Source organism: Molossus molossus, unplaced genomic scaffold (assembly GCF_014108415.1).
Source record: "Molossus molossus isolate mMolMol1 unplaced genomic scaffold, mMolMol1.p scaffold_m16_p_6, whole genome shotgun sequence".
Classification (NCBI taxonomy): Eukaryota; Metazoa; Chordata; class Mammalia; order Chiroptera; family Molossidae; genus Molossus; species Molossus molossus.
In genome coordinates this window covers 58,164,827-58,236,915 of record NW_023425399.1, presented here as the reverse complement: position 1 = coordinate 58,236,915, position 72,089 = coordinate 58,164,827, and positions in this window count along the sequence as shown.

Sequence of the window (72,089 nt, the reverse complement as noted above, 5' to 3'; positions counted from 1 at the left end):
ATAATTTCTCTCTCTGGCTATTTTTAAGTTGTTTATTTATGATATTCTATTCTACCTATAGTATGTCTAAACATGGATTTCCTTTCCTCTTTTTCTTTTTGTCTTTCTGTACCTCTTCTCCTTTTCTCTCTCCCCTTTCCTTTCTCCATCCCTTCTGAATTTCGTGAGATCCCCAAATCTGTGGATTCGTGCCTTTCTGTAGTTCTGGAAAATTCTCAGCCATCCTCTCTTCAAATATTGTACCTGCCTTACTCTCTTTCTCCTTTCCTTATGGTTAGTTGTATGTTATTCCTTCTGACTCTATCTTTCATATCTCTTATCTATCTTTTGTATTTTCCACCTTTCTGTTTTTCTGTGCTACATTCTGGATAATTTTTTCCAATCATTAATTTACTCCTCATCTGAGTCAACCTCATCTGTGTCTAATATATTATTAAACCCATCTAAAAACTTTGTGTTAGGCTTTTATATTTTTCATATTAGAAGTTTTATTGGTTCTTTTTCAGATTAGATTAGTCATTACTAAAAATTGTGTTGCTCCTTATACAGGGTTTCTAATCCCTTCTTTTTTTAAACATATTAAACATATTTAATTTTATCTTCTGTATCTGATCTTTTCTATTTCTGAAGTTTTTGTACGTCTTCTCAATGTCGTATGCTTCTACTGGCTCTCTCTCTCATGGTGCTTTTCTTCTTTGTTTTTTAATGTGAGTTTAGAATTATATCTATGAAGTTTTCTTAGAACTATATCTATGGGTATTTCAGAAGCCTAGGTTGAAGATTTATTTCTCCAGGAACTACTTGCATTTATACCCACCACCCTCAGCTTTACCAGTTTGAGTGTTTTTGACTCATCCAAAGAGTACGATTTCAGGTTATAAAACTGCCTAAGGGCAAACTTACAATTATAAATTCTCATGGGCGATTACTTTTCCATCTACTCAAGACTAGTAATTTTTCTTGCAGGCCACTGGGTTAGGATGGGCATAGGGGATGGGTTTATTTCTAGTTCACCCTTATACTGAGGTTGTAATTCTCCAGAGACCCAGCTTTTTCCAGCAGCAATGTTCATTATTAGACCACACTGTGGAAATGTACAGGGTTTTGTCTCCTGCCTACTGTGCTGCAAGAGACATTACAATGGAAGCTTACATTTATCACCTTGGTAAATACTCTATTCTAACGATTGTTTATTTAATTTTATCCAGCACTTTAGTTGTTTCCAGCGAAAGGTGAGTCTGAGGATCTCATTCACTGTACTGCCAGAAATGGAACTCCTCCTCATTTTTCTAGTTCCAGAAACAGTTGGAGTCAACGTGCTATATTCTCCTTGGTATAACAGAGGGAGTCCTGGTCAGTTCTTCCCTTGTCAGCCTTAGGTTTAACTTCTTTAAAAAAAAAAAAAAAAAAATATATATATATATATATATATATATATATATATATATATATGTTTTATTGATTTTTTTTAGAGAGATAGGAAGGAAGAGAGAAACATCGACTGGCCACCTCCTACACTCCCCAAACCAGGATCGGGCCACAACCTAGGCATGTACCCTGATGGGGAATCCAGCCGGGACCTCTCAGTCCATGAGATGACACTCAGTCCACTGAGCCACACTGCCAGGCATGAATTTTCCTTCTTTTGATGAACTTCCTCAAGGGAGACTTGGCCTCTTCTAAAAAAAGATTTAACACCTTCCAAAAGTTAGCAAACATGAAAATATCTACCTTATTTCATATTATCTCTGGTAAATGCTCTAAAAATACTGTGGTTTTATCAATTCATATTGATTTTTTTCATTTTCACGATCTCCAGGTAGTTCTAAGAATATTTTATAACTGAGTACTCTGTACATAATAGATACTGTTACCTATAAAAACTTGAAGCTTAAAATATACCTAGAATTTACTAGGTAAAATGGAATGTGTACCTAACTACAGGTGCACTTAAGTAATGAATACACATGAAAAAGATTGTAGAAAGTATGTGTGCATTTGAAAACAAAGAATAGTTCTTAACCATAAGGGTACTCTAAAGGCTCTATAATTTACCAGTTCTCTTTGAAAATATACTTATTAGGAGCTTGAGCAATGAAGTAAGTTACTAGTAATTCCTTAGAGGAATTCATGAGGGTGTGTCTAATTTTCTTAACTCTGTAGTTGGAAGCAGATTACTAATCTGCTAAACACTATCTTCCAGTATCACCAGAAAGTGGCCCAGTGGCATTGGCGTTTTCTTTCTTTCTTTTTTTTATTCTCACCTGATGATATGTTTATTGATTTGAGAGGAGGGGGACAGGGGAAAGAAAGAGAAACATCGATGTGAGAAAGAAGCATCAATCCTTTACCTCCCGCCTGTGCCCCGGCTGGGGATCAACCTACAACCTTTCTTGTGTATAGGATGATGCTCCAACCATCTGAGCCACCCAGCCAGGGCCCAGGGGCATTTTCTGATGAAGATAAATGTGAACCCAGAATAATAGTGGGGCATAACCATCACTTTAGTAACTCAGGTCTGAGTTTTCCTAAACTGCATTTCACATATCTTTAGTATTTTGTTTACTGACATATTAATAAGTGTCTCTTGACAAAGGAAACAACATATTCAAACGGTGTGGGGGAGGGACTTTGTGTACACTCAACTGCTCAAGAATGTCACACAGGAAGTGCTTAGGCACAGCTATTCTTTAGGACAGGAGACTCAGAGGAGGCAACTCAAAAATGAATTCACATAGAACTTTACATGAGAGTAAGAAGACAGGAATTTGTCAAAAAACAGAGGGGTTGTTGCTTGTGGAGAATGTGCATCTACCCTTGGCTGTCGCCTAGCCCTGCTACTGGTACTCCAGTGCTAGAAGACTTGTTCTTCACAGTAGCCTATTGAATGTCCTGAGAAGGCAGAAAGTCTATTCAACTTCGTTTAATACGGCAGTCTCCGTACCTGCTAACAATGAAATCCATTTTGTTTTTAGAAAAAGACTCATTAGCAACTTGTAGAACACGCGTGTTCCATGCAGTTGTTTGGGAGGAGAAACTGTTTTAATCTATGTTCTCATTTTCAATTTCTCATGCTGCCGGTCATTACAAATTATGAAGACATTCAAATATTGAGTTTTCTGGGACATGAATATTATAGAGTTCCAGTGTAAGAAGAAAACAGTGTCCACGATGTGCCCTGTCCTGCTCTGATCTGCCTAAGCGTTTTCGCAGGTACTCTCACTTAAGCAAAACTTGGAATAACTTCTGTGTTCTCCTCTGTCCTCTTCTCCAAATATCTTTTTCTTACCCCATTTCATCTGCCTTGAATGTATTGGTGCTTTCCATTAAAGGAACCCAGACCCTTTTCTTCCCGCTCTGCCCTTTTAGATTCCACTGTGTCTCTGCTGTAATTAAATAGCAAGTGTGTGTGTTCCCTGAACTTCCTAATTGGAATTGTTCTGCCTTAACTATGAACGTTTGTTTGGAAAATTTGGTTGAGAAGATTAATTATCTTCTTGTTAAGCATATTTACATGATTAGACTATTTTATAATTCACTACAGGTGTAAAATTGGCCTGCTGTGGAAGATACTCTAGTCATTAAGAGCTTTTATCTCTTGCTCCCATTAGATATGAGACACAGTAAACAAACCAGGATATTTCTTTTTTCCCCCCAGCAAACATAAAAGTTTTTTATTTATGCAAATGAAACCAAATTTTTATGCAATAATATTTACTTATTTTATGTGCTGCACTCTGGTATCTTATATTCTATTAACAATTTTTTAAATAGTGATGGATATGACTTAGTTCTTACCCACTAATGAGTTGCGATTCACAGCTCAAAATCCACCCATTGAGACAATAATGGTTTGAACAACCATGCCGACTATTCTGAGCAACTCAACTATTTTGAGCAGTCAAAAACCTGATAAAGACTTCCTTGTAGCTCCTAAGTATAATTGGTTTTACCAATTATTATTTTTTATTAATTTATTTTTGTTATAGATGTTTCCCCTTTTCTTGCCATTGACAATCTCCTCCCAATCCGAACCCCCCAGCACTGTTGTCTGTGTCCATTGGTTACACATACATGTATCTTCCCTCCTCCCCATATCACTCTTCTGAAGTTTCTCAATCTATGTCTCTTGGTCTGTTGTGTTCATTATTCCATAAATGAGATCATCTGATTTTTGTCTTTCTCTGACTGGCTTTTTTCACTTAGCATACTACTTTCCAGGTCTCTCCATGTCATCTCAAAGGATAAGAGCTCTTTCTTATAGCTGCATAGTACTCCATTGTGTATATGTACCACTGCTTTTTTATCCACTCATCTATTTTGATGGACACTTGGACTGTTTCCAGATCTTAGCAAATGTAAATAGTACTGCTATGAACATAGAGGTACATATATTCTTTCTGATTGGTGTTTTAGGCTTCTTGGTAAATATTCCTAGAAGTGGAGTCACTGGGTCAAATGGCAGATCAATTTTTAATTTTTTGAGGAAACACCATATTGTTTTCCACAGTGGCTGCGCCAGTCTACATTCCCACCAGCAGTGGACTAGAGTCCCCTTTCCTTCACACCCTCACCAGCACTTGTTGTATAATGATTTGTTTATGGCGGCCATCCTGACAGGAGCGAGGTGATACCTCATTGTTGTTTTAATTTGCATCTATCTGATGGTTAGTGACACTGAGCATTTTTTCATATGTCTCTTGGCCATTTGTATGTCCTGTTTAGATAGGTGTCTATTTAGATCTCTGCCCATTTTAATTGGATTATTTGTCTTCCTTTTGTTGAGTTGTGTGAGTACTCTATATATTTTGGAGATTAACCCCTTATCTGATGTATCGTTGGCAATTAATGCTATCCCATATGGTGGGTTCCTTTCCATTTTGATGCTTGTTTCTTTTGCTCTACAGAAGCTTTTTAGTTTGATGTAGTCCCATTTATTAATTTTTCCCTCTGTTTCTCTTGCTTTAGAAATTGTATCAGTGAAAATTCTAATGTGTGTGATGTCTGAAATTTTGTTGCCTACATTTTCTCCTAGGATTTTTATGGATTCACAAGTCACATTTAAGTCTTTCATCCATTTTGAGTTTATTTTTGTATATGGTGTAAGTCGGTGGTCTAGCTTCATTTTTTTGCATGTAGCTGTCCAGTTTTCCCAACACCATTTATTAAAGAGGCTGTCTTTACTCCACTGTATGCTCTTGCCACCTTTGTCAACTATTAATTGAGCATAATGTCTTGCATCAATTTCTGTGTTCTCTGTTCTGTACAATTGCTCTTTATGACTATTCTTGTGCCAGTACCAGGCTGTTTTGATTACAGTGGGTTTGTAGTATAATTTGATACCTGGTATTGTGATCCTTTCTACTTTGTTCTTCTTTTTCAAAATTGCTGTGGCTATTCAGGGTTTTTTGGTTACATATAGACTTTTGAAGTATTTGTTCTAGTTCCACAAAAAATGTCATTGCTATTTTCATGGGGATTGCATTGAATCTATAGATTGCTTTGGGTACTATGGATATTTTAATGATGTCAATTCTTCCAATCCATGAACAAGGTATATGCTTCCACTTTTTTATATCTTTCTCTATTTTTTTTTTTTTTTCAATGCCCTGGATTGTCTGAGAACAGGTTTTTTACTTCTTTGGTTAAGTTTATTTCTAGGTATCTTTGTTTTTTTGCTGCAATGGTAAATGGAATTGTTTTGTTTGTTTGTTTCTCTTTCTGTAAGTTCATTATTGGTATATAAGAATGCTGTTGATTTCTTGATGTTAATTTTGTATCCTGCTACGTTGCCCAATTCTGCTCTAGTAGATTTTTGATGGAGTCGTTAGGGTTATCTATGTATAATATCATGCCATCTGCAGATAATGACAGTTTTACTTCCTCTTTTCCAGTTTGGATCCCTTTTATTCCCAGCAACATAGTAAACTTCTGTTTGCTGATACACCGGGCCTTTCATTAACCTTTTCACACGTGCCGTAGGATCCATTTTCTGTTCATCAAAGCTTTATATTCAAATCCCTCATAAATGCTATAAAAGTAGAAATGGACTTGGAGAGTTTATTTTCAGCACATGAGAGAAGAGGGTAGTAGGTTTTACCTTGCTGTTCTATAAGCACCAAAGATACTAAAAGCAAGATTGGTGAATGGAGCAAATTGAAATCTTGAATCACAGTTGTCATGGGAAGGTTAAAATCCCTGTAAAATTCTCTTGTGAAATTCTAGATCTAACTAGCTCAGATTTAGCCTTGATGTTTTATATTATTTCCTATTGGCTGGCTTTGAGAATAAAATTGATAAAGATGTAGAAAAGAGGTAAGACAATTTGCAAAAAAGTTATATAGGTTAAGAAAAGTTCTTGAGGCTGATCTATTAGGTTCTTAAGACTCTTATTCTTTTTTTTTTTCAATAGCACTCTTAATATTTTATTTATAGATATTCACTTCCCCTTCTTTTTTTGTCTTTTTTTTTATTAATTAATTTTTGTTACAGATGTTTCTCCTTTTTCCCCCATTGATTCCCCCCATCCCCCTCCCTCCCTGCCCTGTCCCCAGCTCCAGAACTATTTTAAATAAGAGTAGTGAAAGTGGGCATCCTTGTCTTGTTCCTGTTCTTAAGGGAAATGCTTGTTGTTTTTGCCCATTGAGTATGATGTAGGTTTTTCATATATGTCCTTTATTATATCAGGATATGGTCCCTCCACTCCTACATTGCTGAGCATTTTAATCAGAAATGGGTGCTGGATTTTGTCAAATGCTATTTCAGCATCTATTGATATAATTATATAATTTTTATCTTTCATTTTGTTTATATGGTGTATCACATTTATTGATTTGCGAATATTGTACCTGCCTTGCATCCCTGGGATGAATCCCACTTGGTCATAGTGAATAATTTATTACTGTATTGCTGGATCCCATTTGCTAATATTTTGTTAAGGATTTTGGCATCTATGTTCATCAGTGATATTGGCCTGTAGTTTTCTTTCTTTGTAGTATTTTTATCCCATTTTGGAATTAGAATTATGCTGGCCTCATAAAATGAGTTTGGAAGTCTTCTGTCTTCTTGGATATTTTGGAATAGTTTGAGGAGAACGGGTGTTAGATCTTTTTTGAATGTTCAATAAACCTCCCCTGTGAAGCTGTCTGGGCCTGGGCTTTTGTTTACTGGGAGTTTCTTAATTACATCTTCAATTTCTGTAGTGGTTATTGGTCTGTTCAACTTTTTTTTATCTCTTCCCAGTTCAGTTTTAGAAGACTGTGTTTCTAGAAATTTGTCTATTTCACCTAGATTGTCCAATTTGCTGGCATATAATTGTTCATAGTATTTTTTAATGATCCTTTCTATTTCTGTGGTATCAGTTGTTACTTCTCTTTTATTTCTGATTTTGTTTATTTGCATCCTCTCTTTTTGCTTCTTGGTGAGTCAGGCTAAGAGACTATCGATCTTTTTTATTTTTTCAAAGAACGAGTTCTTTGTTTTATTGATCTTTTGAATTGTTTTATTAGAAATTTTTCTTATTTCTTGAGGTACGCCTGTAATGCTATGAACTTCCCTCTCAGGACTGCTTTTGCTATGTCCGATAGATTTTGTGTGCTTGTGTGTTCATTTTTATTGGTTTTCAGGAAGTTTTTAATTTCTTCCTTGATCTCCTTGGTAACACATTTGTTGTTTAATAGCATGCTATTTAGCCTCCATGTGTTTAAATGTCTTTACTTGTTGTTGTAATTTGTTTCTAGTTTCATGTCATTGTGATCTGAGAAGATACTTGACGTGATTTCAATTGTTGATCTTGTAGAGACTTAGTTTGTGTCCTAATATGAAGTCTATCTTTGAGAATGTCCCACATGCACTTGAGAAGAATATGAATTCTGCAGTGTTGGGGTATAATTTTCTATAGATATCTCTTAAATCCATTTGATGTAGTCCATCATTTAAAGTGTCTGTTTCCTTGTTAATTTTTCTAGAGGATCTATCCAGTGATATCAGCAGAGTGTTGAAGTCCCCTGCTATGATTGTATTGCTGTTGATTTCTTCTTTGAAGTCCTCCAGAAGTGTTTTAATGTATTTTAGTGCTCCTATGTTGGGTACACATATGTTTACCAAGGTTATATCCTCCTGTTCCATAGATCCTTTCAGTATTACATAGTAGCCTTCTTTGTCTCTAGTTATGGACTTCATTTTGAAGTCTATTCGATTGGATATGAGTATTGCCACTCCAGCTTTTTTTTCTTTCCAATTGCTTGGAAATATTTTTCCATCCCTTCACTTTCAACCTTTATGAGTCTTTTGTTGTGAGATGGGTCTCTTGTAAACAACATATATATGAGTTATGCTTTCTTATCCATTCAGCTACTCCGTGTCATTTGATCAGATCATTTAATACATTTACATTTCAGGTTATTATTGATGTGTACTTTTTATTGCCATTTTTGTATATTATGGCTATGGTTTTTTTTCCTGTTTTTTTTCTGCTTATTACAGCAGTCCTTTTAACATTTTTTGCAGTGCTGGTTTGGTGCTACTATATTCCCTTAGCCTTTTTTGCTTGGGAAGCTCTTTATTTCACCTTCTATTTTGAAAGACAGCTTTGCTGGATAGAGAAGCCTTGGATTAAGATCCTTGTTTTTTATTACCTTGATTACTTCATGCCATTCCCTTCTGGCATGTAGTGTTTCTATTGAGAAATCAGATGATAGCTTTATGGGTGTTCCTTTGTGGGATACCTTTTAATTATTTCTTACTGCCTTTAGTATTCTCTCTTTGTCTTTAATTTAATTATTATGTGTTATGGTGTGGGCTTCTTTGGGTTCTTACTTGGGGTTCTCTGTGCTTCTTGAACTTGTATGCCTTTTTCCTTCACCAAGTTAGGGAAGTTTCTGTCACTCCTTCTTCAAATATATTCTCTAACCCTTGCTCATTTTCTTCTGGAAATCCTATGATGCGAATGTTGTTATGTTTGCAGTTGTCCCACAGTTTTCTTAAGCTATCTTCCTGTCTTTTATTTGTTTTTTCTTTTTGGTTTTCTGATTGGGTGATTTTTTTATACCTTGTCTTCTAATTCACTGACCTGGTTGTTGACTTCCTCTACTCTGCTGGTTATTTATTTTAATGCATTCTTTATTTCTGCTGTGTCATTCTTCATTTCCAATTAGTTGGTTTTCAATGTTTCTATGTCTTTACTTGTGTTGTTGAGCTCTTTACTCATGCTGTGAGCTTCTTTGTGATTATTACTCTGAACTCTACCTGTAATATTTTGCTTAATTCCATTGCATTTATTTATTATACTTTAAAATTATCTTGTTCTCTCATTTGGGATTTGTTTCTTTGTTTCACTATTTTGGCTGTCTCAATGGGTTTTGGACCCTGTCAACTTTTCCCTGTGGGTGTTGATGTTCTGCTGGTTGTGGCTCCCTCCACTGGGTTTGGATGAGTGTGGGAGGACCGGTGTTAAATACCACTGTCAAGTCTTACTTTCCTGGGTAGATTTGAAATCCCAGGAAAGGTTCAGTTATCATCTAGCTTTTTGCCTGGAGGCTATTAGTCTCAGTTACATCATGAGCCTCAATTTGTAGCCCTAAGCTGAATGAAAAATCCCTCAGGTATAAGAGGTTTTCCAGCAGGTGGGGCACTTTATTGCTATCAGACTCTAGATGTTAATCAGCCTCAATTTGCATTTCTCTGGCCTGGCCTGGTAGTGTTGAATTCCTGAGGGAGAGGGCATTGCTTCTCCCTTGGTCTCTGGGAAGAGGATCAAGAGTGAGATGGCTACTGTCCTGTGAGGGTATGATTCAGCACAAAAGTCCCAGTGTCCTCCCCTCCAGCTGTCTCTCAAGCCAGGAGCACCGGACTCTCTCCACACAGTTCCATTCCAGAATGTCCTCCATCTGCCATAGCCCAAGTTGAATGGCTGTAGTTGATTTGGTTCTTTTTAGAAACCCCCACTTTCTCAGTGGGAAGTGTTCACAGCTCATACAGCCCTCTGCTGCTGTCTGTGAGCTCCCAGCACACCCTCAAGCACTTCCGCAGTTCCTACCAGGCTCTATTTGGCATCCTCTTTCTGTCCCAGTTTATACAGGTTCTTTCTAGATGCTTTTCATTTGGTTTTTCCTGATGATTTGTCCTTTATTTAGTTATAATTCCAGTTTGGTCCTGGGACACAGTCTGTGTAGCTTTCATTCACTCCACCGCCATTTTTCCTCCTCCTTTTGCCAATTATTAAGTTCAACAATGCTTATGAATCCTTCTTCTTATCTTCTGTGAGCTCCTTCTGTTTTCATAAGCGGTAATTCGATAGCCTTACTACTCTTCCCAAGTGAAGTGGAACAGTTTCATCTTCTAATAGTATTGAAACCAAGTGTCAGTGTTCAGGTTCGTTGTTTTGCAAAATTGAAGAATGAGTTAACGGACCAAGGATAAGCGAAAGGGAAGTTTATTTAAAAGATAGACAGCCTCCCCCACAGTGGGGAGGGGACCCAAGTGGATTGCCTCAAACCAGAAGATTTCAAATCATGGCAGAATGCCTTTATTAATATCCTCTGTGAATACCTGTGCTGGATTTACTGCCTGTGGTGTGAATTGAGAGGTAGTACCAAAGTCACAAGATTATAACCATTCATTATCACTGCTCTGTTTTATAATGAGTAGTGTGAGGAGCTTCGATTTGGAATCTATCCTTGTCCCAAGGTCCATTGCAATGAATATACCATTAAGAGTTCAACTCAGCCCTGGCCAGTTTGGCTCAGCAGTTAGAGCATCGGCCCATGACCGAAAAGTCCTGGGTTCGGTTCCTGCTAAAAGCGTGTACCTTGGTTGCAGTTTGTCCCTGGCCCTGTTTGGGGTTGTGTGGGTGGCAACCAGCCACTGTGTCTCTCTCACATTGATGTTTCTGTCTCTCTCTCCCTCCCACTCTATCTGAAGATAAATGCAAAAAATGTCCTCAGGTGAGGATTAAAAAAAAAAAAAAAGAGTTCAACTCAGTCCTGTTGCTTACTTGCTTTGTGTTTTGGAACTTAAATATGGGAGATACATTAGGATAAGAATGAGAAATATGAAATAAATTATAAAATAGCCTGGCTGATGTGGCTTAGTGGTTGAGCATGGTCCCATGCACCAAGAGTTGCTGGTTCGATTCTTAGGGCACATGCCCAAGTTATGGGCCAAATCCCCAGTGGGGGGGGGGGGGTCATTCGATGTTCTCTGTCATCAATGTTTCTCTCTCTCTCTCCCTCTCCCTTCCTCTCTCTAACATCAAGAAGTAACAAACAAACAAAAAAACCCAGTAGTAGTCATTACTGGAAATATAATTAGAAATTTAGTAGCCATACATGTTTTCTCTAAGGCTGGTGAGTATTCAGCTCTGATGCTTGGTGTTCTTCATGTGAGTAAGTTATTGAACTTGCAGTGCCCAGGTCTCCTGAATGGCAGGCCAGATAGCAATATTAATCCTTACTTTGCAGAGTTATGGTGAAATTACTTACCTGAAGCTCTTAGTTCATTCCTGGTCTTTGAATTTACTTAATAAATGTTACCTGTTGATTATGTTTGTTTATATCATTTTTTCCCAAAAGCAGTATATTGAAACAGAAAAATATTTCTGATCTGATTCTTTTGTTTGAAGAAATGCTTTAGTGTTCCTGTCTGATCTTTTTAGCATTCACTGTATCAGCTGAGTTCTTGTTCTATGGATAAGCTGCATACTTCTCTGACCAACTTGTTTGGTAGCCTTACTGTTATGTAGAATAAAAGTGTCTCTGATCCCACTGCCCAGCTAGTCCCTTTACATGGAACATTATCCATAAATGAGTCTAGAGAATCTTCTACAACAGACAAATCTTTTACATTTGTGTAGAATTATATTGTGTCCTGATGATGTAAATATGCTTAATTTAACATCATGCCTCTTACACATCTTATTTTCCCAGATACTTGGAGAGAGAGGCCAGTCTTCATGTACTGAGGGCTTAATTTCATTTTAAAAATTACTGTGCAAATGAGATGTGTTTTCTGAGATGTGACTGAACTAAGCTTTATGTAGTGGAATTTGGCATTTACCTGAAATACTCACCAGTCCTTGTCTATGTAATTCAAGTAGAAGATAGCACACTACAGAGTGATGTGACATCAGCCACAAAACCCATATCCTGAAAGTTTATATTTGTCTTTTTTTTCATCTGGGCCAAAGGTAATTTATTCTTTTAAATGAACCCAAGCTCTTAAAAATCTTGTGGTAAATCCAAGAGTGATTTTGTTTGTTTTGGGAATTTTAGTATGAAACTCATGATATTACCAACCATTTTGTAAATAATATTTTATAGTGCTCTCTTAAATATATAAAGCATATCAATATGTATTTAATACATTTATTAGGTGTTTAAAGTTCAGAAAGCATAAAAGAGAAAGCCAAATGGCTTCTAAACCCACTGCTCAGGTAAAGTCCTTATAATTGACTGAGCAGGACTCAAGATTTAATTAGAAAATGTTTTCATTTGTTTGTCGCCCGTGGAGATTTTTCACCCTTCCTGGCTAAATTTAAGCATTCCCCTGACTCTTCATATTTAGGCAATAAAACGTACCTTGGCCATAGTCACAGCTGAGTAGTTCAAATTTATAACCCTCCCCCAATCCCTCCTCTGTACTCACACTCAGCCAGCATCTGTGGGTGGGAGTTCAGGGAGCAGGGTCAGCATCTATCTTTCCCACTTATGCTTTCACCCTCCTCCACCAGCATGATAATCAAGATCAAATCAAACAAGGAGCAGAGTAGGGAAGTAGGGAATGTGGTGACTGCCTGGCAAAACCATAGAAAGATTTGTGCTCTTTGGGTCATCAGATATTTATGAAGGACTCTATTCGGTGCTTTCATGGCATGTGAGGCAGAATTCTGAGATTGTCTTCAACTTTCTTACCCCCTGATTTACACACTGTCCTCTGAGTTACTCCTGTGATTGGGTTATGTTTTATGGCAAAGTGAAGGGATTTGGCAGATGTAATTAAGATTCCCCAATCAGTTCATCAAAAAGGAGATTATCCTGGATATGCCACGTCTAATGAGGTGAGTCCATAAAAGAGGTAAGAAGCAGCCACAGATGCCCTTCTGCTGGCCTTGTAGAACTGAGTCGCCATGTTGTGAGAAGAGTGGGCCACATCCTTGGTTTTGGCACACTCTAGGAAACCCCTTAATCCCTATTCCATGCGATAGGAATAATTACTTTCTTTCATTGCTTCCAAAGCAGCTAGTCAACCTCTGTCTTTGGTCTCTAGATTTCTCAGGTGGGATTCAGGCAGCAGTAATGAGCCTCCCTGACTTGTTTGAAACTTTTTGGATGGTTCTGTGAACCTCTTTCTGCCTTGGCCTGAGACAAAGGGGGAAGCAAAATTTGCCCTATCCCCAGGCCAGGGTTCCTAGTGAGAAGCACAGCAGAGACTCCAGGTTTCTCTTCTCAGTTCTTTCAACTTCAGGGCCCCAAGATCAGTCTAGATCAGGCATTCACTCCTCTTCCCTTGGGGCTGGGAGTGATACTCAAAGCACCAGGAAAAGTGCCTTCTCAGTGGTTTCCATGGCCCTTCTGTACTTCCGTTCGGGTAAGCATTGAAGGATCTTGTAACTATCTGGTGCTGATTTTTTATTTTATGTTTTCCTTTGAAAATATACATTTAATCTGTACCCTTGCTTCTGACATATTTATTGCATCTTGATGCTTCATTTGAAACTTCCAATTTCACATTGTCATACCTGTTTAATTTTTTTCTAAAGAAAACTAATATATAGTTTCTTTTTGTTTAAAATGAAGTTAGTTGAAAAAAAGATGGTAGTGGGCAGGACCACAGGGAGGGTGAGTGTGTGAGAGAGTAAGCAAGTGTGTGAGAGAGTGAGTGGACGGTGGACAACCAAGCCCGAGCAGTGCAGAGCCACGGAGCAGAAAGTTCCGGTGCTGTGGACGGGAGCAGCCAGCTACTGCAGTAAGCGGCCCTTCAGGGGGCTTCTCCCTGCGCCGAGGGGAGGTCCCACCATTTTGGAAGCTCCAGGGTCTTCCCTGGGAGGAGGCAGTGGGTGCATCTATGGCCCAGGAACCTGAGCCCAACAGTGTACCTGGCACCATCGGACCAGTGGACACTCTGTGTCAACACAGACCAGTGCACAGTAGTGGAGCTCCCAAGGTGCTGGTCGTGGAAGCTGCAGACAGCCAGGATCCCAACACAGTAATAGCCCAATCAGAGTCGAGATATACCCCCAGCAATAGAGGCTGGGGAGCAGACATCCATCCCCAGACAACAAAAGCACAGACCAGCAGCTGAGACTCTGTGGGAAAACCTGGGATTTGGAAGGCACTCAGAGTTTTTGCTGAGTTATGGCAACAAGGGATGGTGGCCAGTGTGCTCCTTCCTTGAGCTGTGAGGAAAAGCAGCAGCACCTCCACCTCGGAGATTCAGCCTTTCCCGGGTGAGTCAAAGAAATGAAAATTGAGGCTCATTAACAACCAGCATCTATCCCACCCTCTGGAAATCCTCTTATGCAGAACACCAGGGCTACATTTCAAGACACTGACTAACTGAGACAACTAGTCACCAGGAAAAAACTAGAGGATAACTGAACATTTTCTGGGCTTGCAAATCTACCCAGAAAAGTAAGACTTGACAGTGGTGTTTAACGTGGGCCCACCCAGGCCCATCCAAACCCAGTAGAGAGAGCCACAAACAGCAGAACACGAACACCCACAGGGAAAATTTGGCAGGCTCCAAAACCCACTGATGTAGCCAAAATGGTGAAACAAAGAAACAAGTTCCCAAATAAAAGAACAAGAGAACACTATCAAAGATGAGATAAATGAAATGCAGTTAAGAAAATTATCAGCAGTAGAGTTCAGAGCCGTGATCTTGAGGAAGCTCAACAGCATGAAAAAGGACATCAGCACCATGAGTAAAGATGTAGAAACATTGAAAACCAACCAAGTGGAAATGAAGAATGACATAGCAGAAATAAAGAACACATTGGAAGAACCAGCTAGCAGAGTACAGGAAGCTGAGGACTGGATCAGTGAATTAGAAGACAGGGCAGAATATATCAACCAATCAGAAAACCAAAAGAAAGAAAAAACAAAAAACAGAAAGACAGCTTAATAGAACTGTGGGAAACTGGAAACGTAATAACATTTGCATCATAGGAGACCCTGAAGAGGAAGAAAATGGGTAAGGGTTAGAGAATATATTTGAAGAAATAGTGACAGAAAGGGTTTCCAACTTGATGAAGGAAGAAGGCATTTGAGTTCAAGAAGGACAGAGAGCCCCAAATAAGAAGAACCTAAACAGGCCCACACCAAGATACATAGTAATTAAAATGCCAAAAATTAAAGACAAAGAGAGAATCCTAAAAGCAGCAAGAGATAAGCAACAGGTTACCTACAAAGGAATCCCTATAAGGCTCTCAGGTGACTTCTCAACAGAAACACTACAGGCCAGAATGGAATGGCATGAAGTAATCACAGTTATGAAAAACAAGGATCTGAATCCAAGACTACTCTATCCAGCAAGGCTATCATTCAAAATAGAAGGTCAAATAAAGAGCTTCCCAGACAAAAAAGGCTAAGGGAATATATTAACACCAAACCAGCACTGCAAGATATGCTAAAAGGACTTCTGTAATTAGTAGAAAAAATAGGAAGAAAAATAGAACCACACTAAACAAAAAGGACAATAGATGAGTACATATCAATTATCACATTAAATGTGAATGGTTTGAGTGCTCTGATAAAAAAACACAGAGTAGCTGACTAGATAAGAAAGCATGACTCACACATATGTTGTTTACAAGAGACCCACCTCACAACAAAAGACTCACATAGGTTGAAAGTGAAGGAATGGAAAAAAAAATCTTTCAAGCAAACGGAAAGGAAAAAAAGCTGGGGTATCAATACTCATATTTGATAAAGTAGATTTCACAATTAAGATCATAACTAGACACAAAGCAGGCCATTATATAATATTGAAAGGATCTATCTAACAGGAAGATATAACCTTGGTAAACATATATGCACCCAATATAGGAGCACCAACATATATTAAAATCTTCTGGAGGACTTCAAATGAGAAATGAACAGCAATACAATCATAGCAGGGGACTTCAATATCCCACTGACATCACTCGATACATCATCTAGACAAAAAATTAACAAGGAAACACAGACTCTAAATGAAGCACTAGATCAAATGGATTTATAGATATCTACAGAGAATTACACCACAAACCCGCAGAATTCACGTTGTTTTCAAGTGCACATGGGACATTCTCAAAAATAGACCACGTGTTAGGGCACAAAGCAAGTTTCTACAAGTTCAAGAAGATTGAAATCATATCAAGCATCTTCTCAGATCACAATGGCATGAAACTAGAAATCAATTGCAACAAGAACATGCAAAGACATTTCAAAACATGGAGGCTAAATAGCATGTTATTGAACAATGAATGGGTTACCACGGACATCAAGGAAGAAATTAATAACTTCCAGGAAACTAATGAAAATGAACACACAGCAACAACAAATCTATGGGATGCAGCTAAAGCAGTTCTGAGAGGGAAGTTCATAGCACTATAGGCCTACCTCAAGAAGCAAGTAAAATTTCTAATATACTATCTAACCTCACAACTTAAAGAAATAGAAAGCAAACAAAAAGAAAACACCAGAGCATGTAGAAGGAAGGATATATTAAAGATCTGAGAAGAAATAAATGACATTGAGACCCAAAGAACAATTCAGAGGATCAATGAAACAAAGACCTGGTTCTCTGAAAAGATAAACAAGATTGATGGACCCTTTGCTAGACTCACCAAGAAACAAAGAGAAGGAACTCAAATACACAAATCAGAAATGAAATAGGAAAAATAATAACTGACACCACAGAAATACAAAGGATTGTGAACACTTATTATAACCAATTTTACGGCAACAGATTAAACAGCCTAAGCGAAATGGACAAGTTTCTAGAAACACATAGTCTCCCAAAACTGAACTGGGAAGAGATAGAAAACTTGAACAACCCAATAACAACAAAAGAAATTGAAGAGGTAATCAAGACTCTCCCAGCAAACAAAAGCCCAGGCCCGGACGGCTTCATGGGGGAATTTTACTGAACATTCAAAGAAAAACTAATACCCATTCTCCTCAACTATTTCAAAAAATTTAAGAAGAAGGAAGACTTCCAAATTTTATGGAAGTCCAAATAAGACTTCCTTATTTTATGAGGCCAGCATAATTCTACCTCAAAAACCAGAAAAAGACATTACAAAGAAAGAAAAGTACAGACCAATATCCCTAATGAACATAGATGCCAAAATCCTGAAGAAAATGCTAATAAATTGAATCCAGCAATACATCAAAAAAATTATCCACCATTACCAAGTGGGATTCATCCCAGGGATGCAAGGCTGGTACAATATTCGCAAATCAATAAATGTGATACACCACATAAACAAAATGAGAGATAAAAATCATTGGTTATATCAATAGACGCCGAAAAAGCATTTGACAAAATCCATCACCCATTTCTGATAAAAACACACAGCAATGTGGGAATAGAGGGACCATATCTCGACATAATAAAGGCCATATATGAAAGACCTACAGACAACATCATACTCAATGGGCAAAATTTAAAAGCATTTCCCTTAAGAACAGGAACAAAACAAGGAAGCCCACTTTTACCACTCTTATTTAACATAGTACTAGAAGTCTTAGCCACAGCAATGAGAGAAGAAGAAAAAATAAAAGGGATCCAAATGGGAAAGAAGGAAGTGAAACTATTATTATTCGCAGATGACGTGATACCATATGTAGCAAACACCAAAGTCTCCGTCCAAAATTTACTAGACTTAATAAATGAATTTGGCAAAGTAGCAGGATACAAAATTAACATCAAGAAATCTATTGCATTCTTATACACCAATGATGAACTCACAGAAAGAGAATCTAAGAAAACAATCCCATTTACCATTGAGGCAAAAAAATTAAGATACTTTGGAATAAACTTAAGCCAAGAAATAAAGGACCTATTCACAGAAAACTGCAAGGCATTGAAAAAAGAAATAGAGGAAGATATAAAAAAGTGGCAGCACATACCTTGTTCATGGCTTGGAAGAATTCACATCATTAAAATGTCCATGCTACCCAAAGCAATCTATAGATTCAATGCAATCCCCATCAAAATACCAACGACATACTTCACGGAACTAGAACAAATACTTCCAAAGTTCATAAGGAACCAAAAAAGACCTCGAGTAGCCACAGCAATCTTGAAAAAGAACAAAGTTGGAGGGATCAGATTTTTAGATTCAGGTTATACTACAAAGCCACTGTAATCAAAATAGCCAGGTACTAGCACAAGAACAGGCATATAGACCAGTGGAACAGAACAGAGAACCCAGAAATGGACCCAAGGCAATATGCACAATTAATATTTGACAAAGGTGGAAAGAGCATACAGTGGAGTAAAGGCAGCCTCTTTAATAAATGGTGTTGGGAAAATTGGACAGCTACATGCAAAAAGAAAAAAAAAAAAATGAAACTAGACCATCAACTTACACCCTACACAAAAATAAACTCAAAATGGATAAAAGACTTAAATGTGACTCATCAATCCATAAAAATCTTAGAAGAGAATGTAGGCAACAAAATTTCAGACATCATACGCAGCAGAATTTTCGCTGATACATCACCTAAGGCAACAGAAACAAAGGAGAAAATGAACACATGGGAATACATCAAACTCAAAAGCTTCTGCACAGCAAAAGAAACAACTATGAAAATGGAAAGGCAACCCACTGTATGGGAGAGGATAATTGCCAATGACATATCAGATAAGGGGTTTATTTCTAATATATACAGAGTACTTACACAACTGAACAAAAAGAATACAAAGAACCCAATTAAAAAATGGGCAGAGGAACTAAATAGATACCTCTCCAAACGGAACATACAAACAGCCAAGAGACATATGAATAAATGCTCAACATCACTAATCATCAGAGAGATGCAAATTAAAACAACAATGAGGTATCACCTCACACCTGTCAGAATGGCCTCCAACAACAAATCATCAAACAAGTGTTGGCGAGGGTGTGGAGAAAAGGGGACTCTAGTACACTGCTGGTGGGGATGCAGACTGGTGCATCCACTATGGAAAACACTATGGTGTTACCTCAAAAAATTAAAAATTGAACTTCCATTTGACCCAGTGATCCCACATCTAGGAATATACCCTAAGAAGCCTGAAACATCAATCCGAAAGAATATATGTACCTCCATATTCGTAGCAGCACTATTTACAATAGCTACGAACTGGAAACTGCCCCAATGTCCATCAGCTGATGAATGGATAAAAAAGCTGTGGTACATATACACAATGGAGTACTATGTAGCTATGAGAAAGAAAGATCTCTTATCTTTTGAGACAACATGGAGGGACCTGGAAAGTATTATCCTAAGTGAAACAAGCCAAACAGAGAAAGGCAAATATCATATGATCTCACTTACTTGTGAAATATAATGAACATAACAGTCTGAGGAATGGATTAGTCCCATAGAAGTGGAAGTGAGGTACAGACTGAAAATCCCCAGAAGAGGGGGTGGTGAGGGAGAGATAAACCACAGAAATTTTATTCATGTATGCATGAACAAAGGTCATGGACAACAAAACTGGGGACTGGGTGGGGAGGGAGGGGGATTCAGTGGGGGAATAAAGAGAAACATGTGTAACAAAAAGAAATTAATTAAAATAAATAAATAAAATGAAGTTATTTAAATAGCTGCATATCTTTTAATCTAGGGGTTTTGGGGGAAAAAATAAGCAAGTGATAACTTTAATGTCCAGTAATAGAATTTGAGAAAGGCTAGATCTAACTTTTTCAGTCATCTTATTACTAGAAATGAAAGTTACTGTTTGTATCAGTTAGCTAGTACCTCAGTAATACTGTGTAACAAACTACTCCAAAAACTCAATGGCTTAAAGCAATAACCATTGGTCATTGCTCATTACTGCCCCCCAATACCCCAAACCTGTCTTTACTCCAAAACCTGCCTATCCCAGCCAAAGCCATGACAATCAGATCACATGGAATGTACTGTATGTGTTATAGCTCCACCAAAGTTGATGTTGCTAACGCAGGATTTCTGTGGTAGAAGCCTTGCATTCTTCTCTAGGTCTGTGTGAACTAAGCCCATGAATTTATTCTTAGCTTTTGATACTCTAAGTGTGACTTGATCTTTAAAAGAATTAAAATGCCAGTTAATTTGGCTTATTTTACTATCCATCTTGCCCCAGTTCTAAATTAAGGTTGCCCTAGTTAAAGCTACTTATCCTTACCATGACTCAGTATTAGAAGAGCTTAGTTAACAACCTCTGTGCATGGTTTGTATGTGTGTGTCTTTACATTGGTGTGTGTTCACAAGCAAACACAGACACATTTGTACTCAGGTACTCAAATGTACAGAACTAGATTCATTTGGAAAACTGTATTTGATAATAGACAGAGAGTGGTTTGGGAACTGGCAGACCTGCATTTTAAGTTCTGTTTTTATTGTGACTTTCTGCAAACAACTTTTAACATACAAGAGTTTTAGTGCCCCTGTCTGTAAAACAAGAGATACAAACTTCAACTTTTTGTTTTGCTGGAAAAATAAAGGACATAGCATGGCACCTGGCATACAACAAGTGTTTAGTAAGTATTAGTTCCCATGCCATTTGAATTTCTCATTCAGATCTTACATTTAAATATTTTAAAGTCTGCCTTTTAGACCATAGAGCTACCTCTAGATCCTGGTAGTCCCGGACAGCTGGAGTACTAACCAGTCAGGAACCCCAGGAAACATGGTTATTCCCATAAACTTGTTTGGTTGGGCAGAAATTTCACAGCACCATTGAAAGTTAATGGGCACGCTATGAGTCACAGACATCTTGAGTCTGCATTGTGTCTGGGAAGGTCTTGAAGTCTGGTGGGATGGCCTGTTTACAAGTGGCCCCATGCTCATTTGGCTTGGGGAGCCTCTTGGAGAGGAACTCGAGTAGGGGCCACTCAGGTTCAGAGGTCACCTCAGAAAAGGGCACCAGGTATGTTAAGCTGGCCCAGCCATGGCACCTGAGCTATTTCTGGAGAACAGGAGATCTGAGCCCAGTGTGGGAACCAGCACTCCAGCTTAACTGGGACCAAGTTCCAGGAGAATGGTGACCTATAAATGAAAAACTGAAGACCTGTTTTACCAAGCTGTGACTACACTAAAGGAGGATAACAAAAAAAGGAAACTGCCATCCTTTCTCCCAGTACCCTGGGCCTCTAGGATTTCATGTACTAGGAAGGGTTCGGGTCACTGGTAACATAATTGAAGAGCCCAAGTGACCACCAGGGCATGACAGAAATTCTCCAGCAGATAGAGACTTTGGAGAGACAGGAGGTCCTGTATCAATAGGAGGGGACACAAATCCCTGGAAATTTATGTTAGGACTTCATTTGACTCTACTTGGTACTCTCAAATATTTTGGGTACTTCCTGGGGCTATTTCCCCTTTGTCCACAAACAAATTTATTCTGTTTTGCCACTACCCCTCCCTGGGACTCTCTGATTCCTGATCCATAAGCTCTTTAGCATCTCTCCAGTGGCACCCTTCCATCTGCTGACCTGGAGCCCCATCCAGGGTCTTCTCTACCCAGGCATTGGCCACTTTCTATCATGCCCATGTTAGTGTGGCCCAGCGAGGGAAGACCAAGACACTGAGGCCAAGATTATAACAACAGTGGTATCTACTACAGGGTCACATAATAGTCAGTGGCTGCCACACCTCACCCCTCTCTTCTTACAGTACTGTTTCTCTAAAGGGTAACTTGCCCCCTCCTATGTATGTGTGTGCTTTCTTAGTACCTGTGAATTTTGAGCAGCTTTTCCCATTTTAGAACATTTAAAAATTATTAAACATGCTTGAAATTTCATGGACTGTATTTCAATTTCAGAATATTATTTTATTGGTAGAGGGAGCTGATTTCTTGTGAAGTATTTTATGGTTCTATTATTAGCAAACGCTCCCATCAGAAATGTATGAAAATGTTCTCTGTGCATGTTCATTTCCCTTCTCAATTTAGATGAGCAGTGTTTCTGAAGCCTTCAAAATTTCTGGAGTATCCTATTAGGTTCCATCTTGTCAACTAGCCTGTAGTGACTCCTTGATCTACACATGGTGGGAAAAGCATTCCCCTGTAAGCTGGAGCAGATCATCAAGTGTGTGGAAGGGATTTTTATAATATCGCAAAACATATTATACCCTCTGAACAGATTTATATGCTTGAAAATACAAAAAGAGATGTATGTGAGAGGGGAAGTGAAGTTAGCTGCAGCAATAAATCCAAAAGTATGGAAGCACACAAAAAAAAAAATTACACATTTTCTGTATCCTGAGATCATTTGCGATTGATCCATACTTTTAAAATAATGGAAATAGGGAAGAAAAATGGCGATGGAGTGAATGGAAGCTACACAGACTGTGTCCCAGGACCAAACTGGAATTACAACTAAGATAAAGACAAATCATCTGGAAAAAACAACTGAAAAGCAGCAGGAGAGAACCTGTATAAACAGGGACAGAAAGAGGACACCAAATGGGGCCTGGCAGGAACTGCTGAGGTGCTTAAGGGCAGGCTGGAAGCTCATGAACAGCAGCAGAGAGCCATATCAGCTGTGTGAGCTGCCCACTGAGAAAGCAGAAGTTTTAAAAACAGCAAATCAGCTACAGCCACTCAGCTTAGGCTCCGGCAGAAGGAAGGCAGACTGGACTGGAACTGTGTGCAGAGAGTCTGGGGCTCCTGGCTCAGGAGAGAGCTTGAAGGAAGGACATCGGGAGTTTAATGCTGAATCACTCTCTCAGAGGATAGTAGCAATCTTACTCAAAGATCCTCTTCCCAGAGACCCAGGGAGAAGAAATGCCCCTCCCTCAGGAATTCAACACTACCAGGCCAGGCTAAAGAAATGCAGATTGAGGCTCATTAACATCTAGAATCTGATAGCAATCAAGTGCCCCACCTTCTGGAAATCCTCTTACACCTGAGGGATTTTTCATTCGGCTGAGGGCTACAAATTGAGGCTCATAAAGTAACTGAGACTGACAGCCTCCAGGCAAAAAGCTAGATGATAACTGAACCTTTCCTGGGCTTGCAAATCTACCCAGGAAAGTAAGACTTGACAGTGGTATTTAACACAGGTCCTCACACAGTCATCCAAACCCAGTGTAAGGAGCCACACCCAGTGGAACACCAACACCCACAGGGAAATTTTAATTTTTTGCTCTGGAGAGATTAACATAACTCACCTAAGGACTCACAGCTAGTTTATGCCATATTCAAAAGAATAGTTTGCTCAGAACTAGCTTTGATTGTTGAGTCAGATTCTGCATTAAAGCACAAAGCTCTCATTGGGCACCCAGCCAGCCCCTGTGTAACAACACTTCACACCTTTAACATACACAAGTCCCGAGGGGGGTTGTGAAGATGCAGATTCTGCCTTTCTAAACAAGCTCCAAGGTGCTGCATCTGCTGCCGGTGTGTGGACCACACTTTGAGTAATGAGGGTTTAGATCCTTGGCTGTAGTTCTGGCTGTACAGTGCTGTGGATTACAGGAGGCAAGAGACACTCACACCAACTGAAATCAGACTGATGGGAAATCAATGTAGCATCACCTACTTGAAACCCTTGCTTGGAACATGAAAAAATTAAAGATGTGTAGGGAGAGTTGGGCCAAAGACTACACAGTCTGATTTTGACTCTGAGCAGACCAGGGCCTGTCCCTACATCTCCCACTCACAGGGATGCACTGGCCCTCCAGGTGCCTGCCCCAGGCCAAATGCCCACTGTGCAGCTCTGATTTATTTCTCCCACATTCCAAATAGAATGATACCCCAGATATCATTCTGATGATGCCTTTGATGATACAAATGGGAGGTGATTATTGCAAGCTACCTGGTAGACTGGCTCCTTTTAAAAGGAGGCCATCCACATGAGGCAGATAATAAGATGCACACTGAGAATGGCAGCCTTGAAGCAGGCTGTAGCTGTGCAAGACTTTTAGAAAGCCCTGCAGGGAGCTGGACTATTGCAGAGTTCAGAGCATGAGGCACAAGCAAATAATACATGCTTTTATGATGGAATCTCTCACATTTCTTTGTAAAGTGTGTTTTTCATAACCAGAGTGGACATGCCAAAAAAAAATAAAAAACAGAAATTGAGCTGCCAACCATTCTGCTGTGAAAAATAAAAACACTGAGAAAGAAAAACTAATCTTCAGATCAATAGAAAGCCTTTATCTGAATATTGGCAGGACATTTGAACATACGTGTATACAGAAGTCACCTTGCTGATGTAATTAACTTGTATTTCATCCACATATGTCATCCACACACATTGCATTCTGTTGTGTTCCAGTTATTGTTCTTTAGAGACATACCGGTACCATTCCACTGAGATGGAAGAGATTCCAATTTGAAGCACTGTCATCCTTGGATAATGTTTTCTTTCATAAAAGTGATATGCTTATCACTTTAGTGGGAAGCCATCTATTTTGAAATATCTCAATAATTTAAGGTGACTTATTTCAGGGTGAGTCTTAGCCCAAAATATATATCCTGAGGGTTCAAGTTATAGAGAAAAAAACGGTCTGATCATAAAATTCACATTTAACTCAAAAGAATGAAGTTTGTCTGAACCTGTGATTCCAGCCATATATCTCTAGATTCCTTGAAGGGAATTTGTGGGGTCACCAAGCTGCTGCAATAAAAAACATAAAAATTAATATAAATCTTGAAATGTAGGGTTTAACTACAGATTTTAAAAGTAACAGGAGGAGGAAAAACATCTCCCTCTGTTTCTCCCAGAAGAAAATCAGTCTTCGGATCTAAAAGATATAACCCTTTTAAAAATGTTTAAATCTTATAGTCATTTCATAAACAGTCTTAGAGTAGATTAGGAAGTAGATTAGGAAGTAGATTATGTTTCTCAATAGGGAAGAGCATTATTCTAGCAATGTTTCATGTTCTTGGGCAAAGTGTTCTTCCAGCACAATTCCAAGAATATCCTGTCCAAAACAAATAATATTTCTAGTAACATCTACAGTATGAGCAAACTGACCTAAGAATAATCTCCTCCTGGTCCAGAGGAGAGAGGCAGCTAATCTGAGTCTACTGTGTGAAGTACCCTAAGGTGTGGTAACCTGTGCCAGAGCTCTTATTCCCTTAATATAAAAAACAAAGGTTCCCAATTACGGTTTGGCACGATGTGTAATGTGTAGGGACTCAGCAGAGCTACAAGTGGCTCTCCAGAGAGAACTGTAAGTCCTGCCCTCTGGAAGCTTACAGTTAAGTTGGGAGGAAGAAGTTGGTGTATAAGAAACATTATCCAGGGCAGTGTTTGGTGAGTGCCACAGACAAAAGTCCCAGATATACACTTGTGTGGGCTAGGATGGTCCCAGGCAGTGAGTCTTCTTTCAGAAGGAGGAGCTTCGTTGAAAACACTTCCATGCAAAAAGTTTGGATTTAGAATACAGTCAAGCTTCCTTTTCACACAATAGTTAATTTTTCACTTGCTGACCACATTGTGCTGCTTTCAGGCATGGTCCACTTACCCACTGCTCCTGCAATGTACAGAGTCGTAAGTTGCTGTTTCTTAACTCCAGGTCCTGCCTCAGGCTCAGGACCAACCCAGTCCTGGAGTCAACAAAGGGTCAGGAAGGGGTGGCACCAATTACAAGTCAGGATCTGGTCTCGTGCTTGATGTTCCTTCAACACAAAGACTGTAAGTACTGAGACAGATACGTAAGTATCCTACTTGTGGAATCAGTCTTATTGCTTAATAATCATACTTTATACCTGGCTGGTGTGGCTCAGTGGTTGAGCGTTGACCCATGAACCAAGAGGTTGTCGGTTTGATTCCCAGTCAGGGCACATGCCCAGGTTGTAGGCCCAATCCCCAGTGGGGGGCATGCAGGAGGCAGGCAGTTGATGTTCTCTCTCATCAATGTTTCTATCTCTCTCTCCTGCTCCCTTCCTCTCTCTCTAAAAATTAATTAAAAAAAATTTTTTTAAATAATCATGCTTTAAGATAAAAATATAGTGGAGAAAATTTGTATTTGTGTAGGTGAAGGTTTTTACTCTCTTTGACTCCTTGTCATAATCTGAAAATTTAGAAGGAGCTGGATGTCTCTCCTTGGAGAAATTTGGAGTTTTCTGGGCAAATAGTGTGAGGGGTGCAGGTTAGATAGAGAAAATGGAGACTGGGTCTTTGGGGAGAGAGGGCCATAATATGCAGGAGGTTGGCACCTGAGTTGAAAGGCTGGCTAATCAAAATGTCTGCTAGTGGGATTGCCTGGAGGACTTTAATGTTTTCTCTGTGATACTAACACTGCCCCCCTCCATTGCCCCTGACTTGGGCATGTGTAGCCTGTGTTTTGGTGGTGTGACTTTGCAGGGTAAAGAGCAAGGGTCCTGTGCAGTGCTGGGTAATGGTACTGAGAGAAGGGAACAAGGCAGAGGCTGGGTGGGGGAGAGCTCAATGGAAGCAGTACATCAGAGCCCAAGAATAGAAACACCTGGGGATTGTTAAAACCTTGGGGAGGATGTAAACTTTCCACAGCACATAGGACAGGAGGGCTCACAACATTTGATTCAAATGTTGCAGAGTGATGGGAAAGCACTAAGACAGCATAGTTTTGGATTCTACATTATTGTTCCCTCTCTGAAATGTATGACTATAAATTCAAATTTGAGGCTGAAGCTTCTGTTATAGAATTCTCTCTGGACTAAATGTGGTATTAAATTGATGATTAAAATAGTTCTGTCAGTTACTATGATTTTGGTGATCTGAGTGTATTTTTGAACTGGTCAGGCCAAATTACTACTCCATGGACTGTGTTGTTGGGGGAAAAAAAAGAAACATTGACATAGAATTCCTGTTTTCTACATTACCTACAGAAGTGTGAAGGGGCATGGGTGAATGGCACTGGAATAGGATGTTTGTCTAAGGAATTCAGGCAACTAGATGACCTTGGTAACTAGTCTAATCTCATCTCCAGTCTTTTTATGTTTATCACTTTCTCTGTGGTTTTATATACATGAACAAGAATTAGCCATCATCAGACTTGGCAAAACAGAGGCATGTTCATTTGTATAATTTTAATAACAGTACTGCTTGTAAAATATTTTGGATTCCTAGTCCCTAGAGCAAAAGCCCTCTTTTTGACTTGTGTTCCCTGTTGTGTAATGGCACCGTTGGCTCTGGGCCTTAGTCTTCCAGACTCCAAAGCCGGGGTCAGTGAACCCCATTCCAGGCAAGGACAATAGAAGGAATCCTCAGCCAGGAGCTCAGAAACACAATGTCTAATTTGCTGGCTGGAAAGCAAAACAAAATGGAAATGAGCCTCCTTGACAATAAATAGTGTGTATCGTGTTTTTCTTGGTTTTTGGTCGATAACAGCTGTTAATTCATCCATCATATTTCTGAGCACCTACTGTGTGTCAAGACAGTATCCCTGCTCCTCATAGCATTATTTGTTCTAGTTATAGATTCCAATTTTATACCAGTTTGGGGGCAGAGCTATCTGAATGCATTGTGCACATCAATCTGCATAAAGAGATATTTTTCTTGCTGTAATTGATTTTTCAGACTGATAATCCATTCACTTTGATATACTTCTGGTCCCCAACTATTGTCGAACATTTGACTATTGAATTACCTATTACTGACTTTGAAAGAGTAAGAAAGGGAAAATAACATTGAAATTAGTAGATCTTGTGATTGTAGAGTATCTTAAAAAGAAAAGGCTTAATGGTGAAAAAAGTAAAAACAACTTAAGGATTTGCGTTTAGCTTATGATCTCAATTTTATATATTCTTTCCACAAACTAGCATTTTCCACTATACTAGTAAGAATTTGGTTTTAAATATCTGGGTTTAATTTAAATATTAATTTTATTTATGAATGGCACCCCAGTTGCTCATTACCATTGATGTTTTGGAAGTGATTGTGACTCTTATCATAAACTAGTATTTCATATATCTGAATACATATATAAAATAAAAGATGGATGGATGAATAGACTTTTTAAAATTTTATTTTTGTTACAGATGTTTCTCCTTTTTTATCCCATTGACATCCTCCTCCCCATCCCACCCCCATCCCCGGTTTTGTTGTCCATGTACATTGATTATGTGTACATGCATATAAGTTCTGTGGTTTATGTCTTCCCTCCCCCCACCACTCCCTCTTCTGAGGGTTGTCAGTCTGTACCCTACTTTCACATCTCTGGTCTACCCTATTCTTCAGACTGTTATGTTCATTATATTCCACAAATAAGTGAGATCATGTGGTATTTGTCTTTTTCTGCTTGGCTAATTTCGCTTAGGATAATACTCTTCAGGTTCCTCCATGTCATTTCAAAGGATAAAAGATCTTTCTTTCTTACAGCTGCATAGTACTGCATTGTGTATATGTACCATGGCTTTTTGATCCATTCATCAACTGATGGACATTTCAGCTGTTTCCTGATCTTAGCTATTGTAAATAGTGCTGCTACAAACATGTGGGTATATAAATTCTTTCTGATTGGTGATTCCTAGAAGTGGGATCACTGGATCAAATGGAAGTTCAATTTTTAATTTTTTGAGGTAACACCATAGTGTTTTCCATAGTGGCTGTACCAGTCTGCATTCCCACCAGCAGTGTACTAGAGTCCCATTTTCTCCACATCCTCGCCAATGATTGTTGTTTGATTACTTGTTGGAGGCCATTCTGACAGGTGTGAAGTGATACCTTATTGTTGTTTTAATTTGCATCTCTGATGATTAGGGATGTTGAGCATTTCTTCATATGTCTCTTGGCCATTTGTATGTCCTGTTTGGAGAGGTGTCTATTCAGTTCCTCTGCCCATTTTTTAATTGGGTTCTTTGTCTTCCTTTTGTTGAGTTGTATGTGTACTCTATATATTTTGGAAATTAACCCCTTATCTGATGTATCATTGGCAATGATGCTCTCCCATGCAGTGGGTTGCCTTTCCATTTTGATGGTTGTTTCTTTTGCTGTGCAGAAGCTTTTGAGTTTGATATAGTCCCATGTGTTCATTTTTTTCTGTGTTTCTGTTGCCTTAGGTGATGTATCAGTGAAAATTATTCTGCTGCGTATGAAGTCCAAAATTTTGTTGTCTACATTTTCTTCTAGAATTTTTATGGATTCACGGGTCACATTTAAGTCTTTTATCCATTTTGAGTTTATTTTTGTGTATGGTGTAAGTTACGTTGATGGTCTAGTTTCATTTTTTTGCATGTAGCTGTCCAATTTTCCCAACACTATTTATTAAAGAGGCTGCCTTTACTCCACTGTATGCTCTTGCTTTGTTTGTCAAATATTAGTTGAGCATAATGTCTTGGGTCAATTTCTGGGTTCTCTGTTCTGTTCCACTGGTCTATATGCCTGTTCTTGTGCCAGTACCAGGCTGTTTTGATTACAGTGGCTTTGTAGTATAACCTGAAATCTGGTAATGTGATCCCTCTAACTTTGTCCTTCTTTTTTTCAAGATTGCTGTGGCAATTCGGGGTCTTTTTTGGTTCCATATGAACTTTTGAAATATTTGTTCTAGTTCTGTGAAATATGTCATTGGTATTTTGATGGGGATTGCATTGAATCTATAGATTGCTTTGGGTAATATGGACATTTTAATGATGTTAATTCTTCCAATCCATGAACAAGGTATGTGCTTCCTCTTTTTTATATCTTTCTCCATTTCTTTTTTCAATGAATAGGCTTTTTTAAAAATTGAGTTTAATAACTCACCTCAGTAGGTGAATGATGTTCTACTTGGGTGATCAAAGGAACTTCTAAGTTTCTCTTTTGAACATAATGTGCCCTTCACTGAACTAAAGGTCTTGGGAAACTTGCACAGCTTTCTTAGTTGACAGAAGTCAAAATGAAATGATGCTGTGAAAACTGTATGAAATACACTAATTTAAAATGCAATTTTATTTTATTTTTTTCAATTTTTTTTTTTTTTTGGTACATGCCCCTAGCGGGAACTGAACCTGGAAGTCTCTGGTTTATAGGCTGATGCTCCAACCACTGAGCCAAACCAGCCAGGGCTAAAATGCTATTTTAAAGTGTATGTATTTAATTTGAATGGGCTGTGAAGCTATTGCCTTCCTATTTGTTTCTCTGTTAAATTCCCTGGAATAACATCGGATGTGTCTCTTGGCTCTCCAAGCCACTTTCTTGCTTGTGCTTCCTGTGGATTGTTAGAACGAACCACATCCTTCTCATTTCTGCCACTGAAACTCCTTTATATTTTTCTGCCTTCTTTAGAATTTGCAGATTATTATTTCAAGGCAGTTCTTATCTGCACTTTCATAATTCTCTGTCTTTTTCTTTAATGTAGCTTCCACATGAATATATCAATACTTTTTTAAATTAGAGGGTAATTAGCTCACTGAATGGTCTGGGTATGTTTGGTATGTGGGTTCCTTGGTGATGCTCCACATGTGTCAAATTTTATTTTCAGAAAGCTGGTTCCATTTTTAATGAGGCCCATAATTAAACCTCTCTGTGATAAAAAAAAAAATTTTTTTTGTAAAAAAGGAATGTTATTGTCATTTTAACCTAAATAACTGAGAAAGTTTGCTTATATTTCTTTGCAATTTGGAAGAACATACCTTGGAACAGGGAATGCTTTTATAAAAGATGGATAGAAAGCTTTCTAATTTTTTTTGAACAAATAACAAAAATGCTCTAACAGCATTTTTAGGTAGTTTAGGCTGGAGTCTTATCCTTAGCTCTTACCAGGTGCTTTATGTGAGCAAAGGGAGGAAACACAACAGCATGAGGAACTGCTAGGCAGCGAGCCCCCTTGGAAATTTTAATTTTCAGCATATATCTCAGTGAAGAGAATGTCAGGCCTGCTGAATTCTCATTAATTTAGTTATGTGTGATGAGGGCTTAAGAAGGCAACATGTCCATTCAGACACTCTGGAAGATTCCTTCAGAGGTTTATTTCCTTTTGTCATTGACCATGGAGACTGTTGCTGACTGAGCAGACTGATTTTTTGTTGTTTGTTTTTTAAATGTAATAAATTTATTTTTGTTACAGATGTTTCTCCTTTTCCCCTCATTGACACCCTCCTCCTGTTCACTGCCCCGCCCCCAGCATTGTTTTCTATGTCCATTGGTTATGCACATATGCATGTAAGTTCTTCCCTCCTCCCTGTCCCCCTCCTCTGAGGTTTGTCAGTCTGAACCGTATTCCTTTCTGTGTCTCTGAGTCTATTTTGTTCACCAGCTTATTTTGTTCATTATATTCCACAAATAAGTGAGATCATGTGATATTTATGTTTCTCTGACTGGCTTATTTCACTTAGCGTAATATTCTCCCGGTCTCTCCATGTCATCTCAAAGAATAAGAGATCTTTTTTTCTTACAGCTGCATAGTATTCCATTGGGTACATGTACCACAGCTTTTTTTAATCCACTCATCTACTGATGGACACTTGGGCTGTTTCTAGATCTTAGCAATTGTAAATACTGCTGCTATGAACATAGGGGTACATATATTCTTTCTGATTGGTGTTTCAGGCTTCTTAGGATATATTCCTAAAAGTGGAATCACTGGGTCAAATGGCAGTTCAAAACCAGCTATCACTGGGCCAGTTAGCACATTGGTATTTATGTTTGCTATCTGCCTTTGTACTCACTTCCTTCCCCTAACCCGAGGCTCCAGGCCCTTCTGATCTGGTTTGTCATCTATTTTTTTCCTTTTTTAGAATATAATATAAATAGAAGCATATATTATTTACTCCTTTTAGTTTTACTTCTTTCATTTAATATAACGTTTTTGAGGTTGATCCATGTGGTAGTATGTATCAGTATTTGTTTCTTTTTATTGCTGAGTAATGGTCCATGGTATGTCTATACTATAATTTGTTTATCCTTTCATTATTTGATGGATATTTGAACTGTTTCCAATTTGTAGTTTTATGAATAATGCTACTATAAATTTTCACATAGAAGTTTTGTGTGGACATATATTTTCATTTCTTTTTGGTGAATACCTAAGAATTGACTGGCTAAGTCATATGGTAAGTATATGTTTTATTTAAAAGTTAATGCCATACTGTTTTTCAAAGTGGGTGTGCCATTTTGCATTCCATCCAGCAATGAATGAGAGTTCCAGTTGCTTCACATTCTCTCTAACACTTATTATTGTCAGTCTTTTTATCATTAGTCATTTTGTTGGTTGCATAATACATCTCATTATTATTTTAATATACATTTTCCTGATGACAGCATGTCTGATGTTGAGCATCTCTTTATGTGATTTTTTGGTTATTTATGTATTTACTTTTGTGAAATTTCTGTTAAAAAGAATGTGCCCATTATTAATTGAGCTGCTTGTCTTTTTTTTGATTTGTAAGAAACCTATATCTGTATTTATAAACTTTTGTCAGATATGTATTTAGCAAATATTTTAACCTAGTCTGTGGCTTGCTTTTTCTTTTTTCTTTTCTTTAGCTGTGTTTTGAAGAGCAAAGTTTAATTTTTATTGTCTATTTTATGATTTTTTTTCATATATAGTTTGTGTGTTTTATGCCCCATTTAAGAAATCTTTGCTTAATAACGTCACAAAGATTTTTCACCTGTTTTCTTCTATCCGTTTAATAGTTTTAGCTCTTATGTTTAGTCCTATGAGTCTTATCAAGTTAATTTTTGTCTATACCATAAGAGTCAAATTCACTTTTTCCCATAGAGATATAGTTGTTCAGTAACATTTGGTGAAAAGGCTATCTTTTCCCATGGCACCTTTGTTGAAACTCAGTGGCCCACATAAGGATGGATCTATTTTTTGACACTCACTTCTGTTGAAATATGTCATTCATTATACTTTGTTCCTACTCGTAGGTAGAAAGCACTGAGCTTTTCACAACTGAGTTATTAGCTGTATGTTTTTGCTAGATGCCTTTAATCAGGTTGAGGAAGTTCTGTTTTATTCCTACTTTGCTGGGAGCTTATATCATGAATGGATGTTGAAATTTGTCAAATACTTTTTCTATATCTCTTGAAATGCTCAAATGGTTTCTAGAAACCATTTATTTTATAAATGTGGTTAATTACATTGATTTTTCAGATGTTAAAACCACCTTCCATTCTTGGGATAAATCTCTTTTGGGCATGGTATATTTGTTGGATTCTATTTGTTAAAATTTTGTCAAGGATTTTTGTATTGGTGTTTATGAGATGTTGGCCTATTGTTTTCCTTTCTCGTGGTGTCTTTATCTTTTCTTTTTTGTGGTTTGGTTGCATTGGCCTCATAAAATGAAATGAGAAATGGTTTCTCTATTTTCTGAAATAATATATGTATGGTTGGTATTATTTCTTCTTTAAATATTTGATAGAATTAATCAGAGAAGCCCCCAATCTGGCGACTGGAGGGAGAGAAAGGAATTGCTTTAATTATGTATTCAAGTTATTTAATTGATGTAGGGCTCTTCAGTTTTTCTATTCTTTCTTGCTTTCATTTTTGCATTTGTATTTATTTTAAGAAATGTGTCTGTTTCATCTAAGTTGTCAAATTTATTGGCACAAATTTGTTCATAACATTTTTATTATCCTTTTAATATTTGTAGGGTCTGTGAGGTATTTCCTCTGTTATTCTTGATATTGGTAATTTGTGTCTTCTTTCTTTTTTCTTGACCAGTCTAGCTAGAGAGATCAGTTTTATTGATCTTGTCAAATAACCAGCTTTTTTCTTTATGATTTTCTCTATTACTTTTCAGTTTTTCAATTTCATTGATTTGTGTTCTTATCTTTATAGCCTCACATTTACTTACTTTTGATTTAGTTTACTCTTCTTTTTCTGATTTTTTAAAATGGGAGCTTATCATTGATTTTATATCCTTTTTCTAATACAAGCATTTATTTATTTATTGTAATACTTAACTTATAATTTTTTTATTACAGATGTCTCTCCTTTTTCTCTCTTTGACACCCTCCTCCCTGCTACTGTCCCCACCCCTGCCTTCACTGTACTATTGTCTGTGTCCATTGGTTATGCATATACTAATACAAGCATTTAAAGCTATAGACATCCCTCTAAGTACTGCTTTAGCTGTATTCCACAATTTTTTTTAAATTCTGACCTGAGGATATTTTTTAAAATATCTTCAAATAGAGTGGAAGGGAGAGAGAGAAATACCGATGTGAAACAGAGACATCGATTGGCTACCTCCATCACTACCCCCACCAGGACCAGGGACAAACTGCAACCGAGGTATGTGCCCTTGGCCGAAATCAAACCTGGGACTCTTTGGTCTGCGGGCCAAAGCTCTAACTGCTGAGCCAAATCGGCCAGGGCTGAAATATTCTATTTTTATTATTATTCATTTTAAAATATCTTCTAATTTTTTTCATGATCTCTTTTTAGACCCATGATTATTTAGAAATGGATTGTTTAGTTGCCAAATATTTGGGGCTTTCTTAGTTATCCTAATAGTGTTAATTTCTCATTTAATTCCATCATGGTCACATAGTGTAATTTGTATGATTTCAGTCTTTATAATAAATTGCTACTTGTCTTAAGACCTAGCATGTAATCTTTCCACATATATTTGAGAAGAATGTCTATTATACTGTTATTAGGTGTAATGTTTTTTTTTGTTTTGTTTTGTTTTTTTTTATCCTCACCCGAGGATATTTTTCCATTTTTTGTACAGATAGAGTGGGAGGGAGAGAGAGGAAGGGAGAGAGAGAGAGAAACATCGACGTGAAGGGACACATCGAGTGGCTGCCACCTGCACGACCAACCAGGGCTGGGGACAAACTGCAACCGAAGTATGTGCCCTTAGCGGGAACCGAACCCGGGTCTCTCCAGACCGCAGGCCGACGCTCTAACCGCTGAGCCAAACTGGCCAGGGCATGTTTTTATAAGCCCTGATAGTTAGTAATGTTTTTTAGATCTTTTTATTTTTGTGTTTTTTTAATATAAAAATTTTTAGGTTAAGTGTTGGTGAAATACAGTTTGTGAGCTAAATCTATCCCACTGCCTATTTTTATAAATAAAGTTTTATTGTAACACAGCTACAGCCATTTTTTTTTTTAACATATCATCTCTGGCTTCTTTTGTGCTACCAACACAGAATTGAATAGTTCTGACAAAGACTATATTGCCCAGAAAGCCTGCAACATTTGCTGTCTGGTCCTTTATAGAAAAAGTTTGCTATTCCTCCATCAAGTTGTTCTAGCAGCTGCTGAGAGGGAGGATTAAAATTTTTATTAGTGATAGTTGGAATTTTCTATTTCTCCCTTTGATTCTGTCTACTTATGCTTTACATATTTTGATGCTCTGTTTTTAAGCACATACACATTTATAATTGTTATGTCCTGATAAACTGAACCTTTCCTCATAGTAGATGTCCCTTTTTATCTCTGGTGATACATTTTGTCATGGAATCCATTGTATTTTATATAATGTTGTCATTCTAGCCTTCTAATACTTACTATTTGTATTATATATCTTTTTAATCAATTTACTTGAAGCTATTAATTTCTTAAAGGTGGTTAAAGGTTTGGATAGGATATAGAGAAAAGTGAAAAGTGTTTTTTATTAAAATGGAGACTGAAAAACTTCCTGGAAACTGAACAAACTACTGATCAGCAATTTGGTCAGGGTTATACATTCCAAGGTGATCAATGCCTCAGTTACAGCTGGAAGTCAGGTTTCCTGATTGTTGCAATCCAGGCATGGATAAATATAGTGCACAACCTAGATCCTGTTATCAATCCTTGATTTCCTCATGTGTGAAATGGGGATAAGAATACTTTTGTTTTTATTTTATGCCAAGTTAATAGATATGGATCATTCTGCATATGACAAAACACCATTAATCATTTTAAAGTGTAGGACAGTATAGTCTGGCCAGTGTGGCTTAGTAGTTGAGTGTCGACCCATGCACCAAGAGGTTGCTGGTTCGATTCCTGTCAGAGCACATACCCAGGTTGTGGGCCAAATCCCAGTGGGGGCATGCAGGAGGCAGCCAGTCGATGTTCTGTCCCATCTATGTTTCCATCACTCTCTCCCTCTCCCTTCCTGTGTCTCTAAAATCAATAAAGAAAAAAAAAAAAAAGAGTAGGACAGTATAGTATAAATAGGAGCAAACAGCAGCTTTCCATCACAGGTTTTTTTGTTCTGTTTTGTTTTATGTGAAGGGTGTCATTTAAATTTGTGATTTCTTTCTATGACTCTTTTACTGTCACTGTGAAAAATCTTCTTTAGGGAATGTTTGACTCTGGCTAGTGTTCGAGGCTCTAGGGTTTATCTACTCAGTGAAGCCTTTAAAGGAACAGTAACTAAACTTTTTCTTATCTGTCCCTAGAAGGGAAATTGAAACTGGTATTTTTGTATCTCTTTGGTTCTTAATGAGAAATGTAGTTTCCTTTGGTGTAACTTTTTATTTTGGCTTTAATTCTCCTTCCTTCATTACCAAGAAAACAAAACAAAACAAACAAACAAACAAAAACAGAACAAGTGGTTTCTGCCAAGGTCTGTTATTCTCAAAGTAAAATGATTTCTTTTACAGGCTTATTGGAGTAGAGAAAGCTTGTTGGGAAATCATCTTTATGCCTTCCCAACAGCACTTTGTTCTAAGGCCTCCACAGAGACTTGTGGTCCAGAAGTGGGTCTGGAGCATCTGATTGATGAGCACAGTGACCACACACCATGTAGCAGCTGGGTGAATGAGTCAAGACTGACTAGCTGAAGGAGGAATTTAATAGTAATTTCTCAGTCACTAGCTGTAGTTCAATTTAATTTTGTTTTATTGACATAGAAATAGAACTGTTCATGAGAAAAACCAGAACTTGAGGTCAAGCTCAAATTTTGCCAACAAGAAAAACGGACACAAGTTCTTTTTGACTCTGTGTCCTTCACTATAGAAAGCTCTTGTGTTTGTGTGTTGCAGATAAACAAACATAGATTATTTTCTATATTGTTTTCACCTCTTTAAAGGCAATCTATACTTCCTCTCCTCACCACTGCCTATTTTGGTATTCATCACTACTATGATGTTTGTTTTTTCTTCTTTGCACAAATGGGAATAACAGTATCATGATGGCTTTGTCTTGTTGGAGGAAAGAAGTTACATCAGCATTTTATGGACATAACATAAGAATTAATATTTACATAATTGCATCCTAGATTAAGTACCTGTAACAGGTAAAGAGTATACTATCAAATATAGTTTTTATTTCAAATAGAAAATCTCCAGTGCATGAATGGGAAGTATAACCAAGTATCATACCAGAGGAAAGTAACAGATGCTTAGCTGTCAGACAATTGACCTGATAAAGGGCCAGGTGGCTGCATCCTGGGCTAGCTATGGGCCATTGGGCTCTTGTAAACCATGGCTAGGCCATGGTTTACAAGTAGAGCAGCTCCTGACATTTGAGGGAGATTGTGGGCAGACTGAATGTTAGGCAACAACATACTTGTAATAACCTGCTCCTATCACTTTGTCCTGATTAAATAAACAAAAGGCCAACTATGAAGCTTTCAGAGGCAAACTGAGTAAGTACTAGCTGGCCTGATACTCCTCTAAATGAATGTGTCCTCTAAGAGAATTTGTTGGTTTTTAGAACTTAGATAATAGAATAAATAACAGGATAGATGTATGCTGACCCAGTTCACCCAGTTCCCTTTACCCTCAGCTCCTTCCCACCTCCTTTCACTCCTGCTTATCGCTAACTGCCTCTGCTTCTGTACACGTAGCTTGCTTGCTCTGCTAAACTCTTGAATGACCCCTGTCCTATATAAGCAACCCTCCCCCTGAGCTCAGGGCTGCAGTTCTCCTCTGTGTAGGTTGGCTGCAGTCCCTGCGCAGGTAATAAAGCTCCTAATATTCAAAATTACTTTGTGTCTGAGTGAGGTTGATTCTCTTGGGTTACAATACTAAAGCTCCTTATGTTATAAGTACAAGGAAATAAATAAGATACAGAGTTGAAAATTATATGACCAGTAAGGTTAGGCAAAACAAGCTGGTTTTCTGGATTTGCTTTGTTTTGGTTTTTAGTTTTTGTACCAACCAATTTATCAGTATTTGTCTTCTGTTAAAAATACAAATTAAAAAGAAACTGTTAGGCAACAACATACTTGTAATAACCTGCTCCTATCACTGTTGCCTAAAAGAAACTAGAGACATGGACCAAGAAATTCAGAACTTTATAATTCTTTATTTAGTTTCTAAGGTAAAATAGATTTGTATCTAAAATTAAATGGGCATTAAAGTTAATATGTATAACAGCACTAATGTTTGCATATGTCTGCATTTGTTAAGGGCCAAAGTAAGGGAGTCAAGAAGTAAGGCACTTGTATTTTTTTTTCTAGAAGAAATAGGCATTTCAAATGTGTCCTATAGAGCTTTTGTTTGTTTGTTCAAATATATTAATAACTAACAGTTTCTGAAAGGTATTCAAATCTGGTTGGGAACTGGAGATGTGTTTATGCTGTGGATTGTTAAATATATTTACAGTCTTTTTAGAGAGTTCAGTAGGGGTTTTACAGCGGTTATTTATTAGTCAGCTTCAACAGCTACTTGCTGGAATTAAAAATAATAGTCTATCTAGTTGATTTGTAGAAACATTATAAATTGCTTCCAATTATAATGAGCAGTAGGAATGGTAATTTAAAGGAAAATTCATATGTGTTATTTAGTTATAGCATGTCAGGAAAGATCTGGTGTGAAATACATGGAGAATAGTGTACGCTTAAAGCATTTTTTAAGCTGGAAGAGTCTGTTGGTATCTCAACAGCATTCTTTTTTTCTCTACTCTTACTTCCGGGATTACCAGGAGGTTTGCCCACTCTAGTCCCATCAACTCTGTTGACACCTCCACATGGGGACTAAGCAGAGCCAGTGCCTGGGCTTTTTTCTGTGGGCACTGCCAACTATCTGTGAGTGGAAGTGAAAACTTGAGTGTTTAGATACATGGAGGCCGTCACGTTCCACTCTCCATGATGGAGGTTTTGTGTGGCCACTGGGGCCCTGTTAGAAAGCAAGTAGCTGAGGTTTCTCCCTCACCTCTAACTCCAGCCTAACCTAACAAGACACTCCCACCAGAGTGTAAATTAAGGCTGCCATTTTGAAAGTACTTGAGAAAAAAATGTAAAATGTGCATATCACTCTACTCAACTGTTTAGACCAGTGAACAAAGATAAATATTCAAGCATGCTCAGTGCAACAATTAAAAATGGTTCACTTTAAATTGCTTGTTGTAATACTGAGAACATAGATTTACCCTAACCAATGCCAACTATGAAGACTTGGTTTAAGAAATTACAGAAGGAAATTCACCACAGATGGAGTGAGAAAAAAAAAGGCAGTGAGAGCCCTTTGATTGCTTGTGTAAAAGTGTAAAAGAGGGTATGTAAACACTTGTGTGTGTATGTGTGTGTATGTGTTCAGAGATATAAGGAAGAATGACTACAAAAACGTGAATGTGGTAGGATTCCCAGGTTCCCTTTTGAGACTTGAACTTGTTGAGATTAGAACTGGTGTTTCTTATGGACAGATTGTAGTGTTCAGCAGTCTGCTTGTTTCTGGTTAATACTGAACATTGCTAGCAACTGAGATACCTTTAACTCTACTCTATGGTCACAGTGCTTGGAAATGCTCTCTATAACTGTAAACTTCTGGTATGAGAAGTTTAGTACAAGGAATATAATATATGAGGAGAATTTTTCAACTCAAATTGTACTTCTAACAGTAGTAAAGCTCTGTTCATGGAACTGATGTTGTGTAATTTACACCGGGGATTCAGTAAGGGGTTTAAAAAGTTGTGTCAATTCAATGTGTTTTTTGTAGAAGTTATTTAATATCTGTTTTTGGATTAGGTCTTGCTGATACAGTAAATATTTGGTTTTTATGTAATCCTGAAGCACAGGATCACCATTAGGAGTCATCTCCCTTCTTGCTCCATGTCTGATCACTTCCTGTGCAGTATTTCCCAGGACCACTGGCCCATTCACATCTTCTTGCCTGTACTCAGACTCATTTCTCTATTTTGTTGCACCTTTTCTCCCAAATCAGATCCGTGTCCTCTCCTTGATGAAGTCATCCCTGACCCTTACGGCAGAATCTACTGTTTTCTCCATGCATCTTTACACAGGTGTGTCTGTGATGGTCCTGTGCACACTGTGTCCTCCTTCCTGCTTAGATGTCAGTGTCCACTCCCCTCCTATCAGCTTCTGAAGGGAGGGTAGGCTTGCAGTCCTCTTCCTGGCAGTCCTCAGGAATAGGGATGGAGGTGCTGTTTCAGAAACACAAAACTCCCCTTTGTTCTCTTTGTTGTTGTTGTTAATTATCACCCTAGGATATTTTCCAATCATTTTATTTATTTCTATATTTTAATTAATTAGGTAATTAATTAATTAATTTTGGTTACAGATGTTTCTCCTTTTTCTCCCCCTGATTCCCCCCTCCCACTCCCTCCTCGCCCTGTCACCAGCATTGTTGTCATGTCCATTGTTCATACATACATGCATATAATTTCTGTGGTTTATCTCTTCTCCACCACCCCCTCTTCTGGGGATTGTCAGTCACCACACTTCCATGTCTCTGGAATTACCTCATTCCTCAGACCATTATGTTCATTATATTCCACAAATAAGTGAGATCATATAATACTTGTCTTTCTCTGTTTGACTTGTTTCACTTAGGATGATACTTTCCAGGTCTGTCCATGTCGTCTCAAAGAATAAGAGATCTTTCTTTCTTACAGCTGCATAGTACTCCATTGTGTATATGTACCACAGCTTTTTTATCCATTCATCTACTAATGGACATTTGGGCTGTTTCCAGATATTAGCTATTGTAAATAGTGCTGCTATGAACATGAGGGTACCTATATTCTTTCTGATTGATGTTTCAGGCTTCTTAGGATATATTCCTAGAAGTGGGATCACTGGGTCAAATGAAAGCTCAATTTTTAATTTTTTGAGGTAACACCATAGTGATTTCCATAGTGGCTGCACCAGTCTGCATTCCCACCAGCAGTGTACTAGAGTCCCCTTTTCTCTACACCCTCACCAACACTTGTTTGATGATTCGTTGATGGCAGCCATTCTGACAGGTGTGAAGTGATACCACATTGTTGTTTTAATTTGCATCTCTGATGATTAGGGATGTTGAGCATTTCTTCATATGTCTCTTAGCCATTTGTATGTCCTGTTTGGAGAGGTGTCTATTCAGCTCCTCTGTCCATTTTTTAATTGAGTTCTTTGTCTTCCTTTTGTTGAGTTGTATGAGCACTCTACATATATTGGAAATTAACCCCTTATCTGATGTATCATTGGCAATTATCTCTCCCATATAGTCGGTTGCCTTTCCATTTTGAGGATTGTATCTTTTGCTGTGCAGAAGCTTTTGAGTTTGATGTAGTCCCATGTGTTCATTTTCTCCTTTGATTCTGTTGCCTTAGGTGATGTATCAGTGAAAATTCTGCTGCGTATGATGTCTGAAATATTGTTGTCTACAGTTTCTTCTAGGATCTTTATGGATTCATGAGTCACATTTAAGTGTTTTATCTATTTTGAGTTTATTCTTGTGTAGGGTATAAGTTAAGGTCTAGTTTCATTTCTTTGCATGTAGCTGTCCAATTTTCCCAACACCATTTATTAAAGTGGCTGTCTTTACTCCACTGTATATTCTTGCCACCTTTGTCAAATATTAATTGAGCATATTGCCTTGGGTCCATTTCTGGGTTCTCTGTTCTGTTCGACTGGTATATGCCTGTTCTTATGCCAGTACCAGGCTGGTTTGATTACAGTAGCTTTGTAGTATAACCCGAAATCTGGTAATGTGATCCCTGCAATTTGTTCTTCTTTTTCAAGATTGGTGTGGCTATTCAGGGTCCTTTTTGGTTCCATATGAACTTTGGAAGTACTTGTTCTAGTTCTGTGAAGTCTGTTGTTGGTATTTTGATGGGGATTGCATTGAATCTATAGATAGCTTTGGGTAGTATAGACATTTTAATGATATTGATTCTTTCAATCCATGAACAAGGTATGTGCTTCCACTTTTTTTATCTCCCTGTATTTCTTTTTTCAATGATGTGTAGTTTTCTGTGAATAGGTCCTTTATTTCTTTGGTTAAGTTTATTCCTAGGAATCTTAATTTTTTTTGCTGCGACAATAAATGGGATTGTTATTTTAGTTTCTCTTTCTGTGTGTTCTTCATCAGTGTATAAGAATGCCATCGATTTCTTGACATTAATTTTGTATCCTGCTACTTTGTCAAATTCATTTATTAAGTTTAGTAAATTTTGGATGGAGTCTTTGGGGTTTTCTGCCTATAGTATCATGTCATCTGCGAATAATGACAGTTTTACTTCCACCTTTTCCATTTGGATTCCTTTCATTTATTTCTTCCTGTCTGATTGCTGTGGCTAACATTTCCAGTACTATGGTAAATAAGAATGGCGAAATTGGGCATCCTTGTCTTGTTCCTGTTCTTAAGGGAAATGCTTGTAGTCTTTGCCCATTGAGTATGATGTTGGCTGTAGGTCTTTCATATATGGCCTTTATTATGTCAAGATATGATCTCTCTATTCCTAGATTGGTGAGCATTTTTATCAGAAATGGGTGCTGGATTTTGTCGAATGCTTTTTCAGCGTCTATTGATATGATCATATGATTTTTATCTTTTATTTTGTTTATGTGGTATATCACATTTATTGATTTGCGAATATTGTACCAGGCTTGCATCTCTAGGATGAATCCCATTTAGTCATGTTGAATAATTTTTTGATGTATTGCTGGATTCGATTTGCGAGTATTTTGTTCAGGATTTTGGCATTTATGCTCATCAGGGATATTGGCCTGTAATTTTCTTTCTTTGGAATGTCTTTTTCTGGTTTTGGAATTAGAATTCTGCTGACCTCATAAAACTAGTTTGAAAGTCTTCCTTCTTTTTGAATTTTTTGAAATAGTTTGCGGAGAATGGGTATTAGCTCTTCTATGAATGTTCAGTAAAATTTCCCCATGAAACCGTTCAGGCCTGGGCTTTTGTTTGCTGGGAGAGTCTTGATTTCATCTTTAGTTTCTTTTGTTGTTATTGGTTTGTTCAAGTTTTCTATCTCTTCCCGGTTCAGTTTTGGGAGGCTATGTGTTTCTAGAAATTTGTCTATTTTGCGTAGATTGTTGCATTTGTTGCCGTATAATTGTTCATAATATCTGTTAATAATCCTTTGTAGCCCTGGCCGGTTTGGCTAAGCGGTTAGAGCTTCGGCCTGCGGTCCTGAGAGACCCGGGTTCGGTTCCCGCTGAGGGCGCGTACCTCGGTTGCAGTTTTTCCCCGGCCCTGGTTGGTTGTGCGGGTGGCAGCCACTCGATGTGTTCCTTTCACATCGATGTTTCTCTCTCTCTCTCTCTGTTCCTCTCTCTCCCTCCCACTCTACCTGAACAAAAAATGGAAAAATGTCCTTGGGTGAGGATAAAAAAAATAAAAATAAAAAAGGTAATAATCCTTTGTATTTCTGTGGTGTCATTTATTATATCTCCTCTTTCATTTCTGATTTTGTGTATTCGGGTTCTCTCTATTTGTTTCTTGGTGAGTGTAGCTAATGGTCCATCAATTCTGTTTATCTTTTTGAAAAATCAGCTCTTTGTTTTATTGATCTTTTGAATTGTTGTCTCGGTCTACATGTCATTTATTTCTGCTCTGATCTTTGGTATTTCCTTCCTTTTTCTACTTGTTCTGGGGTTTTCTTTCTGTTTGGTTTTTAGTTTTTTAAGTTGTGAGGTTTGATAGTCAAATAGGAATTTTTCTTGCTTCTTGGGGTAGGCCTGTAGCTCTATGAATTTCCTGCTCAGAACTGCTTTAGCTGCATCCCATAGATTTTGTGTTGTTGTGTGTTCATTTCCATTGGTTTCCAGGAAGTTTTTCATTTCTTCCTTGATCTCCATGGTAATCCATTCATTCATTGTTCAATAGCATGCTATTTAGCCTCCATGTTTTCAAATGTCTTTGCGTGTTCTTGTTGCAATTGATTTCTACATGCATGCCATTGTGATCTGAGAAGATGCTTGATATGATTTCAATTTTCTTGAACTTTTAGAGACTTGCTTTGTGCCCTAACATGTGGTCTATCTTTCAGAATGAGAATGTTCCATATGCACTTGAGAAGAATGCGAATTCTGAAGTTTTGGGGTGTAATTCTTTGTAGATATCTATTAAATCCATTTGATCTAGTGCTTCATTTAGAATCTGTGTTTCCTGGTTAATTTTTTGTCTCGAGGATCTATCCAGTGATGTCAGCAGGGTGTTGAAGTCCCCTGCTATGATTGTATTGCTGTTCATTTCTCATTTGAAGTCCTCCAGAAGATTTTTAATATATGTCGGTGCTCCTATATTGGGTGCATATATGTTTACCAAGGTTATATCTTCCTGTTGGATAGATCCTTTCAATGTTATGTAGTGGCCTTCATTGTTTCTCATTATGGCTTCATTTTGAAATCTACTTTATCAGATATGAGTATTGCTACCCCAGCTTTTTTTTTGCTTTCCGTTTGCTTGAAAGATTTTTTTCCATCCCTTCACTTTCAACCTATGTGAGTCTTTTTTGTGAGGTGGGTTTCTTGTAAACAAGGTATATGTGAGTCATGCTTTCTTATCCAGTCAGCTACTCTGTGTCTTTTTATCGGAGCATTCAAACCATTCACATTTAAGGTGATAATTGATATGTACTTATTTATTGCCATTTTTGCTTAGTGTGGTTCTACTTTTCTTTTTATTTCTTCTACTAATTACAGCAGTCCTTTTAGCATATCTTGCAGTGCTGGTTTGGTGTTAATATATTCCCTTAGCCTTTTTTTTTTGTCTGGAAAACTCTTTATTTGACCTTTCAAAGATCCTACCTGTGTCCCTGGTTATATGGTCCTGTCCTGCTGGTTGTCTGTTGCTTTTTTTCAAGGATTTTAGTTGTAATTCCTGTTTGGTCCTGGGAGATCATCTGTGTAGCTTCTGTTCACTCGATCTCTGTTTTTCACATCCTCTATGCCTATCTTGTGTGCAGGTGAGTTTCACAGGCCTCTCTGATGCCTTCGCACCCTGCAGGTCCCTTGGATCGCACAGTCCCTTTGGGGACCCAGCTCTATGCCTATGTTATGGGCTGCATAGTCCCTGCTGGGCCGCGCAGGCCTCTCTGGTGCTTTAGCAGCCCTCAGGTCTCATGGGTAAGTAGATTGTGCAGTCCCTGCTGGGTCGCACAGGCCTCTCTGGTGCCCTTGCACCCTGCATGTCCAGTGGGCCGGCAGCTGGATTGCACCAGTCTCTCTCAGCCACTGGCTTCCCAGTGCTCTTGTGAGCTACTGGACCACACAGGCCTCTGTGGAGCCCCAGGGCCGGCTGCTGGTGGCCAGGGAGTGCTCTGCCCTGTGGCACTCAACTCCTGCTCAGCTTTTTGGGGATGGGTCTCAGCTGCTGGTCTGTGCTTCTGTCACCTGGGGATGGATGTCTGCTCCCCAGCCTCTGTTGCTGGGGTATATCTGGACTCTGATCAAGCTGCTACTATGGGGGACGATGCTGGGCTCCAGGCTGTCTGTGGCTTTCGCCACCAGCACCTTGGGAGCTCCACTACTGTGCACTGGTCTGTATTGACACAGAGTGTCCACTGGTTCGATGGTGCCAGGTGCACTGGTGGGCTCAGGTTGCTGGGCCCTAGCTGCTTGCACAGCCTTCTCCCAGGGAAGACCAGGGATCTTCCCAAAAAGGTGGGACCTCCCCACAACACAGGGAGAAGTGCCCTGAAGGGTCGTTTACTGAGGTAAATGGCTGCTCCAGTCCACAGCACAGGAACCTTCTGCTCAGTGTCTCTGCACTGCTTGTGTTTGGTCGTCCACCTTCACACCCACTCACATTCTCTCATACACTTGCTCACCTTCTCACACACTAACCCTCCCTCCAGTCCTGCCTGCCACCATCTTTCACTCTCAATCATTTTTAGATAGAGTGGAAGAGTGAGGGAGAGAGAAACATTGATGTGAGAGAGACACATGGATTGGTTGCCTCCCACACAACCTGACTTGGCTGGGTATTGAACCTGCAACCCAGGCACATGCTCTTGACCCAGAATCAAACCTGTGACCCTTCAGTTCATGGGATTGCATGCTAACTGCTGAGCCAACCTGGTCAGGGCAGTTCTCCTTTTGATGTTGCTTTTTCTTGAGTTTTTAGTGTTTTTAATAAATCCTCTCCATTGAGTTTGTTTCCCTGCCATTGAAGCTATTTCAAGCATAGATCTTTTGGTTCTCCATATTTACAAGGAGAAAGAGCCTCTAGTGTGACCAAGTTCTAAGAGACAGAAGGTGCCTCCCCTTTGCCTGTATCCACTCTGAGAGACCCGATCACCCATGTGTTGAGGGAAAATCACCTCTTTAGATAAATAAGGTAGACATGGTCTGCATTTCCTGCCTTTGACAGATGATTTCCTGACATGATGGGCACAGAGGCCCGTCCCTATTCCACGGGCACCTCTGTTGTGTTATCAGGGTTACTCATGGAAAGGCAACTGAAGGATCTCTTATTTACATTTCTTTAGGATTTATTGAACATGGTTCTTCAGACTCAGTCCAGCCAATGAACTCCCAGTCCTCCTTTCTCAGATGTGCGTAACAAGTGCACAGATGAACAGTCAGCTTTGTGTGAGCTTGTGCCTTCTTGTGTCTAACTCCAGCAGAAGCTGAATGTCTTAAGCACCTACTCCTAAAATTATTTTCACCCCATCTCTGCATCCTTCTCCTGCTAGGACATTCTCAGCAGCTGTAAACTGCCTGGACATGAAGCCATCTGAATTGTGAGATGACCAGTCTCTTCTCTACAGTCCATTCATCGAGTTCCTGAGCCCATAGAATGTGTGCAGCAGTGCTTTTGTTCACTGAGTGGTGTGCTGGTGGGAGACAAGGGGCATGGACATGTGTAATTTAAGGGTCTTAAAAGGTCCCACTTTTTTAGAACAAGACCTTTTTCAATTGGAGAGAATTGTCATTCTCGTTAAAATTAGCATTCCATCTCTTGATAAGCATTTATAAATTATCTTTGTGCATTGACCCTCGTGGTCTGTCTTACATTAGTCTCAGAGTTAGATTGGTGGAGTTACCTGAAGTTTGTTGGTGAGTGAGAAGCAGCTGATTGGGTTCAAATTCGAACTCTGCCCTTATCTGCTTTGTGTCGTTGGGGAAGTCAGTTAACCTTTCTGAGCCACAGTTTCTTCAATAAGGACCTAACAACTGCCTAAAACAAAAACTGCTGGGAGGGTTAATTAACAAAATGTAAGTGAGGGGAATCAGCACAGGCTCTGACATAGAGGGGGTGCCCAGGGACACCAGGACAAGGCCCACCCCATATGCACATCACCTACATGTATAGACACACACACACACACACACACACACACACACACACACACAGTGTGAGTTATCGACGGAACTGAGCCCAGCAGTCAGGAACTCTCAGTCCTGACACTAGTGTCTAAACTCCTGGGCCTGCTATGGAACCAAGCTGCTTTTCAAAAATAGCATTCAGAAAGACCATTGGGAAACTAGTGAAAATATGAGTATTGCCCTAGGCACTACTCTGCTTTGGGGCTATTTTCCTGAACTGTTATTTCCCAACCAGGGTGCTGCAGTGGGCCCGGGACATTTTTAGGGTATCATGGAATTACAACTGTTTATATTTTTAATGGGGTAAACAAACATTCTTGGACACCATAAATAGCAGAAGCTGTGCTTTCCTTTCCATCTACTAAACAGGGAAGGTATTTGAAACTGGAAGGAATTGAGCCCTGAGCTTAATACAGTTACAGACCCAAAAAGAAAAGTATGTGCAAAGATGTGTTTTCAGGAGACAGAAAACTGTGACATCAGCCCAGCGGTAGGCCCAGAGATTGGTTTACCTTGAGTGGCTTTTGGAAATACATCTGTACTCCGTATCTGCAGGTTCCACATGCATGATTTAACATACCATGGAGCAAAAATATTTTGGGGGAAAAAATGTTACGTTGTTACATCTATACTGAACATGTACAGACTTTTTTTCTTGTTATTCCCTAAATAATTCAGTTTACATACTATTTACAAAACTATGTACATACTACTTACATTATAAGTAACCCTAGAGATGATTTCAAGTGTGTGGGGGATGTGAGTAAGTTATGTGCAGATACTACACCATTTTATCTAAGGGATTAGAACCAATCCCCTGTGGATACTGAGGGATGCCTGTTATTGACTGTTGATGATGGTAGCCTGCATGGTGGACTGTGAAAGTGCAGTTTGTGTGTAGTTACAAAGCACCTACTTGAAACTCATTGATTTCCTTAAGTAAATGAGAAGGGAGGGTAGACATAGCCTACAGGTAGACCTAATCAGGGACTTACTGGCATTTAAACTGAAGTCTGACCACACCAGCAAATATTAAGAGGACAGAGATAAGCCACCTTCACAATAGAGATGTTCTATAGACCAAACAGAGGTTTAGTTCAAGTTTCAGATGCTACCTAGGACAAAGGGTTCAATTCCCTGAAATACTTCAGAATGTTAGAAGTAATGGTGGGTGACATTTTACTTGTCTCTTTTTTGCATACTTCTCTGTCTTTTTCAAATTTTCTACAATAGCATTATTAAGTAAAGCAAAAATTAAACTTTCTTAGAATGTAAATATCCATTGTATGAAGTCAACCCTGAGGTTTAATGTTCAAACAATTCAGTCTTATCCACTGGAGTTCTTCAGAAGGTCCTTAGCTGGGAGAAGAGGGCAGGTGGTCTTCTTGATGGTCCTGAGTAAGTTGCCTAGGCAGCATGGATGTCATGGACACTGCTGAAAGAGTATAAGGGAAGATGGCTCCAGGACCCCAATAATCTGTGTTTCTGACCTTGTTTTCCAAGACTCATTGCATCTTGACCACAGTATTGAGCTACCCACTGGCCATGCATGTTCAGATCTGATCAAATGCCCAGAACCCAAGAATTGGAGTTTATAAATACAGAAGCAAAGGGGACTCTTTAGGAGATATGCTCTATTATATCCAAATTATATGTAAATGAATCCTTTTGGAACCAAAATTCAGGTTGAAGTATGGAAAAATGTGAATTTAATTAAATGTTAACTTTAGCATATTAGGACCTATTCAGTGACTCTACCTATCCCAAGGCCCAAAGAGAACTGTTCTGTATAATCTTGTCTTATCCCTGTTGGGATTCATTAATGACTTTCTCTTTTCTTAAGTGATGTGGATAGTACCCGAAGTTGCTTTTTTATGTGACTTTCATGCAGTAGTCCACCATGAGTAGTGATGCTTGTAGCTACAAATGAGTCACAGGGATGGTGTAGGGCAATAAAACTGAAGGGGCAGAAAAGACATAGGAGATGTTATGGAGTGAAGGAAGCTAATTTATTACAACAAGGGACTTAGTGCCTGTTGGTTGCAGGTCTTAGTAGGGTTGAGTCATTAACAGACAATGCCTCTAAACATTTCTTGATGGGCAGAGAAAAATAATCGAGCAAGACTGGGGTAATGAAGAATCCAGTAGGTGAGAAAGTTAGTTGACTTCATAGTACTGGAATTACCTTAAACCTAAAGCTGAGATTGAATGGAATTATTTGGTAGCAATATGAGAGGATGAGGTGCTGGTGCAGTTGCTGTAACTGTAGGATCACAATCCATTGCTTCCCCTTTCTGTTGCCCCCACCTGTGAAATGAGAGCATTTTCTTTGGTGCTGGGAGGACTGTCAGGATTAAGGTCTCATGGGTCAGCCTCTGCCATTCTGTTGGGGGCTCAGGTAGGGGTGTGCTTATGAAAGCCAACAGCAGTTGAGGCAGGGGAATAGGTTTCCATGCACAGATGGATAGGTGAGTACAATCCATCTTTGTCCAATGCTCGTAATTGTCTGGTGGAAAACCATGAGGTTAGGGAATAGAAGTCAGTGAAGAAACCTCTGCAGAGAAATATTACAGGTTTACTCTCCTTCCATTTAATTATCATGTGTTGCTCTGAGAGTGATTTGTTAAACAGTGAGCCAGTGAAACAGCCATCTCCAATGGCCAAAGATGGTGATTTTTTAATATCACAAACCCCACTGCAGTTTGATGTAACTGAATAATATTGGTGGGTTTGCTATGCATCCTGAAGCAAAAGTGATAAACTTGTCACCTTGAAGAGGGCATTTGCTCACTGTGGTTTATAAGTTAGTGTGGTAGACACTTAGTATGAACTAATTAGGCATGATGCTGTCAAGGGGTACCTAGTCCCCACCCACTGCTCCCCTGGCTTAGTGAAAGTGTAGACATAAGAGCACTGCTCCTGCTTGCTGGTGGGTTCACACTAGAGGTGATGAAGCAACAAGAAAGTGTCTATGGCCAGGTCGTGGGAGAGTGAGTTGACTTAGAAGGACAGTAATTACTACATCCTCTTCTCTTAAATTTATGCCACTTCAAAAGATAACATTTGAAATTCTGGTTGCTGAGGTAAGGCTGTGCAGCTGTTGTACTTGTTTGTTTTTTTTTTTTTTTTTTTTGCCATCTTAAAATTTATTGATGCTAAATAAGATTACATGAGCCCAGATGTTGGCATTTATAGTTCTCCTGCCTGTAAGAATTACACATTTCCATTTCTTAATCTCCTTTCTGTCACTGACTTTATTTCAGTTATATCATCTTTTGAGGTAAAAAGGAAGGCATCGTGTAGCATTGCATCATTTCATTGAGTAGCATCCATTCAGATCACATGGTTCTTTATAACTTAAACTTGGGTTTGCAGAGTCTTGCCTTATTTGGAAGCTAAAACTATTTGAAACATTAACTTCCTGCACAAGGTATTTGACAATGAGAACAATGCTTTAAACTTGTTACAAAACCCATCAATGTCTAACATTGTGGGTCCACTTTATCAGGTACTTAATAAACACTAAGTGGCATAATGTAATGAATACTGATTGCTTCCATTTTACCATCTCAGGATGGGGTTCTCTTAATTATTTCACAAGTTCTAAAGAAACTTTTTGAATTTCCAGCTCCCCAAAAGCAAGCAGCTACTTAGTGGAGTTTCGCTTTTGTCATAAATTGATGCTGGTGTGCACCTTACAAAGACACAATGTCACTTTGGGGGCAGGTGGTGCCTGGTTGGGATGGCACTATGATGTTTCAAAAAAGCTATATAAAGATGAGAAATATTTGCATCCAGGCACAGAAGGAGGTACCATGCAAGCATCTAATTTGCTAAGCTCCCTGCTGGCAGTGTTTAATGCCCTGTTGATTTTATTAAACATTCATAATAAGAAATTGGAGTTTTGTTTAGGCTAGAGCCATAATGAAAACAGCTGTCTTCTTTTCTCAGAAACAGTGAAAGTTACATGATTAAGGAATCAACATGGAACAGGGGAGCCTGTCCAGGTTACAGGCTGAGGTGCAGCTTTTGGAAGTTGCTGGGATTCGTCTGGTCAGGAAGCTTAAAAGCAAGGGGATTTTGCATGTAACATTCAAAACAACCACATGATTCTGTTAAATTTATTTTACCTACTGAGGCATTTAAATTGAATAAATATATAATTGTGTTTCTACATACAGGGGTGGGCAAAAGTAGGTTAGCAGTTGAAATACAATAATTAATAAATAATAATACAAGAATAAACTCTGTTTTGCATACTCACAAATGTAAACCTACTTTTGTTTACCCCTGTATTTAAAGAAAGGGAACTGAATCTGTGTATTTAAGCTGTAAGAGTGAAACATAAAAAGTCGGTGCTCACGGAAAAAAGAGGACTTGGAGATGATCCAAGGGAAGAAAATTAGTAAGAACAGTGAAAGAGTTAAAATTAGCCCTGGACGGTGCTGTGCTCCAGACAAACAGTGCCATGGGGCAGGTAGGACAGTCTTGTTTTAGTTTGTGGAATTGAACTGTTTCTAGCTGTTTAAGTTCTTACTCTCTTGGTTTTCTGGTGAAGCCAGCAGCAGAGTGATCAAGAACTATGTTCAAATTCAAGCACTGCCAATTTAGAAGCCAGGGGAACTTGGGCAAGTTTCTTAATCTTTGTGAGCTGTGTTTATTTTATAAAATGGAGATTATATTATCTGTGTCATGGGTTATTCTGAACTATTGCCATCAACCAGCTAGCATAGTTTTCATTCAGCAAACCTGTTTTGTTTTTTAGATATTGGCTATATCCACAAAGAGAAATCAGGCATAATTACAGTTCTCAATGGGCTTATTGTCTACTTAATGTAAGATTTGAAAATAGATTCCTATACATAAAAAATTAGAAGTACCCCAAATAAGGTTCCAACAAAGTGTTCTAGCAGTTCTGTAGAGAGATTAAGGGATGGCTTCGCGAGGAGTATAAAAAATATAGAGCCATGTGCAGAAACTCACTTCAAATGTAATAGGAAAATGGCTTCATCCACAGAATTCTTTAATTTCTATAATAAAGACAAAACTAGCATGAGAAATATCTTCATCTGACTGGTGTTAGGCAAATTGTGATGGATGAAAACAAAATTCTGGAATCCATAATTGGCCTGTAAAGATATATAATACTGGGAACAATAAAGGACTTGAATAAGTCCAAGTTCACAGGTATAGAAAGGGACTGGGTTCAGTTATATTATGAAAAAGTGTTATGGTAATAAGAAAGGAAAATGTCCCTGATAACAGTGATAAGGAAGGTGCTAGGTATGAGTAAACCATCTAGATTAAGGTGCCTGTAAAAACTGAGCACTGCTGAGGAGTGTTCTGTAATATTCTTGAATAATAGTGACTATACAAAGATTTACATCACCATTAAGAAAAATCAGAGAACTAGGAGCTGACCACAGTCTAGGTGGAAACCAAAAAATATCAATGTGGTTCTGCTGACAGCCCCCCACTGGATGCCCAGATCTAAGAGTGTTCTAGAGAATCCTATGAAGGGCAAGAACCTGAGTCACATTGGAAATGATGTCTAGAGCCTGACTTTTGACCCTCAGGTCAGCATGAGTCCCTTTTTTGATGTGTAGCTAGTTAAGATTTCTGATTTGGCACATTCCATTCTTTGCCTCCATCAAGCCCCCCTGGGCCAGAACACTTTAGCCACATTATCCCACCCCTCCAGCCACACCCCCCCTGCAGCAGTGTGCAATGTGGATGTGAGTTCTTCTCTATGTATTCCCAGAGACTTGACCTCTGGATCATGAGGTAGCAGAGTGCTCAGCACTTCTAATATTCCAGATGCCTTACCAGCAATTTTCTATATGTGTTTGAATGCCACCACCACTTCTTAAAATTCTTAGTAGAACCCAATGTTTTCCCCTCCAGTGATGACTGACAAATCAGGGTCTTCCATCCCCTTTAAGCAGTGTCGGGGCCTGTCTGATGGCGTAACATCGGGTATCCTACCCAGTCCAGGGTCATCTTGTAAAGACATTGATTTAGCGCTGCTGTTGAATTTCCTTCTACAAAGAATCATTTAATGTTTTGTCTGTATATAGATTTATTTGGGTCATACTCCTGGACCAGAGTTGCATATTTATACAGGCAGAATAGTGAGTCATGCAAGGTGTCCGAAGCCTTAGTTGTCAGAAAGCATATGTGATAGAGCTGAGAGCAAGGAGGTGACCTGAGCTGGTGTGCAGGGAGAGTGAAAGTGACAGAAGAAAGATGGGTAGTTTAAAATGATGTTAAATGAGTGAGCAGGACAGCATATAGAGCACCTGGTGGGGATGGGGGGACAGTAGAGGGCCCCCAGCCAAGGAGGAAAGCAGGGAGGACAGGAAATAAAGCACTTGCAGAGCAGACTACGAAGACCCAGACATGTGATGCATTTGCACTTGTGAAGTGAGCAGATAAGCAGAGTGAGGCACAGAAAGGCAAAGTGAGCATCTCAGTCCTGCAGCACCCAGTGACTAGCCAGGGTAAGAAACCCAGTCTCTTTGATTATCCACCCATCCTTGTCTATGACACACCTGTTGTTTCTTTGCTGAGGGAGTGCAGATGGAGAGCTGCTGTTGTCATGGAATCCCAGAGCTGCTGGAAGACATGATGGAGGTGTTTTACTTTTTCATGTTGCCTACATTTTATGTGTCCTTGTCTTCTCTGCCTCAGATGAATTTGGAAGGATTGTGTACTATCTCTTGACATATTTCCTCTTTTTCGAAATATCTTCAAGATTCCTTTTGCCCCTGTTGAGTCATGATGCTACCCCAGCCCTGTCACATTTCCTTTCCTCTGCCCCTCTCCCTAATTCTTTGCAGTTTGGTTTGGACCTTTGGCTGGTGGCCAGGTGCTCACATTTCTTCCATTATATCCTAATGTTTTGGGGCTGATTATCACTGTGGCTTCTAGGGGACTTTTGCTTTCTACTTTTTCTTCTCTGTTGTGACCCATCTTCTAGGAGTCACAGGGAAGATCACAGACCTAAAATCAGCTAGTGTCACTCTCCATTAGCAAATGCACATGCACTTATTTACTGAGTTTCAGTTTGGGGTTGTCTACGTATTTTCTTCATCTGGCTTTATTTCTGTTTTGTTAGGAAAAATTGAAAGTTTGCTATTTTTTTTTTTTTAATCCTCACCCGAGGACATTTTTCCATTTTTTGTTCAGATAGAGCAGGAGGTGGGGGAGAGAGAAACATCGATGTGAGGGGGACATATGGAGTGGTTGCCACCCACATGACCCCAGCCACGGCCGGGGACAAACTGCAACCAAGGTATGTGCTCTTAGTAGGAACCGAACCCAGGACTCTCCGGTCTGCAAGCTGACGCTCTAACCACTGAGCAAAACAGGCCAGGGCTAGTCTAAATACATGTAGACCGGGGAGAGTATTAAAATTGTTTATAGAGACCACAATTAGAGTTTGACCAAAGATGGTGGTGGGCAGGACCGGAGGGAGGGTGAGTGTGTGAGAGAGGAGCAAGTGTCTGAGAGAGTGTGAGTGGACCTAAAGGTGGACGAACAAACTTGAGCAGTGCAGAGCCACAGAGCAGAAAGTTCTTGTGCTGGGACGGGAACAGCCTGCTACAGAGGTAAGCGGCCCTTCAGGGCATTTCTCCCTGCGCTGCAGGGAGGACCCACCATTTTGGAAGATCCCAGGTCTTCCCTGGGAAGAGGCAGTGCGAGCGGCTAGGGTCCAGAAACCTGAGCCCACCAGTGCACCTGGCACCATCAGACCAGTGGACACTCTGTGTCAACACAGACCAGTGCATAGTAGTAGAGCTCCCAAGGTGATGGTCACTGAAGCCACAGAAAGCCGGGAGCCCAGCACTATCCCCCATAGTAGCAGCCTGATCAGAGTCCAGATATACCCACAGCAACAGAGGCTGGGGAGCAGACATCCATCCACAGGTAACAGAAGCACAAACCAGCAGCTGAGACCCATCCCCCAAAATTACAACAAAAGCTGAGCAGGAGTTGGGACCCGTGGGGCAGCTGCACTCCCCAGCTGCCAGTCGCGGGACCTGGGACTCCACAGAGGCCTGTGAAGTCCAGTAGCCCACAAAAGCATTGGGAAGCCAGAGCCTGAGAGGGACTGGTGTGATCCAGCTGCTCGCAAATAGGAACTGCAGGATGCAGGGGCACCAGAGAGGCCTGAGCGACCCAGCAGGAACTGTGCTATCCAGTTACCATGGGCCCTGCGGGGTGCTGAAACACCAGACAGATCTGTGCGACCCAGCAGGGACTGTGCCATCCAGTTACCCATGGGACCTGCGAGGTGCTGAAGCACCAGAGAGGACTCTGCAACCCAGCAGGGACTGTGCAATCTAGTTACCCACTGGACCTGTGGGGTGCTGAAGCACCAGAGAGGCCTGTGTGACCCAGCAGGGACTATTCCATCCACTTACCACAGGACCTGTGAGGTGCTGAAGCACAAGAGAGGCCTGTGCGGCCCAGCAGCCCATAACATAGGCATAGAGCCAGGTCCCCAAAGGGACTGTGCAGTCCAGTTACCCGTGAGACATGCAGGATGCGGGGGCACCAGAAAGGTCTGTGTGACCCACCTGAGCACAAGATAGGCTTAGAAGATGTGAAAATGGAGGCAGAGTGAATAGAAGCTATACAGAGGATCTCCCAGGACCAAATGGGAATTACAACTAAAATAAAGACAAATCCTCAGAAAAAAGCAACAGAAAACAGCAGGACAGGACCATATAACGAGGGACACTGGTAGGCGCGAAAGGGTGGCGGGCTGGGAGCCCACGAACAGCAGCAATCTTAGCTGTGAGGAGCGCCCTTGGAGAATAAAAAGACCAAGCCTGTTCCACAGCGCAGAGAGCTAGGACAGAGTGCTAAAATAGCCACAGCCACTCACTTGTGGACTATGACAGAGGGAGGGCAGACTGGGCTGTAACTCTGTGAGGACACCTGGGATTTGCATGGCACTCAGATTTTTTGCTGAGTTGTGGCCACAAAGGACAGTGGCCAGTGTGCTCCTTCCCAGATCTGTGGTGAAAAGTGGCAGACCTCCACCCCCTCGGAGATTCAGCCTTTCCCAGGTAAGGCAAAGAAATTAAAATTGAGGCTTATTAATACCCAGCTTCTATCCCACCCTCTGGAAATCCTTTTATGCAAAACACCAGGGCTACATTCCATGGCACTGAGTGAGTGAGACTACTAGCAACCAGGAAGAAGCTAGAGGATAACTGAATCTTTCCTGGGCTTGCAAATCTACCCAGGAAAGTAAGACTTGACAGTGGTGTTAATGTGGGCTCATCCAATCCCAGAAGAGGGAGCCACAAACAGCAGAACATCAACACCCACAGGGAAAATTTGGCAGGCTCCAAACCCACTGAAATAGCCAAAATGGTGAAACAAAGAAACAAATGACAAATGAAAGAACAAGAAAACTCCATCAAAGATGAGATCAATGAAATGCAGCTAAGAAAATTATCATAGGTAGAGTGCAGAGCCATAAACTTGAGGAAGCTCAACAGCATGAGTAAATACATCAGCACCATGAGTAAACATATAGAAACATTGAAAATCAACCAAGTGGAAATGAAGAATGACTTACCAGAAATTAAGAACACATTGGAGGACTAACCAGCAGACTAGAGGAAGCTGAGGACTGGATCAGTGGATTAGAAGACAGGATAGAAAAAAATTAACCAATCAGAAAACCAAAAGGAAAAAAACAATTAAAAAACAGGAAGATACTTTAAGAGAACTGTGGGACAACTGGAAACGTAATAACATTCACATCATAGGAGTTCCCAAAGAGGAAGAAAATGGGTAAGGGTGAGAGAATATATTTGAAGAAATATTGACAGAAAACTTTCCTAACTTGGTGAAGGAAGAAGGCATTCAAGTTCAAGATGCACAGAGAGCCCCAAGTAAGAACCTAAACAGGCCAACACCAAGATACATAGTAATTAAAATGCCAAAAATTAAAGGAAAACAGAGAGTCCTAAAGGCAGCAAGAGATAAACAACAGGTTACCTACAAAGGAAATCCTTTAAGGCCCTCAGCTGACTTCTCAGCAGAAACACCAGGCCAGAAGGGAGTGGCATGAAGTAATCAAAGTTATGAAAAACAAGGATCTGAATCCAAGACTACTCTATCCAGCAAGGCTATCATTCAAAACAGGTCAAATGAAGAGCTTCCCAGACACACACACAAAAAAAGCACTGCACAAAACCAGCACTGCAAGATATGCTAAAAGGACTGCTGTAATTAGTAGAAGAAATAGGAAGAAAAGCAGAACAACACTAAACAAAAACGGCAATAAATAAGTACATAGCAATTATCACCTTAAATGTGAATGGTTCAAATGCTCCATTAAAAAGACACAGAGTAGCTGACTGGATAAGAAAACATGACTCACATATATGTTGTTTACAAGAAATCCACCTCACAACAAAAGACTCACATAGGTTGAAAGTGAAGGGATGGAAAAAAATATTTCAAGCAAACGGAAAGCAAAAAAAAAAAAAAAAAAGCTGGGGTAGCAATACTCATATCTGATAAAGTAGATTTCAAAATGAAGGCCATAACTAGAGACAAAGAAGTCCACTACATAACATTGAAAGGATCTATCCAAAAGGAAGATATAACCTTGGTAAACATATATGCACCCAATATAGGAGCACCGACATATATTAAAAATCTTCTGGAGGACTTCAAATGAGAAATGAACAGCAATACAATCATAGCAGGGGACTTCAACACCCCGCTGACATCACTGGATAGATCTTCTAGACAACAAATTAACCAGGAAACACAGACTCTAAATGAAGCACTAGATCAAATGGATTTAATAGATATCTACAGAGAATTACACCATAAAACCACAGAATTGACTTTCTCTCAAGTGCACATGGGACATTCTCAAAGATAAACCACATGCTAGGGCACAAATTGTCTCTACAATTCAAGAAGATTGAAATCATATCAAGAATCTTCTCAGATCACAATGGCATGCATCTAGAAATCAATTGCAACAAGAACATGCAAAGACATTTGAAAACATGGAAACTAAATAGCATGTTATTGAACAATGAATGGGTTACCATGGAGATCAAAGAAGAAATTTAAAAGTTCCTGGAAACCAATGAAAATGATCACACAACAACACAAAATCTATGGGATGCAGCAAAAGCAGTTCTGAGGGAAGTTCATAGCACTACAGGCCTACCTCAAAAAGCAAGAAAAATTTCTAATAGACTACCTAACCTCACTACTTACAGGACAAGAAAGCAAACAAAAAGAAAACCCCAGACCAGGTAGCAGGAAGTAAATAGTAAAGATCAGAGCAGAAATAATTGACTTGGAGACCAAAAAAAAAAAAACAATTCAAAGGATCAATGAAACAATGAGCTGGTTCTTTGGAAAGATAAACAAGATTGATGGACCCTTAGCTAGACTCACCACAAAACAAAGGGAGAGAACCCAAATACACAAAATCAGAAATGAAAGAGGAGAAATAATAACTGACACCACAGAAATACAAAGGATTGTTAAGAGATATTATGAACAATTATACGGCAACAAATTCGACAATCTAAGCGAAATGGGCCAGTTTTTAGAAACACATAGTCTCCTAAAACTAATCTGGGAAGAGATAGAAAAGTTGAACAGTCCAAAAGCAACAGAAGAAATTGAAGATGTAATTAAGACTGTTTCAGAAAAAAAAAGTCCAGGCCTGGATGGCTCCATAAGGGAATTTTACAGAAAATTCAAAGAAGAACTGATACCCATTCTCCTCAAATTATTTCAAAAAAATTTAAGAAGCAAGAACACTTCCAAACTTGTTTTATGAGGCCAGCATAATTCTAATTCCAAAACAAGAAAAACATACTGCAAAGAAAGAAAACTAAAGGCCAATATTCCTGATGAACATAAATGCCAAAATCCTGAACAAAATACTAGCAAATCGAATCCAGCAATACATCAAAAAATTATTCACCATGAACAAGTGGGATTCATCCTAAGGATACAAGGCTGGTACAATATTTGCAAATCAATAAATGTGATACACCACATAAATAAAATGAAAAATAAAAAATATATGACCATATCAATAGACGCTGAAAAAGCATTTGACAAAATCCAGCACCCAGTTCTGATAAAAACACTCACCAATCTGGGAATAGAGGGATCATATCTCAACATAATAAAGGCCATATATGAAAGACCTATAGCCAACATCATACTTAATGGGCAAAGACTACAAGCATTTCCCTTAAGAACAGGAACAAGACAAGGATGCCCAATTTTGCCACTCTTATTTACCATAGTACTGGAAGTCTTAGCCACAGCAAACAGACAGGAAGAAAAATAAAAGAGATCCAAATGGGAAAGGAGGAAGTAAACATTGTTATTTGCAGATGACATGATACTATAGGCAGAAAAACCCCAAAGACTCCATCGAAAATTTTCTAGACTTGCCCTGGCCAGTTTGGCTCAGCGGTTAGAGTGTCGGCCTGTGGTCCGGAGAGACCCGGGTTCGGTTCCCGCTAAGGGCACATACTTCGGTTGCAGTTTGTCCCCGGCCCTGGTTGGTCATGCGGGTGGCAGCCACTCGATGTGTCCCTTCACGTCGATGTTTCTCTCTCTCTCCCTTCCTCTCTCTCCCTCCCACTCTATCTGTACAAAAAATGGAAAAATATCCTCGGGTGAGGATAAAAAAAAGAAACAAAATTTTCTAGACTTAATAAATGAATTTAGCAATGTAGCAGGATACAAAATTAGCGTCAAGAAATCGATGGCATTCTCATACACCAATGATGAACTCACAGAAAGAGAAACTAAAAAAACAATCCCATTTACCATTGCTAACCAAAGTTAAGATTCCTAGGAATAAATTTAACCAAAGAAATAAAGGACTGATTCACAGAAAATTATAGGTCAATGAGAAAAGAAATAGGAGAAGATATAAAAAAGTGGAAGCCCATACCTTGTTCATGAATTGGAAGAATTAACATCATTAAAATGTCCATATTACCCAGAGCTATTTATAGATTCAATGCAATCCCTATCAAAATACCAACAACAGGACAGAAACTAAAAACATTTCCATTAAGAACAGGAACAAGACAGGGATGTCCACTTTCGCCACTCTTGTTTAACATTGTACTGGAAGTCTTAGCCACAGCAATCAGACATGAAGAAAAAATAAAAGGGATCCAAATTGGAAAGGAGGAAGTGAAACTGTCATTATTTGCAGATGACATGATATTGTACATAGAAAACCCTAAAGACTCCATCAAAAATCTATTAGACTTAATAAATGAATTTGGCAAAGTAGCAGGATACAAAATTAACGTCAAGAAATCGACGGCATTCTTGTACATCAATGATGAACTCACAGAAAGAGAAACTGAAAAAACAATCCCATTTACCATCGCTCCAAAAAAATTACGATACCTAGGAATAAACTTAACCAAAGAAGTAAAGGACCTATTTGCAGAAAACTACAGGTTATTGAAAAAAAAATAGAGGAAGATATAAAAAAGTGGAAGAACATACCCTGTTCATGGATTGGAAGAATTAACATAATTAAAATGTCCATACTACCCAAAGCAATCTATAGATTCAATGCAATCCCCATCAAAATACCAACGACATATTTCATAGAACTAGAACAAATACTTCAAAAGTTCATATGGAACCAAAAAAGACCCCGAATAGCCACAGCAATCTTGAAAAAGAAGAACAAAGTTGGAGGGATCACATTACCAGATATCAGGTTATACTACAAAGCGACTGTAACCAAAACAGCCTGGTACTGGCACAAGAACAGGCATATAGACCAGTGGAACAGAACTGAAAACCCAGAAATGGACCCAAGGCAATACGCTCAATTAATATTTGACAAAGGTGGCAAGAGCATACAGTGGAGTAAAGACAGCCTCTTTAATAAATGGTGTTGGGAAAATTGGACAGCTACATGCAAAAAAATGAAACTCGACCATCAACTTACACCATACACAAAAATAAACTCAAAATGGATAAAAGACTTAAATGTGACCCGTGAATCCATAAAAATTCTAGAAGAAAATGTAGGCAACAAAATTTCGGACATCATACGGAGCAGAATTTTCACTGATACATCACCTAAGGCAACAGAAATAAAGGAGAAAATGAACACATGGGACTACATCAAACTAAAAAGCTTCTGCACAGCAAAAGAAACGATCATCAAAATGGAAAGGCAACCCACTGTATGGGAGAACATCATTGCCAATGATGTATCAGATAAGGGGTTAATTTCCAATATATACAGAGAGCTCACACAACTCCACAAAAGGAAGACAAAGAACCCAATTAAAAAATGGGCAGAGGAGCTGAATAGACACCTCTCCAAACAGGACATACAAATGGCCAAGAGACATATGAAGAAATGCTCAACATCACTAATCATCCGAGAGATGCAAATTAAAACAACAATGAGGTATCACCTCACACCTGTCAGAATGGCCGCCATCAACAAATCATCAAACAACAAGTGTTGGCGAGGGTGTGGAGAAAAGGGAACTCTAATACACTGCTGGTGGGAATGCAGACTGGTGCAGCCGCTATGGAAAACAATATGGTGCTACCTCAAAAAATTAAAAATTGAACTTCCATTTGACCCAGTGATCCCACTGCTGGGAATATACCCTAAGAAGCCTGAAACACCAATCAGGAAGAATATATGTACCCCCATGTTCATAGCAGCACTATTTACAATAGCTAAGATCTGGAAAAAGCCCAAGTGTCCACCAGTAGACGAATGGATCAAAAAGCTGTGGTACATATACACAATGGAGTACTATGCAGCGGTAAGAAAGAAAGATCTCTTATCCTTTGAGACGACATGGAGGGACCTGGAAAGTATTATCCTAAGTGAAAGAAGCCAAGCAGAAAAAGACAAATACCACATGATCTCACTTATATACGGAATATAATGAACATAACAGTCTGAGGAATACAGTAGACCCAGACACATGGAAGTAGGGCACAGACTGACATCCCTCAGAAGAGGGGATGGGGGGTGGGGGGGTGGGAAGAGATAAACCACAGAACTTATATGCATGTATGCATGACCAATGGACATGGACAACTAAGCCGGGGACAGGGTGGAGGGGGTGGGGTGGGGGGTGCCAATGGGGTAAAAAGGTAAAATATCTGTAACAAAAAAATAAATAAAAAAAAAAAAAAAATGAAAAAAAAAAAAAAAAAAAAAAAAAAAAAAAATACCAACAACATACTTTACAGAACTAGAACAAATACTTCAAAAGTTCATATGGAACCAAAAAAGACCCCGAATAGCCACAGCAATCTTGAAAAAGAACAACAAAGTTGGAGGGATTACATTACCAGATTTAAGGTTATACTACAAAGCCATTGTAATCAAAACAGCCTGGTACTGGCACAAGAACAGGCATATAGACCAGTGGAACACAACAGCAAACCCAGAAATGGACCCAAGGCAATATGCTCAATTAATATATGACGAAGGTGGTAAGAACATACAGTGGAGTAAAGACAGACTCTTTACTAAATGGTGTTGGGAAAATTGGACAGCTACATGCAAAAAATATGAAACTAGACCATCAACTTACACCATACACAAGAATAAACTCAAAATGGACAAAAGACTTAAATGTGACTCATGAATACATAAAAATCCTAGAAGAAAATGGAGGCAACAAAATTTCAGACATCATACGCAGCAGAATTTTCACTGATACATCACCTAAGGATAGAGAAACAAAGGAGAAAATGAACACATGGGACTACATCAAACTCAAAAGCTTCTGCACAGCAAAAGATACAGTCATCGAAATGGAAAGGCAGCCCACTGTATTGGCGAAAATAATTGCCAATGATATATCAGATATGGAGTTAATTTTCAAAATATATAAAGTGCTCATACAACTCAACAAAAGGAAGACAAAGAACCCAATTAAAAAATGGGCAGAGGAACGAAATAGATACCTGTCCAAACAGGACATACAAATGGCTAAGACACATATGAAGAAATGCTCAACATCCCTGATATCAGAGAGATGCAAATTAAAACAACAAAGAGGTATCATCTCACACTTGTCAGAATGGACACGATCAACAAATCATCAAACAACAAGTGTTGGTGAGGGTGTGGAGAAAAGGGGACTCTAGTACACTGCTGGTGGGAATGCAGACTGTTGTAGCCACTATGGAAAATACTATGGTGTTACCTCAAAAAATTAAATATTGAACCTTTATTTGACTCAGTGATCCCACTTATTGGAATATACCCTAAGAAGCCTGAAACACCAATCAAAAAGAATATATGTACCCCCATGATTGTAGCAGCACTATTTACAGTAGCTAATATCTGGAAACAACCCAAATGTCCATCAGTGAACAAATGGATAAAAAGCTGTAGTACATATACACAATGGAGTACTATGCAGCTGTAAGAAAGAAAGATCTCTTATCCTTTGAAATGACATGGAGGGACCTGGTAAGTATTATCCTAAGCAAAACAAACCAAACAGAGAAAGACAAGTATCATATGATTTCACTTATTTGTGGAATATAATGAACATAACAGTCTGAGGAATGGGGTAGTCCTAGAGACGTGGAAGTGAGGTACAGACTGACAATCCCCAGAAGAGGGTGTGGTGGAGGAGAGATAAACCACAGAACTTATATGCATGTATGCATGAACAATGGACATGGACAACAAAACTGGGGACAAGGTGGGGAGGTAGTTGGACGGGGTAATCATTGGCGAAAAAGGTGAAGCATCTGTAACAAAAATACATAAATTAATTTAAAAAATGATCACAATTAAAAATTAACATATGCCAACAATAAATAAATAAAAGAAAATTATTTATAAATAAAAATAATTATTTATGAGTGGGAAATAGATGGAAATATATGAAAAAGACTTATAGTTAGTGATTTGTTCAGTATCACTTAGCAACATCAATATTTTTGTCCACAAATAAATGTCTCCTGTTTGGTACATGTTGAAAATATTTGTACACATACGTGCCTGTGATCTTGTGTACACATTATCTGAGGCACAAGGATCATTGTGGTTGCTGCTGGGTTTATAGTACTTAATTTGAGTTTGTAGACACTGGTTATAGAAACAGAAGTGTGAGATGAGATTTTTAAGAATGGCACTCTTAAAATATGCCTGCAAACTGCCTCTTAAAACAAAATAAATTATAGAGTTAGAAAGTCCTACATTAAAATAATTTGTTTCTTCTAAAATAATTATTTGCGTGATTTAAACGTCAATTTTTCCTCAACAGTCAAATCATTATGTTTCCTGAGCCATGCCAAGAACAGGAGATGATTCCTATTAACAGCCATGGAAATTAATTAATCTTTAATTTTTTGTTATTTTTATTATCTAGATCTTGACCAGCTCAGATACAATAGCTAATCTCTATTTCTACTGTCGATAATAGTGTCTGTTGTATAAAAACAAAAGTCTTTGCCCACTACTAGTATGTTGCGGTATATGCTGAATATGTTTCCTCCTTTGATGTTAATGCAGGAGGCAGTTCTGACTGGTTTTGTGAGTACAGTTTATGACCTGGGAATAAGTCAAATTAGCTAATATGTTCCCTTTTATAAATATAACTGATATTTCATCACTGAAGTTGTCATTTGTACTGTGAATTACTGAATAAGTCTCATCATCAAATGATCTCCCTGTCTAGGTGTCTCTGCCTAGACCATTTTTTAAAATGTCTCTATTTTTTAATTAAATGTTTTGAGGTGACATTGGTTAATAAAATTTTATAGGTTTCAAGTGTACAATTCTATAATGCATCATCTGTATATTGTATTGTGTTTATAACCCAAAATCAAATCTCTACTTTTATAACCATATATTTGACCCCCTTTACCCTTTACTACCTTCCCCAATCCCCTTCCCCTATGGTAACCACTACACTGTTGTCTGTGTCTATACATTTTTGTTTTGTATTTGTTGTTTTCAGTTTTATATCTCACATCTAAGTGAAATCATATGATTCTTGACTTTTTCTGTCTGACTTATTTTGCTAAGCATGATATTCTCAAGATCCATCCTTTTCTTATGGCTGAACAATATTCCATTGAATATATGGACCATATCTTTATCCAGTCATCTCTCAAAGGACACTTCGGTTGTTTCCATGTCTTAACCACTGTAAATATTGCTATAATGAACATAGAAGTACATATATCATTACAAATAAATGTTTTCAAAGTTTTCAGGTAGATACCCAAAAGAAGGGTCCTAGGTCATATGGTAACTCTAGTCTTAATTTCTTGTGGAACCTCCATACTGTTTTCCATTCTGACTGTACCAGTTTATATTGCCACCAGTAGTGAATGAGGATTCTTTTTCTCCACAACTTCTCCAACACTTGCTATTATTTGTCTTAATGATAGCCATTTTAACAGGTGTATCTCATTGTAGTTTTGTTTTACATTTCCATAAAAGCTAGTGAAGTTGAGCATTTTTCATATATTCGTTGACTATGTCTTCTTGGGAGAAGTGTCTGCTTAGGTCCTCGGTCTATTTTTAAGTTGGATTGTTTGCTCTTTTGTTGTTGAGTTTTATGAGTTCTTTTTATATTTTGGATATTAACCCCACCCCCTTATTGGAGGTGCTGTTTACAAATATCTTTGCCCATTTGGTGAGTTGCCTTTCTGTTTTATTAAGTTTATTTTGCTATGCAGAAACTTTTTAATTTGATATAGTCCCATTCTTTTTTTTTTTTTTTTCTTTGCTTTTGCTTCCATTGCCTTTGAGGTCAAATTCATAAAATCCTCTCTTGGACCAAGGTCTATAAGTTTGGTGTCCATGTTTTCTTCTATGTAATTTATTGTTTCAGGTCTTATATTTAGGTGTCTGACCCATTTTTAGTTCATTTTTATGTATGGTGTCATAACAGTCTAGTTTCATTCTAACATGTGGCTTTCCAGTTTTCCCAGCACCATTTATTAAAGAAACTTTCTTTTTTTCATTATATGTTTTTGGCTTCTTTGTTGAAGATTATTTGCCCATGTATATGTTAGTTTATTTCTGGGCTCTCAATTCTGTTCCATTGGTCTGTGTATCTGTTTTGATTATCAGTGTGTTGTAGTATAATTTGAAGTCAGGGAGTGTGTGTGATGCCTCAAGCTTTGTTCTTTTTATCTCAGGGCTGCTTTGGCTGTTCAGGAACTTTTATGGTTCCATACAAATCTGATGATTTTTTGTATTATTTCTCTTTGAAGTATTATTGCGATTTTGATGGTGATTGCATTAAATTTGTATATTGCTGTAAGTAATATGGCCATTTTAGATATGTTGATTCTTCCAATCCAGGAACATGGAATATCTTCATTTCTTTGTCTTCTTTAATTTTTTTAAAGAAATGTCTTAGATTTTTCAGTATAAGGCCTTTACATCCTTTGTCAAGTTTATCCCTAGGTATTTTATTACTTTTGTTGCAATTGCAGAAGGAACTTTTGTTTTGTTTTTTTTCTGAAATTTCATCATTAGTATATAGGAATGCAATGGATTTTTTTATATTGATTTTGTATCCTATAACTCTATTGTATTTGTTTATTCTTTCTAATAGTTTTTTTGTAGAGTCTTTAGGGTTTTCTATATAAAGAATCATGTTGTTTACAAAAAGTGACTTTTATTTTTTCATTTCCAACTTGGATGCCTTTTATTTCTTTCTCTTGCCTGATTGCTCTGGGTAGGACTTCCAAAACTGTGTTGATAACAGTGATGAGAATGGCCAACCTTGTCTTGTTCCCGACCATTTTTACCTGTTAGTATGTTTTATTTCTACTAATTATATAGTCTCATAGCTGAAATTTAATCTTATTATCCCATTTGTTGTCTGTCTTATGTTTCAATATATGATGTAATTATCTTATTTTTCTCTGCTTCCTTGCTACCTGTCACAGAGTAGGTACTCCATAAGTAAATGGTTATTGAATCAATAGATTGATGAATGATTCATAGGCAGTACAAACATTATAAGTGTTTTATATTCCATCTGTTTGCTCAATGTCAGTTGTGTGAACTAAAAACATAATTTCCATATGAAAGTATTACAAATTATAGCCCAAATTCAAAATTAACCCATAGTAGTATAAATAACTTAGAATATAACAGATTAGTCATTTTTATGTGTTTTTCTAAGTCAAAAAGTCTGTGTTTGGAGTTGTATATTTTGATAGTTCTATTTCATGCATTTAATTTAAATGTGGCTTTAGGTAGGGCCTTTATTGTTAATATTTCACCTTTTTATGGTCAGGTCTTTCTGAAAAGGGTAATGTATAGAATGTGTAGGTGCCAAATCTACACCTGAATGTCTAGACACTCAGAGTCCAAAGGTACTTTCAAATAGATCTACTTAATTTTTTTGCTATAGTAACTATTGCCCTTTAATTCTTGTATTTCCTTTAGGTATAATTAATGTTCAATAACACTATAACAGAATTTAAATTGTAGTAACTTCCACTTGTGCATATTTTTTAAAGGTAATCAGTAATTTATGTAAATATTCACCTTCCCCCAAGGAGGCGGGGGTACATAACTCCTCACTCCTTAGATGTGGGTTCTGCATGACTGCCTTCCAAATGTATACTATAAAAGGAGGGGAGGGGGTAACTTTATAGTAGAGAAACCTGACAAATACTAGTACAGTCGGATGATCAGTGATGAGTCATGTGGATAGTATGTACTCTTGATATGATAAGACAAAAATGACATTATGCCTTTGTGGTCTTCCTCCCCCAAACCCACTACCTTAATCTAATCTTGGGGAGGAAAATCAGTCAAATCCCAATTAAGGGAAATTCTAAAAAATGCCTGAGTGTTCCTCAAAACTGTCAAGGTCATTAAAAACAAGGGAAGTCTGAGAAACAGTCACAGCCAAGAGAAGCCTAAGGAGTCATGATGAATAATGTAATGTGGTGTCCTGGATGGGATCGTGGAACAGAAAAATAACATTATGTAAAAAATTAAAGAAAAATAAATACACAGTGGACTTTAGTTTTTCTTTTCATTGTAATTTGTAAGACAAGTTACATACAGTAGAGTCATTTTACTTGAATACCACCTTTCTGAATTAGTTTGGGATACAAAATTTTTTTTTTTTTTTTTTTTATCCTCACCCAAGGACATTTTTCCATTTTTTGTACAGCTAGAGTGGGAGGGAGAGAGAGGAAGAGACAGAGAGAGAGAAACATCGACGTGAAGGGACACATCGAGTGGCTGCCACCGCACAACCAACCAGGGCCGGGGACAAACTGCAACCGTAGTACATGCCCTTAGCGGGAACCGAACCCGGGTCTCTCCGGACCGCAGGCCGATGCTCTAACCGCTGAGCCAAACCGGCCAGGGCGGGATACAAAATTTTAAGTAATGCAATACAGTAGCAATAAAGTTCGTCACAGCTTGCCTTGATCCTATTTCTCATCACATTCCCTTTCTGTTTTTAGAAATGATGTAGCTTGATTACTTCTGACTAAACACCTTGATGTTCTCTTACCTGTGATATGCAATATTAGATAAATTGTTGATTTTCAGATTATTATTTTAATTTTAAATGAGCTAAAAGACTGAAAACTATAAGCATCTAACTTTTGTTGAGTATAACAGTTGTTACATCAGGGTACAAATTAATGTAGATCAGTTGGTTCTGGAGTTAAAAAATTACATAGTTTGTCCTAGTAAGCCAGGTATACCTCAACAAAACTCAACTATAATTAGACAAAGATAAAATTACAAATTGAAAGAAGTTTATAGAGTATATAATTATCTTACATAATAGAGTAAAATTGGGGCTTAGATTCTTACTTAGAGCTTGTTTGGGAATTGTATTATTTTCTAAGTAGTCTTTTGTGTGTAAATTATTCTCTTCATCAGTGTTTTCCTTGTGGCTTCTTTATTATAGAGAGAACACAAGTTTATGTTAAGCATTAGATTTATTATCCATCTAACGTAAGGTAAATGATCATTTTGAAATGCATTCCTACCCTTCTAGTTAGTCACTGAGATATGTAATTTGCATACTCATAAGTTGGGTAAATAAAAACCATCTTCCTTAGCATTAGGGTACGTTTTCTAGAATTCATGTCTCAAAATTTGATTTAAATGTAAATTATTATTGTCCTAGAATACATGAGCCTATTTATTTTCATTTCTAGGCATTCAGGGAACATTTTTTAGAAAACAGAACTTACCTTCTTGTGATAGGTCATTAGTTCTCTGTGTTATTAGGAGGCTAAAGGGCCTCAGTGGAATGAGAAAGTTTGAGTTGAAAGAAATTAGGCTGGTATAAACTCTGCTTTCAAGGATTTTACAATCCAGTGAAGATACATGATTGCCTACAACATATATGTCTCATTAATCATGTGAAATACACAGGAGAGAGTTAAAGTGGATGATGCATCAGGAGAGTAAGGCATGGTGCTTTGGGTATTCCTGAACCCAGATAAACTTTATACAATAAGAGGAATTATGAGCCTATATCCAATAATCCCATAGAAAAAGGAGGGAGTAATAACTTCTGATTTACAGAGCAAGGACAGCTTTGTGGAAGAGGGTAGCATGTAAGCCCAGTTTTTTAAGTATACATTTCTAGATATAGGGGATCCATTTAAGGAAAAAATTAATTTCAGCTGGTAATAAAAAACATGCCAATGGGAAAAGTTGGAATATATTTGGAAAAATCCAAGCTGGGAGGTTCATTGTTGATGATTACCACCTAGTCTTTGTATATCAGATCAAAGGTACATACTGTCAACATGATTTATGGGTATTAATGGTGGTCTTGTTGGTCTTTATCACCTGGCTATGGTGGTGTTTGTCTGGTTTCTCCACTGTTAAATTACTCTTTTCCCCCTTGTCTAAAGAGAACCACCTTTTTAAAAAAAATCCTTACCTGAGGACATGTTTTTATTGATTTGAGAGAGAGGGGAAGAGAAAGAGAGAAAGAAACATTGATGCAAGAGAGAAACATTGAACAGTTGCCTCCTGTACATGCCCCAAGCAGGGATCAAAGCTGTAATTCAGGTATGTGCTCTGACCAGAAATCCAACCCACCACCTTCTAGTGTATGGGATGACGCTCTAACCAACTGTGATACCCAAGGACAGGGCAGGAACCACTTTTTAAAGGGGGATTAGTGCTCTATAAAATGTAATATTATCAATGTATTATGATAAAAATTATGGATATTTCAGACCATTCATCAGGCTTAATAAATACTAGACTTTGCCTAAACTTTGAAAATGATCCTAATCTAAACTTGACCTTCTCAAAAATTAGTACCTAAAAGTGGTTTCCTTTAGACAGGTTTTTTTTTTTTTTTTTTTTTTTTTTTAATCCTCACCCGAGGACATTTTTCCATTTTTTGTTCAGATAGAGTGGGAGGAAGAGAGAGGGAGAGAGAGAGAGAAACATCGATGTGAAAGGGACACATCGAGTGGCTGCCACCCACACGACCAACCAGGGCCAGTGACAAACTGCCACTGAGGTACATGCCCTTAGCGGGAACTGAACCTGGGTCTCTCTGGACCACAGGCTGAGCCATACTGGCCAGGGCTAGACAAAGTTTTTTTACAGGGAAACCAGAAGTTGTTAGGAAATGAGTTAAGAAACAATACTTATCTTAGCATCTGGCATGTGGTAATGACATATTTTAGCTATCATTTTCATCATCATCATCATCATCACTTTCATTAAATAGCTGAAACATCCAGATACTGGACATCATTATACCCAAATTCTTGTTCATCAGTTTCACTATTTCCACTTTTATTTGGAATTATAAAAAAGTTTTTAAACCGAAACACAATAAAATCATTTTTCAAGGTATAAGCAAAGTTCACATATTTTGCAAATGATTGGCTCTTTAAAAGGTATTGGAGTAGAGAGCTCTGGGAAACTGCCTATTGGTTACACTGTTGTCAGTTCCTAAGCAACCATTGCCAAATTTGTCTTCACATCATGCAACTTTGTTTACAAAGCTGGTTGGAATTCTTACCCTTATATAAAAATAGATCAGGGAAAATGTTGAGTAGGACTGTGCTACAGGAGTGAGCCGCATTCACGCATACATTCCAGTAGGTGTCAGTCTGGCAGAAGAAAACCAGAGAATGAGATCTGAAGAGTAGGAAGACAACTGTTGGAGACCAGCCCAGGTGATGGAATCCAGCACACAGAGAACCTTTTTCTGGACTTACTCCCTCTATTTTCATCCAGGCTTCTCTGACCAGCAGGACAGGTTGTTTAGGCAATGTGGAGAGGAACATCCATGGAAGATAGTGGTCTGCACCCAATATTTTGGTCATAGCCAATTCAGCTTACTTACAAAGCATTAAAGCCACAATAAACAGAAAATCTATTATCTATGTAGGCAAAACCTGAGTAATGGGCAGCACTGGTATATGGATAGCAAATTTTTATTTCTAGTAAGGTAGGTACATATAGGACTTCAGTAATAAATGCTCATTGGCTAGCTGAAGATTCCCACGGTGACTTTATATGTTTCTGGGTAATTTTCCATATCATAAATGCAAAGTAACTTTGATATTAGT